Here is a 72089-nt window from a genome sequence, read left to right on the forward strand (position 1 = left end):
GAAATAAAGACAATGTTTCTTGACAAAAGATCAGATAGCCTATACTAGGCTAATTCAAAATAAGACACATAAGTGTGGGAACAGCAGCTGGCCCGCCATCTACTGGCTAAAAAAATATTGGCCCACGGCCAAATTTACTTGCCGACCCCTGCACTAGGGGTTTTTCAAATCATGATTGTAAAATCCCATTCTGTATGACCAGTTTTGGTCAGACGACCTTCTCTGTGAAGAGCTCCAAACTCTGGAACTCAATACCATCTGACATTAAGACTGTACTGGATTTTAATGTGTTTACTTCCAGGCTAAAAAAACTGGTTTAAAACAAATCAAAGGTGCACTCATTTTTAACTAGTAGGTATGAGTTGTATATGGTATATGTGTGTATGTTAACCTACGGGTAAATTTTATGGGTAAATTTTATTGTGTATGATTAGAGACATGAATTGTCAATATCATGTTATTTGTTTTAAATTGAAGTAGTTTAGTATGTAAATTGTATTGTTTTTAGAGCCCAACCAGGGCTTTTTATGCAGCACTTTAGTGACAAGCTTGCTTTGACACGATGTATGTTTGCATTGTCCCTGTCAAATAAATAAAATGAAATGAAAGGCCCTTTTGGTGACTTCGAGATGATACTGTATATAGTCATCAATTGCCTCCTGTGAAATGTCTCCTATTACCAAATGTTGATTGTTTGTCCAAGTGAGTGGGCGTGGCTTAGACATAGGTCAATTGACAGTGTTAATCAAGCAAAAATCAAACAATCCTGGAAAATCCCGGATGATGCATTTTCTGTGTATTTTCTAAAATCTCTGTGTGAAAGGGCTATAAGTAATACCCAGGAGCGGATTATGATTTCAAAATCATAATTTTGGATAATTTAGCAAATTCTGGAGCCAGTTTGACATAAACGGCAAATTTTTTGCTCACACTTATAAAGTGGCAATTTGAATATGCTATACTAAATTATCTGTGGGGTATTTTGAGCTAAAACTTCACATATGTACTGTGGGGACACCATAAACTTATTTTACATCTTAAGAAGTCCCATAATATGACCCCTTTTAAAGGTGATTGTGATATCTCATCTGCATGTTAGAAGTATTAAATGAAAATGCAGGGCTATTTTCAGTATCTTATGTCACCATTTGTCCCAAAATTACCAAGATTGAAATTTTTGTCAATATTGTCACCCGTAGTCCATGCTATTTGTCACCACAAAAATAATTTGCATGTCAAAATGCACTTTGCTATATAAAAATCTGTTTCATATACAGATTAATAAACATTGAAGGAGAGATACTTGGTTATGGTGAATAATTTCCAGCACTATAACCATTTTGCAGCACAAGAATGAGCATTTGTCATCAACAAGAGATCAGTAGTTTCCATATTGTGGAGTACCAACTCCCATTTGTTTAAGTGTATTTTCAAACCGAGGCATTTACCTGGCTTGAATTTTGAATGGTTATATTTTGCTGGAGGATATGGGTAGGACACAGTCCTTTTAACAGCTTATTCATTTTTATTTGGATTAGGTTCTGCTTTTCCTTTGTAAAAAAAAAAATTAAAATACAAATTCAAAATACTACAGAACAGTATTTAACATGTGCAATGTTTAGGCAATTAATTCATTACAATTCCATCATGCCAAATGATCATCCTGTGTGGACAATTCTGGCAACGTTTATTTCGGTTCCTTTGTGTCAAACGAGTAAAACTTAAGCATGTTAATTAAATAATACAAAATGTACTTACCCAACAGTAAATTTTATCTAATATATAGACAAAACTCCTTCGTAAATTCACCCTCTCCTTGTGGTTGCATGTCGCGGAACTTCCGGGAGAACATGTGACGTCGTGAGATAATCTATCATATCGCGTGATTTTGTAATATCCCGAGATTTATCACTTATCTTTTGTTAATACAATCGTGCAGCACAGTTTTTGAAATTACATCCAACTCAGACCTAAATGGTGACCGGATATATATCTGCTTTACATTTAAAAATATGCATACATTCAATAATAAAATAGGTTGAATAATGACTAAAATGCATTGTGGCTTTGCAATCACATTGGACACTTGTATTATAATTTATTTAAACAAGATAAAGTTAATATATTTACTTTGTATACAAATCGTGTATTTCATAAAGTTAATTAGCCTATGTTTTTTCCTACTAGTCTAGTCTAGACATGTAAAAGACGTCAGTGGACGTCTATTCACAACCTCTTAAAAAACACTTTGTGCACTTAAATTAATTATTGCAGTAAGGTGTAAGCACAGCATTTGCATAGTTCACAATGACTTCATATAAGGTTTATGATAGAGGGGCATGATGGACTATAAATGCACGTGTAAAAGACGTCACCTAGTGACATCCTCTTACAACCGATTCACAACAGGGTATATATATATATATATATATAGAAGTACACTAGCTAAAAGTCAAAGTAACAATTATACATGCAACCCCATAGAACTATAGATATGTACAAATGTATCTTAATGCATTTTTATGAAATGTTCTGTGTAACATATTTTCACCGATTTATGCCGTCATACCGCAACTATTTTTGGCCAGGGACACGACGTTACCGTTAGACCAATGTTTGCTGGGTTATGCCTTTCTATGTAATGTTTATTTTACCAACACGGATGTATACACTGTTCTATGCATACTGTACACATTATATTAAGGACAACTTTTGCTCATTATTAACTTCACATTAAAAGAATGAATTATAGGAGATTAATATTCTCAGGCAGGGCTGGTTCTAAATATTGTATTTGGAGGCCCTTGGGAAAATGTATGTACAAGGCCCCTCACACCACTCCAATTTTCTGAATAATGTGAGAAAGTGTCATCAAGTGTTTTTCCTACCCTGTAAGAAATCATTGAAGCACTACAGTGATCAATCATGTTTTTCCCTTTACATTTCTTTTTTGTTAAGTTAACCAATGGATTCAATTTATGTTAAAATTGAAATTATGCAAAGTCACATGTGTTAAAGGAGCATTTCACCCGTAGAAACATTAATCTTTATTTAAAGTGTGTCAGTAGTGTGTAGTGGAAATGTAACATACATTTAGAATTTGGTGCCTATTTGAGCGAGAAAAGGGGTGTTTGTAGTCTCACCCCCTCAACAAAGATATTGGACTTCCTTCTTTCAATGATGCAAAATGATGATTTTTACAACATTGAAAGAAGGAAGTGCAACACTGAAATCTGTATTTCTCCTGTCTCAGCGGCAACTGAGGAAATAATGCATGACCATTCAAAAACATGACTGGGGTTCTAACTAAACAAAGCTTAATGCAAATGGGTCAAGTGTCCCTTTAAGCATTTTAAGGCAGGTTAAAGTTCTTGTTGTTGTGGATGCAGTCATTTATTTAAAAAAAAACATTTTTGGGATAACAAAACAAAAACCCTAACCCTAAAAAAATACAAATGAACACCTAGACATTATTTCAGTAAATACGCATCTGTTACAAGTTATCTTTTATTGTTTTTTATTGCATTGCATAACCTTATTTAAATACCTTATACAGTGTATGCTTAAATATCCATACAAATCAGCTACTACTGGAAGTTGAACAAACAAACTACTAAGCAGAATAATTAAATTGTTGGATAATTTTTCAATATATATATTCATCATGTTTTCATGATTTCAAAACTAAAATAAATTGTAGATGACTTACAAGATATACAGACAGTTTACTTTAGGTACTTTTATGACTTGACTATTTTGATAATCAGCTCCCCAAGCGATGCTATCGTGCACATCATTCAAAGTGTCTGAACAGAGTCAGCAGCAGCAAGTTTGATATGTACTGAAATGACGTTGATTCACAGAACAAAGCCAAGTTTATTTTTACAATGAATTACAATCATTTCAAAATACCTGCATCATGTCCTGCACTGTCACTTTTAAAGTCAGTCAGCTGCAGAGTTTTGAATGCTGTTCATCATATAGGCTAGGCTTTTTTGACTTTATGCTGCGCTGCAAGAACCGACAGACAAAGAACATCAAGGCGAAAGTGATTCAATAAATCATAAAGAGGAGTCTGCTTATCATTCTCATTACGGCGCCACATAAAGTCAAACTCACCTTATAACTTTGTGTATTGCTGTCAGTAGTGATTGGTGGACTAGCGCACATGGATTTAGTGGTTATGGAGGCCCCCCTCCAAGCTTGAGGCACTAGGCATTTGCCTACTCTGCCAATAGGTAGCATCAAATCTGTTCTCAGGTTAGGCAAAGTTAGTTCAATCTGATATAATGTATAAGCATCTACAGTTTATAAATAATTATAACAGTTCAGTCATCTGTGATCTGTTCTTGTTATACTCCAGAATATCAGCAAATAAACTTCTATTTTGTAATAACTAAAAGTTGTATTAATAAACATTGTCAATTAAATTTCTATTACAAATAAGAAAGATATTATTGTATCTACTTCACACAAAATAAATTGCATTCATAAAGAGCCCAAAGCGATACTCCTGCGAATAATGAAAATTACCCCATGATTTACTCAAGCTCAAGCCATCCGAGATACATGTCCATCATCTTTTAGATAAACACAAATTGAGTTATTTAAGAAAATTTCCTGGCTCTTCCAAGCTTTATTATGGTAAAAAAACAGGGTTCACGATGTTCAAGCCCAATAAAGCACATACATCCTTCACAAAAGTAATCAACGTCTCCAGGTGGATTAATAAAGGCCTTTTGAGGGTAATCCATACGATTGTAAAAGAAAAATATCCATATTTAAAAATGTATAAACCATAATAATTAGCTTCTTGTTTTCTAAGGTTACAAAGCTTGAAAGAGCCAGGACATTTTTTTAATAACTCAAATTGTTTTCGTCTGAAAGATGATACATAATTTATTTAGTATTCTCAGAGTACAGTATGTTTTAAAGTTACAGAAATACATTGATGATTAGTTCCTAATATATTTACATACATCATCTAAATTTGTTTGTCTGCCAGTCAGATGAAACACCTTTCCAACTTCATCCTTTTTCCAGCTTATACTCTTCAAGCCGTTCAGCCCCATGATCTTCAGCTTTTCACTTATCTTGTAGGTCAGAAAAAAATAAACAAAACTTTTAAAAAATCATGGCATAAACAATATATATTATAAATTTATGATTTGGCAGACGCTTTTATTCAAAGCATTATAAGCTATACATTTTTATCAGTACTTGAGTTCCAACCCATGACCTTTTGTGCTGCAAACGCAATGCTCTACAACTGAGCTATTCAGTATATATCACACATGTCACACATAGGGCCCTATTTTAACGATCTGAAACGTAAGTGTGAAGCGCAAAGCGCAAGTGACTTTGTGGGCGGATCTTGGGCGCTGTTGCTATTTTCCCGGCGGGAGAAATAACTCTTGGCCAGGCGCAAATCAATAAGGGGTTGGTTTGAAGTAGATTCATTATTCATAGGTGTGGTTTGGGCGTAACGTCAAATAAACCAATCAGAACGTCATCCAACATTCCCTTTAAACGCAAGTGCGCAAGTTTCATGGCGGTTGCTATTATTATGATGGATTTACCAGACGCACGCCAGGAGCGGTTCACAGCCGAGGAAACCGACGTTCTTGTAAGAGCATTCAAAGGCAGAGAAGTTGTTTTGTATGGGGATGGGAGAAATCCGCCCAAATCAGCGTCGGTTAAACAGGCGTGGGAGGAAATAGCCACAATTGTCTCATCAGCCCCAGGACGTTGCGCCGCAAGCGCTACAATGATGTCAGGAGACGGGGAATCCCAAGCTTGCCAGCATAAATCAGCCAGGCCGTGTAACGGGAGGTGGATCTGCCTCTACACAGGACCTGACGCCAGGAGAGGACATCGCTGCGTCCACCCTCACCGCTGAAAGCCAAGAAACGCAAGCAGTCCAACCCCAAAGTTCACTTACAAATCAAGTTCACATACATTAAGGTTTCTTATGAAAACATTGTTATTATTATTTACATAAAATAAACGTAATACAGCCACACAACAAACTTATGAAAATATTTTAATCGTTATTTGCATGAGATTTTTTTAACGCAGCCACACAAAATAAATAAAAACTATCACCACGATGCTCACCACAATGATTTCCCTTATCTCATGTGGTAATATTTTTTATTGTAACAATTTATGATTTGCAAAAATAACAGTTGCATCTGTGTAGATTAGATAAGCAATGTGTGTGCGCGTTGTATACGCTATACATTATGGTCAAGCATGCGCCCTTAAAATAGCATAATGAACAACGCGCAATGCGCCACTGACTTTAGACTAGTTTTTTCTGGTCAGTGGCGCAATTGTTTTTTGAAACTGCAAAATAGCATCAGGGATGGTTTGCGCTGGAACACACCTCCTTTTTTGCGCTGAACCGCCCAGGGAGCGCAAGTTCATTCCCTAGTTTGCTGACGTGCGTCTGTGGAGGGAAAAACCCGCTGTGCGCCGGTGCAAAATACAAATGATACATGGACTGACAAAGTCAATTGCGCTGGGTGTAAGATAGGGCCCATTGTCTGATTATAACAAAAACAACTGAATGATACAAATAAGATAAAAATATTTTAATAAAATATTTTAATAGTGTACAGATTTTATATGCATGGAACTAGTGTTGTTTTTGGCAGCCTGTTTTAATTTTAGTTTTAGTCTAGTCTTTGTGTCAAGCTGTCATTTTAGTTTTTATAAGTTTTTGTCACGATCTTGGTGTGATCGACCATGTTGTCTTTTCTCTTCATCGTGTTTGTGTTTGTTTTGTGTTTTTGACAGTTCCTCACGTGCGTGTCTGTCACCAGGGCGATCTCATCACTGCTGATTTTCTACACTTGCTCCCTCACCTGTTACTCATTTTCTCGCTATTTCGTTTAGTATTTAATCTCTCTGTGTTCCTTGCTCCTCGCGAGTTCATCTCTGTTTGTGTGTCTTAGTTCATGTCCAGTTGTGTTAGCTGTTTATGGATTATTTCGTATTTTTTGACTTTTTGTCTGTTATTGTTTTTTTTTCACCTGTTCTGTCTGCTGTCTCTGCTCTGCCATGTCTCATAGGATTACTGAACCTCCGCCCGCCTGCGCTCCGGTTTCCTGATCATCCTCTATCTGCCCTGCTGCTGTCCAGCAGCTCCGTGTCCTGGTTGTGACCGCTGTCCAGCAAAACTGAGAGCAGTCGTAACCGCTGCCACGCTGTTTCTGTCGGCCTTTATTGCCGATTGCTGTCCTGGGTTCTGGTTATGCCCGCTGCCCAGCAGCACTGAGACGGGTCGTGACCGCTGTCCAGCTATCTGTCTGCCTTAATTGCTGAATGGTCTCCTCATCTCTCCCTGACTCTATTCGGTGGTTTTCTACGTCCGGCCTGGCGGTTGTGATCTCAAGTATTTTCTATTGACTTTTTTGCTCCCTGGCTCAGCCCAGTAAACAGTTCAGTCTTCAGGTGAAGCAGTTATCAACAGGAGTCCACAGAAACGTGTAAATGTATTTGATTTTAGACTTGTGAAGTTTTAGCGCAGTGTCGTTGCTAAGAAACGCTCTCTTGTTTACCTTTGTCTCACGTGCTGCAATCCGCGTTTGTTCTCGCGTGCGTTAGTGTATTACAGTAAATACAGTCGTAGTTTCGGCCATTAACTTGTTGTTGAGTGGTTTCGGGCGTGGCCAACGCCAGGAGAGTATTTAAACAGCAGTAAACAGTTCAGTCTTCAGGTGAAGCAGTTATCAACAGGAGTCCACAGAAACGTGTAAGTGTATTTGATTTTAGACTTGTGAAGTTTTAGCGCAGTGTCGTTGCTAAGAAACGCTCTCTTGTTTACCTTTGTCTCACGTGCTGCAATCCGCGTTTGTTCTCGCATGTCCTCGCGTGCGTTAGTGTATTACAGTAAATACAGTCGTAGTTTCGGCCATTAACTTGTTGTTGAGTTGTTTCGGGCGTGGCCAACGCCAGGAGAGTATTTAAACAGCAGTAAACAGTTCAGTCTTCAGGTGAAGCAGTTATCAACAGGAGTCCACAGAAACGTGTAAGTGTATTTGATTTTAGACTTGTGAAGTTTTAGCGCAGTGTCGTTGCTAAGAAACGCTCTCTTGTTTACCTTTGTCTCACGTGCTGCAATCCGCGTTTGTTCTCGCGTGTCCTCGCGTGCGTTAGTGTATTACAGTAAATACAGTCGTAGTTTCGGCCATTAACTTGTTGTTGAGTGGTTTCGGGCGTGGCCTGCTGAGTTTCAGCCCACATTTAAAGCACTTATAAAAGCAGTCAGTCCACCGCGGCAGCGGTCGCGTGCAGCCCTCGTCGTGTGAAGACCGAAGAGTGTAAAGACCATCGACTCTACCTGTGCGACTCCACCGAGCAGAGACACCGACAGGGCACTTGAGAATTGCACTTTTTGTACAAACCTTTTCTATTTATCTATATAGCACTCTTTTTCCTCTCTTGTACTTTTCCTATTCTTATAATTTCACTATTTCACTATGTGCTTTCAAATCTCTACGGTCATTACAACTCGTAAATCTGTTGTATCACGTCGCCGCGGGAGAAATATTAATAACCTCCGCACTCTCCCTCCTTCCACTATTGCCTCACTCTCTCTTCCCATTGGCTTATGGAACTGCCAATCTGCCGTCAACAAAGCAGATTTCATAACTGCCATTGCCTCACATTCTGGCCTTTCTGTTTTAGCACTTACTGAGACATGGATTAAACCAGAGGACACTGCCACTCCGGCTGCCCTCTCCAACAACTACACTTTCTCACACAGTCCTCGGACAACAGGGAGGGGTGGAGGAACTGGTCTAAGGACTGGAAATTCCAACAGCAAACCCCCTCATGTGACAGCAACTCATTCGAATTGCATATTGTTACTATCATCCACCCTACTAAAATCCATTTTTTAGTTATCTATCGCCCCCCAGGTCAACTTGGACACTTCTTGGAGGAGTTAGACGTACTTCTGTCTTCATTCCCTGAGGATGGTACTCCTTTAGTAGTACTTGGTGACTTCAATATCCACCTGGAGAAACCACAGGCAGCTGACTTCAACACCCTGACTGCGTCGTTTGACCTCAAGCGAGTCCCTACTTCACCAACACACAGGTCTGGTAATCTTTTAGATCTTATCTACACACGCTGTTGTTCCACCTACCACACCCAGGTCACCCCACTTCACACATCTGATCACTTCCTAATTACTCTCGACCTTGACCTGACTCCCCCTGTCACTACATACGATCCCCCATTGGTCACGTTCAGGCACAACCTGCGCACGCTCTCTCCCTCCCACTTATCCTCTGCGATTGCTTCCACGCTCCCCTCTCCCAGTCAACTCTCTCTGTTAGATACTGACAATGCCACTGACACACTTTGTTCCACTCTTACATCCTGCTTAGACACATTATGCCCTCTGACATCTGGACCGGCCCGGGTCACACCTCCTGCTCCTTGGCTAACTGAGGTTCTCCGTGAGCATCGCTCTCCACTCAGGGCTACAGAGAGGAAGTGGCGTAGATCGAATGATCCTTCTGATCTCTGCCTCTATCAGTCTCTTCTTGCCTCCTTCTCCAAGGATGTCTCCTCTGCAAAGACCCTTTACTACCATTCAAAGATTAACAACTCATCTGACTCTCACACTCTCTTCAAGACCTTCTCTACCCTTCTTTGTCCCCCTGCCCCTCCACCTTCATCCGACCTAAAGGCTGATGATTTTGCTTCCTTCTTTGTGAAGAAAACGAAAACTATTAGCAGTCAGTTCTCCGAACCGCCACTTCTTGCGCATTCTCAAATCCCTGAGACATGCTCCCTTCCCTCCTTCTCTCTCCTATCCGAAGCAGATGTTTCCAAGGTCTTGGCTTCTAATCATCCCACTACCTGCCCACTAGATCCCATACCCACCCATCTCCTCCAGGCCATCTCTCCGTCTGTTATCCCTGCTCTCACTCACATTATCAATTCATCCCTTTCCACTGGCACCTTCCCTGTAGCATTTAAAGAGGCCCGGATAACCCCGCTGCTGAAGAAACCCACTCTCAATCCTGCTATGCTAGAGAACTACAGACCCGTTTCTCTTCTTCCCTTCATTTCCAAGACTCTTGAACGCATTGTGTTCAACCAGCTCTCCACTTTCTTTACACAAAATAACCTCCTGGATAGCAATCAGTCTGGATTCAAAAGTGGTCACTCCACTGAGACTGCGCTGCTCTCAGTCATTGAGGCCCTAAGGCAGGCAAGGGCAGCCTCCAAATCATCTGTGCTGATCTTACTGGATCTATCTGCAGCTTTTGACACGGTCAATCACCGCATCCTCCTGTCAACTCTCATGTCTATGGGTGTCACTGACACAGCGCTTCTATGGTTCAAGTCGTACCTCTCAGATAGCTCATTTCGGGTATCCTGGAGAGGTGACGTCTCCGAACCCCAACGTCTTGATACCGGGGTCCCTCAAGGCTCTGTGCTTGGACCGCTGCTCTTTTCGATATACATGACATCTCTGGGCTCTGTAATTCGGAAACATGGCTTTTCCTACCACTGCTACGCAGACGACACTCAACTCCACTTGTCGTTCCACCCTGATGATCCTACGGTTTCTGCCCGCATCTCGGCATGCCTGAGGGACATCTCGCTCTGGATGAAGGCTCACCATCTCCAGCTTAACCTTGCGAAGACAGAACTGCTTGTCATATCATCTGAACCAAAGATTCAGCACAACATTTCCATTCAGCTAGGTTCCTCGACCATCACGCCTTCCAAGACGGCCAAAAACCTGGGAGTGGTCATTGATGATCGGCTTAGCTTCACAGAGCATGTTGCCAGCACCGCTCGCTCTTGTAGATTCATCCTCTACAATATTAGGAAAATTAAACCTTTCCTAGATGAGCATGCTACGCAGGTCCTGGTCCAAGCTCTTGTCCTGTCCAGGCTGGACTACTGCAATGCGCTACTGGCAGGACTTCCAGCCTGCACGACCAAACCCCTACAGATAATTCAGAACGCAGCGGCAAGAGTGGTCTTCAATGAGCCAAAGAGGGCGCACGTCACTCCTCTCTTTGTCAAGTTACACTGGCTTCCTATAGCAGCCCGCATCAAATTTAAGGCTCTGCTCCTGGCCTTTAAAACCACCACTGGGTCAGCACCCCCTTACCTTCGCTTGCTTATAGAGCCTTATGTACCCTCTCGATCACTGCGCTCTACCACCGAACGATGGCTTGTGGTACCATCTCAAAAAGGGAAGAAAACACTAACGCGTACCTTCTCAGGAACTGTCCCACAACTGTGGAATGATCTGCCGGTCGTGACACGATCAGCTGACACTGTAGCTGTCTTTAAGACTCGGCTAAAAACCCATCTCTTCCACCATTACCTAACTTCCTAACTACAAATTTACTATCTTTCTTTAGTTACCCTTCTCTTTATCTCTTTCTCTATTTACCTTACTCTTTATCTAAAAAAATTACTAACATACCCTTGGCTATGTATATTGTGTTGGACTTGATGAGACTATTTCCAGTGCACTTGTGTATTGCTGTTCTTATGTTGCCATAATTGCTTCTTTTGTTTACCTCACTTGTAAGTCGCTTTGGACAAAAGCGTCTGCTAAATGACAAAATGTAAATGTTTCTCTCTCGATTATTTAAGCATTTATTAAAATTAGTTTCATCTACATCTGGATCCTCGCCTCAGTGTATTTTTATACACAATTCCTGACTGATGAACTCGCCACTGATGGATCCAGCGGATGTAGACAACGTATGCGCTGCTCTGGCACAACAAGGGGCCTGGTTGGGACAGCAGAACGCTCAGCTCTCTACCACCTCACGGGAGGTGGAACGCCTCACCGCTTGGGTCTCCGATCTCAACACCCAGCTCGAGCGCATGCGGTTGGAGGCTTCTGATCCTCACCGCTCTTCTGATCCTGAGCCCCATGTCACCAACCCACCCACCTATGACGGAGATCCAAACGCCTGCCGGTCATTTCTATCACAGTGTTCATAACGTCACCGTTATATTAGTGATTGCCTTCGTGCTCATCTCATTCGTCCCTCTACCTCTCCTGCTGGAGCTGGGTTCTTTTTTTGTTAAGAAGAAGGACAGCTCCTTGCGTCCATGCATTGATTACAGAGGCTTAAATGACATTACGGTTAAAAATAGATACCCCCTACCTTTAACCCCCAGGGGTCCAAAAAAGTGGGGACGCGTTTTGACGTGTTTTCTCCTTATCATAGCAGAATCAACTTAAAATACTCTTACGTGTTTGACATCATTTGAAACTGTGAAGGGTCCTCTTTAATTAGTGTACATTCACAATAACAATAGATCTTTGTGTTTTTGTCAAATAAAGAAAAAAACAGGGTGCACATTCAGACATTTCTGTCCCCGCCAGCTGTCTCTCAAATCACGTTACGAAAATCAGTTGAAACTCTGCGAATACTCATCACACAAACATGATACACATATCCAGGAAAGCCTGAAATGTCTACTTTTAAACAAGCTAATTATAATCAAAAACAAATATTGACTGTTTATATAATCTGCATTGAAGTAAAGAGAGTACTGTTTTTCCTGGCTGACTTCATTATCTTTAATGCGGTCACGCCCACAGGCGGTACACGCTGTTGACATGGTAATGAAGAGAAGAGCAGTTCCAACAATAATAAACAAAGCGTAAAGTTTTATCAGATTTAAAGACTTTATCGCATGTTTGGATTATAAACTTTATACACACACGTGAGGAATATCTTCATTTATGTCTGGACATTGAGGAAGAGAAGTGTTTATCGTTAATGTTACCTAAGAAGAAGAACAATGGAAGACGCACTGGAGGAGGATATTTGAAGTAAGTAACAGTTAATTTATACCATTTATATTTGCTATCTTGTAATATGCTTATGGCTTGTGCAGTTCAGCCTACACAAGCAACCTCAGCAGACTGCACACATCTAAAAGCCAGTTTATTCGCGTATATCTCTGCACAGTAAGTTTATTTAACGCAGGATCATGCATGTGAAGGCATTTCTTTTGTGTTGCTTTCACAAACAAACACGTAACAATAATGGCATCTTCAAATTCCTGCCTAAAGGCTCATTATGCAGCTCATTATGCAATTGTTTTGTTCTTCAGCTGTCAATCACAGATTATTCAAGAGCTTCCAGCCTCCTTGCATATTGCCTTCCTAACCAAAAAGTGACTTTGAAATTGTAAATCAATATATTGTGTTATGTGAAGGAGTAAGCAGAATGATTTTCACATCATTTTAAAGAAAAAACTCTAGACTACTAGATCCTGTTTTGAAAAGTCTTGGGAAAACATGTTTAGAATGAGTTTTGTGGACTTATATCAGTCACTTAAATTTTTTTCTTTTTCAAAAACCACGCATAAACATTTTTCTCTCAAAAATACAAACATGTACATACATGTTAATCATATAATATAGTAGCCCAGTTTGTGCTGAATGCAGTGTTATAAGACTTTTGCCATTATTATGTTTTTAAGCAACTGAAAAAAGCACAAATGTCAGTGCAGGTCAAAACTTCTCCAGGGCCCTAAAAACCCCTTAGACCCCAGAGGGTTAAAGTGTTAGACACAGTTATTCACTTTCGTATCCTTCATGGCAACTTTGAGTAATGCTGCACTGCAGGATATTTTGTGTGTGTGCTGTTATATGATTCCATGTTTACATGCTTATTTACAAACGAGTACGCGTGACCTCCCGTAATGGCGGATATCTGTTACATGTTGTACAGTGTTAGACACAGTTATTCACTTTCGTATCCTTCATGGCAACTTTGAGTAATGCTGCACTGCGGGATCTGCTGTAATATGATATTGTTTACATGCAACGCATTCCATACATTGCGCTTTACACGCGACACCGTTACATGGAGACGCGTGCTCGCGCACATGGACGCCATATGCGATGTGTTTTTAAAGTTCATACGCGCTTACAGAAACGCGTTTAAAACAGAAGCTAGGCGATAAGGGGATTGGCATCTGAAAACAGTCATCTGAAAACAGCTTATTATATAACTAATCACTGCAGATGTTTATCTGAGATGTTCTGAATTTAGTTTATGTGCATGATAGTTTATCAGTGATATTTACCCATCAGTTATGTAAGTAAGGGTATTTCTGTGGACAATTTATGCTAACAGCTGTTTATAACTCTCTTACAGGTCTGCATCCCTTTCATCAGTACAAAACTATGAAGTGGAAAAACATATTCACACTTTTTGGACATAAAGTTATATGGTAACATGAGCCACATGAAGTTTACAGCTCTGTTGTCTATCAGTTTCTTATAGTTAAGTTAAGTTTTTGAATAGAGTTTGTTTCCAAATAAAATTGTCCTACTGACCTTCATTTCTATTTTGATTATATTGTTAACTTCTTAATAAACCTCAAACAAACATGTATACATTTATTTGTCCTCACATTCTTTACTGTAGTTCCCTCCTAGCTCATTATGCAAGCCTTTGTTTGCTAGCTGTCAATCAATCCTTCTCGCATACGGCCCCTCTAAACAAAAAGTGTCTTACAATTTCTAAATCAATTTATTGTTTTATGTGAATGAGTAGGCAGGATGATTTTCACATCATTTTAAAGAAAAAACTCTAGACTACTAGATTCTGCTTAGAAAAGTCTTGTTAAAACATGTTTAGTATGGGTTTTGTGGACTTATATAAAAAAATTTCTCTCAAAAATACAAACATGTACATACATGTAGCTCATATAATATTTTAGCCCAGTTTGTGCTGAATGCAGTGTTACGAGACACTTGCCATTAATACAGTATGTTTAAAGCAACTGAAAAAAAGACCAAATGTAAGAGCATGTCAGAACCTCTGACAGTGTCCCAAAATGGTCGGACCCCAGAGGATTAATGTCTACTGCCTTTGAACTTTTGCAGGGAGCACGTTTCTTCACCAAATTAGACCTGCGCAATGCTTATCATTTGGTGCTCATCAGAGAGGGCGATGAGTGGAAGACGGCGATTAATACACCTTCCGGACATTTTGAATATTCTGTTTTACCGTTCGGGCTAACAAACTCTCCATCCGTCTTCCAGGCTCTGGTTAATGATGTGCTGAGAGACATGATTAATAAGTTTGTCTTTGTGTACCTGGATGACATTCTCATCTTTTCCCCCTCTATGCAGGCACACACTCAGCAAGTTCTCAGAGTTTTACGACATTTGCTTGAGAATCAGTTAAGGCGGAGAAGTGCGATTTTCATAGGAAGTCGGTTTTCGTTCCTGGGTTTTGTCATTGCCGTAGGGAAGATTCACCCTGATCCTGCTAAGATCAAAGCGGCTGCCAAATGGCCAATCCCCTACTATCGTAAGGAGGTGCAACGATTTCTGGGTTTTGCTAATTTCTATCGCCGATTCATCAGAAATTTTGGTCAGATTGTTAAACCTCTTACAGCACTCACTTCCACTAAGGAAAGTTTTTGGTGGAACAGAGAGGCTCAGGAAGCCTTTGATATGTTAAAGTCCCGGTTTATCTCTGCTCCTGTGCTTTCTATTCTAGATCCTCCGGCTCATTTTATTATTAAGGTTGATGCATCAGATGTCAGGGTAGGCGCCATTCTGTCCCAGCGGTCCTCCAAGGATGGGAAGGTGAATCCTTGTGCCTTTTTCTCCCACCGGTTAAACCCAGCCGAATGCAATTACGACGTAGGTAATCGGGAGTTGCTGGCCGTCAGACTGGGCGAATGGCGTCACTGGCTGGAGGGTGCCTCAGAACCTTTCCTGGTCTGGATGGATCATAAAAATCTCGAGTACATCCGTTCAGCCAGGAGACTGACCTCGCGACAGGCTCGTTGGGCACTCTTCTTTGACCGTTTTAACATTTCCCTCTCGTACCGGCCGGGTTCTAAAAACACAAAGCGCGACGCCCTCTCTCGCTTGTTCAATAGCCGTAGCGTTAAGAGGACCGAAACCATCCTCCCCGAGGGGCGGGTGGTGTTTGCCCTCCGCTGGGGAATCGAGCAGCGGGTGAGGGAGGCCGGCCGAGAGAAGAAAGTGCCAGCTGAGTGCCTGACGGGTCGGTTGTGGGTTCCCGTTGCGCTCTGTTCCGAGGTCATCCATTGGGGTCATGAGTCCAAATTTGTTTGTCATCCTGGAGTTCGGAGATCGTTGGCTACCGTCCGCCAACGGTTTTGGTGGCCCTCTATGGCGTCAAATGTCAGACAGTTTGTATTAGCCTGTCAGGTTTGCGCTCGCAATAAGACTTGTCATCAAGCCCCCGTTGGTCTGCTAAAACCCCTTTCTGTTCCTTTGCCCTCTGCCAAAGAAACGGCCCAGATATTATTTGAACACGTCTTCCGCTTACATGGTCTGCCTACTGACGTGGTATCTGATAGGGGTCCCCAATTTTTTTCCCGTTTTTGGCAAGAGTTCTGTAGACAGATTGGCGCCACTGCCAGCTTATCTTCAGTTTATCACCCTCAGACCAATGGCAGTGTGAATGGGCTAATCAGGATCTCGGCCGACCGCTATACATTTTAACAGGCTTGTTGAACTGACCTGAAAGTGATGCACGGGATTTATTTTAGACTTTTCTTTGCTGCGTCTTCTACAGCTTTTCTCGTGTAGTGGAAGCATTTTGTGCAGCATTTAGTGGAAATATGTTTATATTAAATAGCGCCTGCAATGAAGAGTTGTGTCCGTAAAAGGGGAAGGATTTTGGGTACACGAGCAAGGCATGTGGGCCAACTCCACTTCACCTCTGTAACCGCCCCCGTTTCTCCGCTTTCCGCACGTCTCCTACTAAAAAAGAACTAAACACTTGCGGTTGCCGCGTACCGTGTAAAACGCCCATTACTGTGCAAAGGGAGGCGTATGATATCAAAGCATCCCGACAGCAGACTGCTCCACATGCTTTTTACTCGCTCTCGCTGTACTTTTATGTTTTAATTAATCTGCGGCAATACACGTGATAATCTGCAGTCAGGTGGCGGGGAGCAGAGATGCTGGGATGGCTAAAAGACGAAATAACGTTGTAACATTTTGTCTCGGCTCGTTTTGGTCAGCGAAAATGAAGAGATATTTTAGCTTAGTTTTTATTTTGTAAACCACTTTTAGTCTCATTTTTATTTGTCAACAATATTGCATTATACATTTTATTATAGTCATCGTCACATGATCAGCATATTCGTTGCGTCACGTCTAGTTTTCGTTACGTGAAAAAGGTTCGTTGACGACTATATTTAGTCATACTTTTCATTGACGAAAGCAACACTACATGTAACTGTTGAGCTTTATGAATGAGAGCTAATGGATAGAGTAGCTTTAAATGACGACAAAATTCAACAAATTGGCTGCGTCCGAAACCGCCTACTTCCATACTATATAGTTGGCAAAAAGCAGTAGGCGAAGCAAGTAGTATGTCTGAATTCATAGTATTCGAGTAGGCGAAAAATACCCGGATGACCAACTACTTCTGGCAAGATCTATGGAGACTTTGGCTTAATCAAAAACCGCATCCTATAAAACTGAAACTGCCATACTATATAGTAGGCAAAAAGCAGTAGGCAAACAAATAGTATGTTCGAAACCTCAGTATAACTAATAGGGTATTCCCAGGATTTTGGATTATTTCTTGCGAGATTCAGAGGCATGTGTACTTAAGTATCATCCAAAACCGCCTACTTACTGAAAATGTAGTAGGGGAAACAGTACGTGAACAGAGTAGTATGTCCGAATCCTCAGTATCCATGAAATTAGTAGCCGAGAAATCCCCGGATGCCCTACTGAGTTCACCCAGATTTAGAAGCAAGCGTCGGTGGGACACTTCTATCCCAGCTTTCCGGAGACCAGCCAATTGGGTGATTTCAATATGTTACACAGGGCTGTTCCAGTACCCTGACTTAGCTCACAGACCCAGGATATACCACAAAGTGCTCAGCTGATTCATGAAAATAAAGCTGCAGAATTGTCACAACTGTGTTGAGATGGCAGTAAATATGTGATAGTTTGTTAGAAAAATACATTAGAATAAAGTTTTGTTTCATATGGTATTCACTTCTATAGGCTACGTTTTCATTTATTGTGATGGTTTTATTCATTCATTTTTTTATTCATGTTTCTTGTTGTTTTAAGTAAATAAAAGAGCATTATTGCTTCACTAAAGTTTATATAATCAGTTGTCATCTGACAATCCATATTAAATTACAATCTGCTTGTTTTACAAATTTTTGTCCACTAAAAAATAATGTGTAATATAATATCTGTAACACTTACAGAGACCTTAGTAGAGTTGTCAAGTTACTGATGCAATCAGGTGCACCTGTCCCTCATACACACGCATACGTTTTCATGCCTGTATTTGGTTTCTTGAGTTCATGCACCACTGCAAGAACCAACAGGTGAATGACATCAAAGCACCGTGAGAGTAATTCCTGAAATCATATAGAGAAGTCTGATTTCGAGTCGCTTTGCTGTATTGTGATGTCGTCCTCTGGTCGGTTCTTGTGGTTCTGCATGAACTCGAACAAGTCTACTACAATTTAGGTCACATGATAACGTCAACATGGCGGATGCTGTCCATACTAACGCAAACGTACGTACTGTCTTAGCACTCGTTAAGTAGGTACTCAGTGAAATTCAGTACCTACTCAGTAAGTATGCGATTTCGGATTCAGCCTTGCTTTCCTGTGATCCCTGGAGAGGAGTTACCCAACGAAGAAGATGGAGAGGTGTTGTTTTTTCACAAATGTCCGAAAGCGGTAACGCATCTTTATTCAAATGCAAATCCACATATTAAACAGCTGTCCCTTGTGGTTAAATTCCCCTTGTTTAATGTCATTCCAGTTAATAACCAACATTTTTGTTATGGTGACGTATGTCATGTGATGTATCAACATGGCGGATTTAGTACACCCGAAATTATTTATTTAGTCGGGACAGTGCACATTAATGAACAGTCTAACATTACTGTAAAGACTGTAAATGTGCCAGGTTATAGCATAAATGCTAATTTTCACCTGTAGTCCCGAGGCAGGAAAACAAAAACATACAAAATTCGCGACAGAATATAACAATATACAATCAAACAAGAATCACATTAACACACATTCAGACAGATTATATTACTTCAAAAAGACTAGTTAAAATGATGACAGAGCTGGGAACTTTTAAGAAATTGTTTAAGATGGTTTTAAAATGTACAATAGGTTGGACATTCTCTAATGTTTGTTGGAATACTGTTCCAAAATTGACCTCCTCTGATAGACAGTACAGTTTGTCCAAAGGTAGTTTTTCTATGCGGGATCTCTATGTATCCTCTCAGTAAAGCTCTGGTACAATAACCTCTGTCAGACCTTGGTTTAATGTATGTAGAAAGTGATAGTGGAGCAAGTCCATGAAAAACTTTATAAATTAAACAACAGTTTTTAAAATTAAATTAAAATTTTCAAAATTGAGCATATTGTATTTGCTCAAAGAATATTACACTAATGAAATGACAAAGGTTTTTGATCAAATATTTTTTTTAATATTTGGGTTTTAAATTTGTATTTCCAGTGAGTGACCAGGTTGTAATGCAGTAATCTATATGTGAAAATATCATTGAATGTAAAAACATTTTAGCAGAAGTAATAGTCATTGGCTGTTTCTCAATATGCGTTCTTCAGCGATCTTGCATCCTTGTGTCATCGCTCTACGTCATCATTAACAGTCGAAGTTCAATTCCAATTCTCAAGAACACAAGTACAGAGGACACATGAAAAAACCCGGATGAGTTCTTGATATCGAGGATGCATCGAATGCAGACTTGCGCGCTGAAATCTGGGGAGGTCACGTGACCAGCAGGAAGATCGCACACATCTCAATTCTCATAAGTGCGTTCTGTGTTCTCGCGACCTTCTGAGTTCGTTCTTCCGAGGTCGCCTGGCAAGACCAATCTCCACGAGAAAGCAGGTCTGTTCTTTGCGTTCTTAGAATTGAGAAACAGCCATTGATGGCCTAATTTGTTTAAAGTTTTGTCAATTTAATTTGATTCCATTAGGGGTGTCCATGGTTAACCGATTAACCGTTAAGAATTGTTTAACCGAGTGAAACATTTTGCTCGGTTAAGTGACATCAGGTGACAGAATTTTCCCACCTGTTAATGCATGCAGACGTGCGCATTTTACTTTCACTTTTGAATTACGCAACTGTTTAAATGCAGCGCTTGCGTAAGCTGCGTTAAAAAGCGTATGAATTTGCGTGCAATGCGAGTGCAACAGCTGGTTTAATTAAGTGCTTGAGTCAATGTGGGCAGGTAATTCTCGCAGAACTCGCCAGTTCCATGCAGTGCAACCGGCTACTCCTCCATAAAGCGCTGCTTGAATGATGGGTTTATTATTTTTCTTGATAAAAAATACAACAAAACGATCTTGCTTATATTAAACATCATGTACATTATAACAAAAACGAGTAAGCACGCGGCTTCTGCTATCGTCTGGTCATTCAGCTCGCCTCGCAAACTCTGACAAAAATAAATGAAATCTGACACCTGCGGCTCCTCTGTGACGTGACGCGCATTCAGCTCCGCTTCAGGCATCAGACACATTCCGTTGTAAGTGTTTGCTCTCTCTAACAAAACTAGATGATTTAATTACAAGAAAATATCAAAACGACGGTGAAAGAAGGTGTCGGGGTGGGCAAGTGATCTAACCGGTGAGAGGCTGAAGCACCGTTAATCACCGTTTCACTGACTATCGCGACAAACCCAGCCAACACCCGGGCATCATAGAGAGGCGGCCGCGGAGCCTGCGAGTACCTTCACCCAGCCTACCATCCCCGCGAACGCAAACGTCAGTGACATACTTAAACTGCTCTGTCCCTACCACTGCGTTTTATTTCTATAAATTAATTTCGTTTTAAATGTGGTTCAACCAGTTATTAAAGGTGTTAAAAATTAACTACCCCTTTCTCGTGTGTCTGTATCTCTGGGTTGCGGCACGCATACTATGGTTAACCGAGTATTAACCGCTAAGGGTGTCGGTTAACAGTTAATTAAAAACTTGAAAACGTGCAGCCCTAGATTCTGTTCGCTGTAAGTTTAATGTGTTTTTAAATGAGAGTGTTTGGTCCAGTGTGACACCGAGGTACTTAAACTCCTCTACAATGTCAAGTTCCATTCTCACCAGGAACACATTGGACCGCTCCAGTTTTATGGGATTTTTAGTGAAAATCATAACTACAGTTTTCTTTTTGTTCAATAATAGGCAAGATTTAGACATATTATCCACATTCGTACTTTGTGTTGAAACTATACTAAAATGTTTAAACAGTCTTCATCTGATCATGCAATTGCAGACGCAGCCATTAACATGAATAAATCTCATAAGACAGTCTATATAAGACCGAGACAAACCTCATTCAGAATGGCAGTCTGTACCGAAGGATCATTCATGTTGTGATTTCCATCATTGGACAAGCTCAGTCTCACAGTCTGTCTTTTAACTAACTTGTCCTCTACAGAAAAACAAAGCAATTTTTTTATAAAAATTAAGAGTTGGTTCCAAAACCAAATAATTGTTTTTTTTTTTCAAAAATCTTGTTTTTTTATTGTGTAATACAATAAAACACAATAAAAACATGATAACATATTAATAAACATGTTTTGACAAAAAATTTTTTGATATCTTGTTTTGGAACAAAACTCTTCAAATACAGTTACACAAATCACAATTGTTTGTGATTCATAAAGTAATTTTATATTTTTGCATTTGGCAGACGCTTTTATAAAAAGTGTTGCATTTAAGTTATACGTTTTGTAACTGTTATGTGTGTTTGCTGCATGTGATTAAAACAAAAAAATGTATGCGGCTATAAGTAAATGATTTGTTAAACTCACCTCCATAGCAGATGAAAGGGTACTGTTGGTCACAGCTGTATCGAACCCATTTACCAGAATCAGTTGTTGACATGGCAGCACAGTCACCAGAACTTATGAATGGATGTCCTGCTGCCCAGTTTCTAAAGGTGAAGTTCCACTGATCAGACCACTGCCAAAATTCCTTGTACAGACCGATCCAGAGCTGTGGCCAGGAATCTACAACAGCTGCATATACTTGGTTCTCCTCTTCAGAGTTGTGGACGATGGCCAGATCAGTGTAATGTTGTCTGCAGTAACTCTGAGCATCTGTCCAGTTTTTCGCCAGATTTATTCTGAAATATCCAGTAGCTTCTTTTGAAAGATGCAAAATAAAAATCAGATTTCAACTTTCTCAGTTAAACCGAATGTTAACACACTTAATAAACTGACTACTTACGACTGTAACACACAAACCATAATGTGTTTCCACATGAATCATCGCTCCAAGCATTATTGCTAAAGAAAACACAATCTCCTCCACCACTAGGTTCTCCTGGGGCCCATGGACTGTATTGTGAAATGGTATCTTCTCCATTTGACCAAACCCAATTACTCTGTGTTCCCTTCTGCAGTCCAATCCACACTGATCCACTGTACCCATCATTCACTGTATTAATCATCTTGTTCACATCATCCATCGAGTCTACAGTAGCCAGATCAGTGAATCTCTCTCTACAGTAACTCTGAGCGTCTGTCCATGTCATACTTATGTTTATGTACTGATATTCTCGCCAAAGACCAGAAGCACTGCACAGAAGTCCTGTTAAAATGAAGACGTTTAAATATATGCATGTGCACATATATACTTGTGAAAACAGATTTAAATGATGACACCAACCTGACAGCAGAAGCAGCAGAAACATAACTTCTGTCACAGCTCCTCGCTGATGTTTCACCATCACTGCACGCAAGGATTGTTGTGAATGGATACAGTTTGCTTCTAATTTACATACATTTTGTAAACACATACACTTTACATTTTATTTTGTTAAACACCAGACAACTTAATAAACAATATATCTGTGTTAATACTACTTAATTTTTAAGCAATTCAATGTCTGATGCATATTCAGGGTTTCTGCAGGTTTCACCAAGTCTAATTTAAGACTTTTTAAGACCTTTTTAAGACCATAATGAATTAAATTTAAGACCTATATCACGACAATGAAGTCCAATTTTATATTCCAGTGTGAATGCATCCATTTGTTTTTTAGAACCTTTAATCATTATTAACAAAAAACAGTATTTTCTAGGGGTGTGACAAGACACTTGTTCCGCAAGATGAAACGAGACTGGTTCACAAGAATAAGATCTGACAAGATTTTTACACTTTGCTAATATTACAAGTTTTTCACCTAAAAAGTCATACGAAGTTTTAAGAAATCCCCAATGATAAAATATATAAAGAAAAATAGCATTATAATTAACTAAAATCACATAATTTTAAAATGTTTTAACCAATCTAGGGGTTTCACTAACAATTATTTTTGTAAGAATGATGATCAAGTAATCTGATATTTTTTGGTAATAAAAATAGAGCCAAATGGGCCAAAACATTTAAGATGACAATAGTGATGAGACAATAATAATTGGTTCAAATAATGTATAATGTGCATAAAATAAACACATGGTTTTATGTAACAACAATGTTAAACTATTAGGTGTGGTTACCCAGATTAAACATGGACTAGGTCTTATTTATATTAGGACATTTAAGGAGTTTTTTTTTTTAATATAACTTACAAAACACATTACTGGTATGCATCTTGAGACAAAACATTGGCAGTGAAATATTTTATGGCAAAAATAGAAATAATTAAATTGATGAGACCAGGAGTAAGGGAAAGAGTGTAGTAGATCCACCCTCCGGAGCAGAGGGGGCGCTAATGCACCTATAAGCTAGATGCCAACCGTCATTAAAAGAAAAAAAGAAGACAGGCTTCGTTCGTTTTTGGACTTGGCAGTGGAGGCAAACAATTGTCCTATGTCTGATGGAGCAGAAGCCGTGGTGCTTAAAACTGCTGATGCAGATGTTTAGCATGCCGTGGTGCTCTTTAGGGCTACTGCTGTAGGCACAACAGAACGGAGAAATGCCGTATGCTTTTAACAGGTTTCTGCAGCGGCTTTATGTTTCTTACATTGCATGTGTGACACTAAAGCTTTGATGCCCATTGTTCTGAGTTTTAAAACTTTCTTGCAAAATAAAAAACGGACCCCGTACGCTAACTTGTCTTTACCACGGAGCAAAATCAGGGTTAAGTAACCAGTTTTCATTAAATGTGCACTTCCCCATAGCTAAAACTCACACTTTTCTCCATTTGCTTATACCGGTCCATGCACTTTAGCGAACTCCCCGCAAACTTGTGCTTTAGTAGATTCCACCTATTCAGTTTTTCCTGACACATGAGATGAACATGTATAAAACAGTTACAATCTTCTTGGCGGTGTTGGTTGGACAACATTTTAAGACCTTTGATACCCGGATTTAAGACATTTTAATGCTTATTAAGGCCTTATTTTCATACTACGGAATTTAAGACGTTTTAAGACTTTTTAAGGATCCGCGGACACCCTGATATTGGACACAGAATGAGAAAGGATTTTCTTGTACAGTATCAAATGTGATGGACAGACTTCACACAGCTTTTAGAAGTTCCAGCACACAGGGTTTTATTGATGAGCTTAAAGATTAATACAATGAGGATGTTACATCTGATATACAGTGGCAAGAAAAAGTATGTGAACCCCTAGGAATAAACTGGTTTTCTACTGTGATTTGCCATAAAATGTGATCTGATCCTCATGTAGGTCACAACAATAGACAAACACAATGTGCATAAGGTGACAACACACAAATAATTCTAGTTTCTTGTGTCGTTTTTGAAAACCCCCATTAAACATTCATAGTGCTGCAGAAAAATGTAAGTGAACCCTTGGATTTAACAGCTTGTTGAGCCTCATTTGGCAGCAAATACTTCAAGCAAGAGCTTTCAGTAGTTCTGAATCAGACCTGCGCATCGTTCAGAAGGAATTTTTGCTCATTCCCCTTTACAAAACCGCTTTAACTCAGACACATTAGGATGTCTGGTGTGAACCGCTCTCTTGAGGTCATTCCACAGGTTAAGGTCTGGGCTTTGACTAGGCACTCCAAATAACGCATTTTGTTTTTCTTAAGCCAGTCTGTAGTGGATTTACTACAATGCTTAAGGTCATTGTTCTTTTGCATCAACCAACTTCTTCTGAGCTTCAACTGGTGGGACAGCCACCCTGACATTATCCTGTAGGATTTTTTTTTTAACTTAATAATTCATTTTACTCTCGATGATGGCAAGTGGTCCAGGCCATGAGGCAGCAAAGCAAGCCCAAATCATGATGTTCCCTCCACCATACTTCACTGTTGGGATGATGTTTTGATGTTGGTAAGCTGTGCCCATTTTGCACCATAAAATTTTTCCCAAAAAATTCAACTTTTGTTTCATCAATCCATAAAATATTTTCCCAGTAGCACTGGGGTTTGCCAAGGTGCTCTTTTGCAAACTTCAGGCTCACAGCAATGTTTTTTGGGAGAGCAGCGGCTTCCTCCGTGGTGTACTGTCATAGACTTGCGTATGGTAGACTCAGGAACAGAGCTGTGTGCCCGTTCCAATGATGTCTTCAAGCCTTTAGCTGTTACTCGTGGGTTCTTCTTTACTTTATTGAGTATTCTGCATGGTGTCTTAGGAGTCATCTTGACTGTGCACCCACTTCCAGGAAGGGTAGCTACAGTATTTAACTGTCTCCATTTATAGGCAATTTGTCTAAGTGTAGACTGATGGAGGTCTAAACATTTTGAGATTGTTTTGTATCCCTTTTCAGCCTTATGGAGTGCAACAACTCTTGATCAGATATCTTTATAAGAGAATGGTTCAGAAGAGCTGATGCTTCTTAAGGACAGCAATCTTAAAATGTGTGAGTGTCTTAATATCAATCAAAGTTGCACTAAACCACACATATAAACTCATTTTATTAATTAGACTCCAGTTTGCCAGCTTCTGACAAAAAAAGCTTTCAATAAAGTAAGTAGTCCATGGGCTCACTTACATTTTCCTCCAGCACTGTGAATGTTTAAAGGGTGTTTCCAAAAAAGACACAAGAAACTGGAATTATTTATGTCTTGTGAGCTTATGCACATCTACTGTAGATGAGGATCAGATAACATTTTATGGCAAATCACTGTAGAAAACCAGTTCATTCCTAGGGGTTCACATACTTTTTCTTGCCACTGTAAGTATTGAGAGTTGTATTTTCCATTTGTATTATTTTTTTATCTTATGCTTTTCTTAATATACAGGGACTGGATTAGCATTACATTTATGCCGACGTGTCATACAAACCATATTCACCTTGTAACTACTGTAACACCTTTGCCCTGTAAATGCAAGTTTTTAAAACATTTTGTTTTACTGTGGTACATGTGAGTTTGAAGTTTTTGCAATCTTTGTGAGACTATAAAAATACTTTTTAATTTTTAACATCACAAACAGAGCAAAAAATGACTTTCTTATGTAGTATTTTGTCTTGTTTTCAAATATCTAAAAAGTCTTAAATCAAGATGCATTTTCTTGTTGACCAAAATGATCTAAAATTAAGTTTAGACAAAAAAATATTTATTTAAGTGAGTTTGTGCTTAAAACAAGCAATAAATATCTGCCAATGGTCTTAAAACTAGACTTATTTCCTTTTGCTCATCAAGAAAATGCATCTTAAATTAGGAATTTTTAGATATTTGAAAACAAGACAAAATACTACATAAGAAAGTCATTTTTTTTCCAGTGAATCAAATATGAAAAATTTTTCAGACATAAACTGAAAAATTACTTTCTTACTTAATATTTTTGCCTTGTTTTCAGTACAAATATCAAAAGAAAATCTTAAATGAAGAGGCATTTTCTTAACTAGTTAAATGACCTAAGAAAATAAGTCTAGTTTTTAGACAAAAAATATAAAATTTGAACAGCCACAATATCTGCCAATGGGGTGAGAAAAAAATCTTGAAATAAGCTTACTTTTTTCTTAAACTCTTGATTCAAGAAAAAAATGTCTCACCCCATTGGCAGATTATTATTATAAGTAGGGGTGTGACAAGACACTTAATCCACGAGACGAAACACGAGATTGTGTTCACGAGACGAGACGATATTTTTACACTTTTTAAAGGTATTGCAGAGGATTTTCTTTTTCCGGGTGGATCATCAAGACAATTGATCCTCCTAGTTGTCAATCAGGAGTGTTGCGCAATTGCATTTTTTTAAAAAGTGGAGAAGGCGGTTCTTTTCTAAAATTCGAGAAAATCCTCCGCTACACCTTTAAGAAACCCTCAATGATAAAATAAATGAATAAGAAACTGAAATCACATTATTTGTAAATGTTTTAACTAATCAAGGACTGGCCCTAACAATTATTTTGCTAACTGATAATGAAGTAATTTGTTTATTTTGGGGAAATAAAAATAGACCCAAGTGGGCAGTAGCATTTAAAATTACATAATAACGAAGCTGCAATAATAATTGGTTCAAATAAAGTATTAAAACCAAGTTACATTAAACAACATTTTGTGGCCTATAAATTAAAAGCATTATGTATGTATTATAACAAATGCCTGCAGGGGGCGATAAAGGACTCGCCTCGCGGACGCTGTCTTCACTTTCACTTTAGATGGAGAGAAACGCTTATTTTTAGTCAAACAATGTTTAAATCCATATTAATATTTAATATATGTCCATTTCTTTACATTAGAAATGATACAGTCACTGTAATTTTTTGAGCAAGAACATGCAGACATTAAATCATGTAAACTCTGAGTGAGGGTTTAATCTGCTGAGACTTCACATCTGACACTGATCAACAGACAAACACAACGCGTGTCAGACTTTACACAAGCTCCCAAACGAACATTATTTGAAACCTAAACGAAAAAGAAAACGCAGTAAAAGACAAATATAATGCATGCACTGTAGAAAGCTGCATCCTCCGGAGGTCGCATATGCAGGCTGCATACGTCATCAAGGTTTATTTCAGATCATTAACTGAGCATTACATTCTCAAGTCGTGAGCATATTACAACAATTTGCGATTAACTAAATAATTAGTAAACGTTATAATTGTTTATAGTCTCTAATAAGATAGTGATGAAGTAAATGCAGTTTAAAAATGCGACCTCCGAAGGATGCAGTCTTTTATTTGAGAAACGGCCAGCACCTCCACAAGAAATCTTGCGAGACACATGTAGTCTCGAGATCTCACACGAGATAAAGAACAGCCCTAATTATTAGTATTATTATTTGCTTGTTTAAAGCACAAATTAACTTAATTTGTATATTTTTTGTCTAAAACCTTTATTTTTAAGGCCATTTCACTCATTAAGAAAATGCATCTTAATTCAAGAGTTTGTAGATATTTGTACTAAAAACAAGACAAAAATACTATGTAAGAAAATCTTTTTTTTTTTTGCAGTGTAAATGATACTTTCTTACCTCAATGTAGGATCCTTTCTTCTAAACTATTTGTATTTATACACAACTATACACTTCTGGTGTCACCTTAGATGGTCAAGTATTACAGTAAATAACTCACTATTACAGCGCTCTATAGAGTAATCCTTTAGTTTGACCCCACCCCTACTTAGCACGTCAACGCAAAGCATATCAAGCTTTTACTAACATTCAAATGAATAATTTTCCTAATGAAAGAGTTCAAGCAAAAGCCATTGTTACAAAAGCCAACCGCTACACTTAAATTTTATTATTATCATAATTGCTTGCAGGACTGATACAAAAAAGACAAAGAAATATTAGTAGATTTTTTTAAGGGATACCACTGTATCATAATAATGTCTTTAAATGGTTAATAATTGAATTAAAATTCGACATTCAAATAGTTTAACTGCTTTACATGGATGGTCACTCATGCTTTGTGTATTAACCCTCTGGGGTCCGACCATTTTGGGACACTGTCAGAGGTTCTGACATGCTCTTACATTTGGCATTTTTTCAGTTGCTTTAAAACATAATAATGGCAAGTGTCTCATACCACTGTGTTCAGCACAAACTGGGCTAAAATATTATATGAGCTACATGTATGTACATGTTTGTATTTTTGAGAGAAAAATGTTTATGCGTGGTTTTTAAAAATGCAAACATTTTAAGTCACTGATATAAGTCCACAAAACCCATACTAAACATGTTTTAACAAGACTTTCCTAAACAGAATATAGTAGTCTATAGTTTTTTCTGTAAAATGATGTGAAAATCATCCTGCCTACTCATTCACATAAACCAATATATTGATTTAGAAATTGTAAGACACTTTTTGTTTAGAGGGGCCATATGCGAGAAGGATTGATTGACAGCTAGCAAACAAAGCCTCGCATAATGAGCTGCATAATGAGGCAGGAGGGAACTACAGTTAAGAATGTGAGGACAAATGTATACATGTTTGTTTGAGATTTATTAATAAGTTAACAATATAATCAAAATAGAAATGAAGGTCAGTAGGACATTTTCAGTTTATTTGGGAACACACCCTATTCAAAAACTTAACTTGTATAAGAAACTGATAGACAACAGAGCTGTAAACTTTATGTGGCTCATGTTACCATATAACTTTATGTCCAAAAAGTGTGAATATGTTTTTCCACTTCATAGTTTTGTACTGATGAGAGGGATGCAGACCTGTAAGAGAGTTATAAACAGCTGTTAGCATAAATTGTCCACAGAAATAACCTTACATACATAACTGATGGGTAAATGATAGCACTACATTCAGATAAACTATCATGTACATAAACTAAATTAGTATCTCAGATAAACATCTGCAATGATTAGTTATATAAAAAGCTGTTTTCAGATGACTGTTTTCAGATGCCCATCCCCTTATCGTCTAGCTTCTGATTTAAACGCGTTTCTGTAAGCGAGTATGGACTTTAAAAACGCGGCGCTCATAATAAAACGGTGTCGCATGTAAAGCTCAATGTATGGAATGCATTGCATGTAAACAATGTCATATTACAGCAGATCCCGCAGTGCAGCATTACTCAAAGCTGCCATGAAGGATACGAAAGTGAATAACTGTGTCTAACACTGTACAGCATGTAACAATGAAATCCGCCATTACGTGATCGCGCCAAATCGTTTGTAAATGAGCATGTAAACATGGAATCATATTACAGCACACACTTAAAAGATACAGCAGTGCAGCATTACTCAAAGTTGCCATGAAGGATACGAAAGTGAATAACGGTGTCTAACACTGTACAGCATGTAACAATGATATCCGCCATTACCTGATCACGCGCATACTCATTTGTAAACAATGCGAAAGTTTTTCAATCTTATGTAGGCTTATGTAGGCTGAACTGCATAAGCCATAACATATTACATTATAGCAAATATAAATGAAGACAAATGACTTACAGTTTCTTCAGGAATATATCCTCCAATCTCCATTGCATCTTCCATTGTTCTTCCTCTTAGGTAACGTTAAAGATAAACGCTTCTCTTCCTCAATGTCCAGACATAAATTAAGATATTCCTCACGTGTGTGTTTAAAGTTTATAATCCAAACATGTGGTAAAGTCTTTAAATCTGATCAAACTTTACGCTTTGTTTATTATTGTTGAAACTGCAGGTCTCTTCATTACCATCTCAACAGCCTGTGGGCGTGACCAAATTAAAGATAATGAGCTCAGCCAGGTATCTCTTTACTTCAATGCAGATTATATAAACAGGAAATATTTGTTTTTGATTATAATTAGTATGTATAAAAGTAGACATTTCAGGCTTTCTTTGGATATGTGTATCATGTTTGTGTGACGAGTATTCGCGGAGTTTCAACTGATTTTTGTAACGTGTTTTGAGAGACAGCTGGCGGAGACAGAAATGTCTAAAATGCGTATCCTGTTTATTTTCTTTATTTGACAAAAACACAAAGATCTCTTTTTATTGTGAATGTACACTAATTAAAGAGGGCCCTTCAAAATTTCAAATGATGTCAAACACGTAAGTGTTTGATTATTAATGATGGAGTATTTTAAGTTGATTCTGCTATGATAAGGAGAAAACACATCAAAAGGCGTCCCCTCGTTTTTGGACCCCTGGGGGCTTCTGTGTAAACACAAACACGTCCCATAAATGTTCTGGGACCGCTCCCGTAAGGAGGACCTAGTAACATTGCCGTAACACTTACTGAAAGCATTCTTTGTGAACAAAGACGCAGCATGGTTTAGCTCTTTTACACAGGAATTTAAACACAGAACAACATTCATGACATTAAATAAATTGAAACAGAGATAAAATGCACACCCGTGGTTTCTCTAGAGAGAAATCAATGAGAATTAGCAAACTTCAGGTACTGTGGAAAAAACGTCATGTGTCTTTACAGGATTGTTACAATGTGTGAATGCACATGCAGGTTCCAGAAAATAATTGACCTATGGCTAAGCCACGCCCCCAAACGCGATGAGCCAATCACAGTGCGCATAGCAACCAATACACTCGGACATTCTTTCCTTTCACGTCCATTGAAAGCATCGCAATTAGTCAGTTTTCATTCGTTTTTATATGTTTTTTCTTGTCATTTTAAGTTTAAAATGGTCAAACGGTGTGTGGATTTTTTTACCCTTTTCCACAAGAGCATCTTGCTGCAGCACTAGTCTGTGCAAGTGACGTCACTACTTGCACTCTCAGACTCCCGCGCTTCCTGTGCAAGTGACGTCACTTGCACTCGACAGGCTTTTGCCATTTTATGCGGACGAGTGGAATACGTACATGTCAGAGAAAGTACTCATCCTCCTCTGCTCATTAATGATGCATCCGTGTCTGTCGTGGAGCACTTCAAGTTCTTGGGCACAACCATTACCAACTCACTCAAATGGGATAATAATATCTCCCAACTAGTGAAGAAGGGCCAGCAGCGTCTGTTCTTTCTTCGCCGCCTAAAAGGACTACTGCTTAGCACCTCCATCATGGTACAATTCTACAGAGCATTCATTGAGAGTGTGCTAACTTCCTCCCTTACGGTCTTGTTTACCTCTGCGTCAGCCCGCGCAAAGGCCAGACTACAAAGAGTCATCCGGGCAGCAGAGAGGATTATTGGCTGTCCCCTGCCCTCTATTATGGACCTGCATAGCTCTAGGACCATTAACAGAGCTGTGAAGATTGCGGCCGACCCCTCTCATCCTGCCAACAGTCTGTTTAATCTTCTACCCTCGGGAAAGCGGTATAGGGCTATTTTGCCCAAAACATCACGCCATCGCAACAGTTTTTTCCCCCATGCAATAGCCCTTCTAAATGACTCTTAACTTAAATTCATTTGCATGTTGTATGTTGTACTGTGTGTTGCCTGCATGGAGAATACCGAACCAAATTCCTAGTATTTGTATACATGGCGAAATAAAGTTGAATTGAATTGAATCTTACCGTAAATGTAATACTTTTTTATGTTTTAACAGTTTATGATGGTATCTTATATTTAGAGTTAAATCTCAAGTATACAAAATGATGTTTGTTTGCGTAAATTGTGCATGCCTTTCGTTTAAAGTGCACCTATTATGCCCCAAAATAAGCACCTTACCGTATAAATAGGTCTCCTATTAGTAAATATTTTTGATAAAAACAATTAATTAATGCAATATTATTTTTATAAACTGCCTACATACCTCACCAATTTTGCCCTCTTTCTGAAACGGTCGGATTCAGTTCCTGTCTCCGCCTCCAAAAATGTCTAGTTTACTCTGATTGGTCAGATGGCCTACTCAACTGTTATTGGTCAACTGGGTTCGGCGTATGTTCGAAAGGATACGCCCCTGACTTCGCGTGTGTTTCCCGGTCCTAAAGAGAGCAGGAACATACGTAAACAGCTACATGCAGATTGCAGAAACAATGGCGATTGTACTGCCTTACCAGTTCGAGCCCGAGTCCGATCCAGAGAGTTCAGACGAGCAGACGGCCGTTACAGCAACACCTCCGCAAGCAAGACTTTTGCAGAACGTTTCTCAATGGTAATTTTTTATTCACTCAGCCGCCTAACAATAAGGATGTATTGTACAGTAACTGCAACGTCAAAATATTACGTTTAAAACGATGTCCGTCAATAAACTCGAGTTTGCATTTAACTTGTTTAGGTGTTTGTGTGGCAACTGTGCCAGAATGCCAAACGAGGCTGAAAACTTGTGTTGCAAAGAGATTCCAAAGGTAATTATAACGTATTACATTACTTTGCAAACTATAGACCATTTCAAAAGATGTAAACAACGTTTTTTAACACTAGATAAACGTTGGGATAAAATAAACCAACAGAACATATAAACCTGAATTAACTGAAGTTAAACAAACATCTTAAAGATAATATATGTGAAATAAAAACATAACTGTCACAAACTGTAACAGAAGTGTTTCTGGACCAGTGTTGTTTACATCATTTGAACTGGTCTATATGGAAACACATATGTGGCATATAGTAAAATATTAATTTAAATGACTTAATTTGTTAGTTCTACATTATTTTACTGTAATAACCTTTATTATAAAACACTGCTTACATATAAGTGCTATATAATTACTTATTAGGTTGTAAGGAGAATGCAACAGGTTCCAGGACCTCCTTCCTGCATGATTCATCATCCAGGTTTTAAACCAAACTGTCTTAATCCCTACACACTGCAGAACATCCACAACATTTATAGTACCGACTATGGGCCTTTGAGGCGCAGAACACTAGAGGAGTAAGTGTTGACAAGTTTTACTACATTTTTAACTAATAACACTAAAGTAGCATTATAGTAACAAAGTACCCAAAATATGTATCTAGGAAAAAAAATAAGACGCAGCCAAAAGTTTTTTATTGCAATATATTAAAATTGTAAAAATATACAAATAAACATGCTTTAGTAATTATAATATACTATACTATATCCTATATTGTTCTCCTCTGAATAATTGTCCATTTTAATGCTTACAGAGGTTACAGATACACAGCGTATCGAAGCTTTGTCAGCTGGTGTTGGGGCTATCTAGGACGACACAATAGGGTTGTCATCCCATCGTGTGTTGTTCTCAGGATCCGCTTGGAGTTTCCCGATCAGGCTGGTCGGTATGTCGGCTTCCGACCACCCCTACACTGAGGGGCTGTCCACACGGAGACGCGAATCACTGTATACGCATAAATTTGTTATCGTATTGGCGTTTCATCCACACGGATCCGGCGATTTCAGAGAGTGAAACCGCTATTTTTTGAAACCTGGTCCTAAAGTGGATAAATCTGAAACCGACAACCTTGCGGTTTCGTCTGTACAGCCAATCCGTATATTTTGTGAAGCGAAAACGTCATCACATCACGTGTCGGAAGCGTCACACGTATCAGCAACAACAATAACGGCGGATTACGTGATTGTGTTCGTGCTACAGAAGCTACTAAAGCCTACTAGCTTTATTACAGCAAAATCTATTGCGTCTATGCAATTGTGGTGGCCAACAAGCGATAATGGACAACACCATACGTTGGCTATGCGCATGCTCAAAGTCTTCTTCTCCGTGTATAGTGTATATCTGTGGCAGAATTACAGCGCCCCATACTGGTCCGGCATATATACTACACCGCTTTCAGTCGGTTTCAGTGGTTCCGTGTTTACGGATTATTTTTTTAGAGCAAGGAAAAAAAATGATCGGATAGGGAATGCACCGGCTTCGTGTGGATATAGCCTGAAGCGCGTGCATGGGCGTAGATTTAGGGTGGGACGCTAGGGACATGTCCCTAGCAATATTCAGGGAAGACTGATTTGTCCCTAGCAATAATTTCGACCAAACAATTAATCTGTATTTATATATAACCACTAATGTCCGTCTTATTCTTGTGTTTTATATTTTTTATTTTACTTTTTTAATTATATATTTTTTCAGGAATCATTTAAATGAGACTAGAAATCTTTTGCAATCCCGTTCTTTAAAAATGACGCTCTATGTGGTACACAAACGGTTAACAGCTTTCGTTCTCTGCAATGCCCGCCTCCATAACTCACATCGCTATTATGATTGGCTTTGCATTTCTTTAGTCCCGCCTCTCTACTCACATTGCTAATATGATTGGATTAGCATTTCTTGAGTCCCGCCTCTCTAAATCACATCACTTTATGGACTTGTCTTTACTCGCTACGTGTGATAGGATGGTTTCACTTTGTACAACGCGCCAAAGTTCACTCAACAAGACGCGCGTGATTATTCGGGCTACAGGTAAGTGAGGAAGAAAGTATTATTATACCCACTGTAACTGTTTCATGCACAAAATACGGAACAAGTTGTGTCACATAATGATTCAAGGACAGTGTTTTCAACAATACACGACAATCCCATGTTAACCTGAGGAGTTGCAAACTTTTGTCAACCTTTTATAAATGGGGTAGCAAGGTTATTTAGGGGGTCCCTAATCCATGAAAGAAAATAACCCCAACATGGTAAAAACAGGAAACAGCATGATATACAAACCAACTTCAACATTGGGATTTTTTTGGCAAAATTACATTAAGAATTAAATATTAATTGCATATTCTTAATTGTTATAAAGTAAATATGGATTCATATATGTTACAATGTGATTTTCTTTTTTTTTTTGACAAAGACTTAAACAGTTACTGTTTATTAGGCTCTAGGACATAACGAATTGTTATTGTTTATTATAGTACATTAAATTTGGGATGGCACCGGGGGTGACGAGTCAGATGTCACTGAGTAAAGTGCATACTGAGTTGTCTGTTGTTTATGTCAAGTAAACGGTGATAAACAGTTTTTGCAATGCGGCCATTTTATTTATGTCCCCACCAATGCCAGAATCAAACCTACGCCCTTGAGCGCGTGAGATGGCGTTCAATCACGTCCTCCTTGGAAGGCCTCTCGAACTGTGATGCCAGGTCCAATGGAATCGGGATTTCCTTCAGCTTTTCAACAAATGGAGCTGGGTCCTCAAGCACCTCGTCAAACACAAGCCTGATCAGGTCATCCACATAAACTGTAAAGATATGACAGTAAATCTTTTGTGTTTGATCATTTATTTTACAGCTTCATACAGTTTGTACATTTATTTAATTAATATATTTGAAATAAAAATGTTACTGCTTACAGTATGTCGCTTGTGTTTTTACTGGCCTTGCGATGCATTCCCCTCTCTTAGATTTTGGGAACACAACCTTGAACTTTGCCTCTCCTGCTTTTGTTACAGCTTGCTCACGGTCTGCATTTTCATTATAATGCATGGTTGCAAGGTACAATCTGTAAATACATAACAAGCAATACATTTATTGTAAATGTAAATACTAGTTTATTTTACACAATTAATAGAATACTTTAAATACCTGCACAGCATTCCAATAAATGGGAAGACCACATTTTTGGGTGCAAATCGAAGAATCAGGCTATGGAAGGCCTCCACTGATGATGTTTGATGGTGATGGCTTAGCTTCCCGACATCCCTGAGGACTCTCTTATTGACTAAGATTTTTTCTACTTTATGTAGAACCATTGACCCTTGGGTAACAACAGAAAGAATAATTTTTATTATCTCACCGATCAAACTATACAGTAAACAAACAGAATATTATTAGAACACAGATATTCCATCTGGATGCGTTTTAGTGAATTAGTGATTTTTTGTTATGTATTATACTAATTAGACAAGTTCAAAAGTAATATTTACTAAATAAAGACAAAAACATACCTGGTGTTAACCATTTCGTTGAATTGCTAGACTCTTGGTCCGGATGTTCACATTTGGAAAATGTAGGGTCGTCATGGACATGCACATTTTGAAGATGGTTTATCAAGGAGTTCCACTTGGCCACCTTCTCAGGTCCAGAAGTTGAAGATGTTGCGCACCAGTAAACATGATTTCTAATACTGCGCAACCATTTCTTTAAAATCTCACAGCCCTTTTTTTCTGCCAAAAGGGCTAGTCTCTTTGACAAACCTGATAAGAATAAAGTTGTTAAGAAATCAAAAGCTATGTTAAACTTTTATAAAGTATTGTTTGCGCAAAGAATTGTGTCAGTAATATAGACTTGTTTAGAAACACAACAAAAATAAATTTTTACCTTTTTCAAAATGCCACACATCATAGTATTGTGTAATGCTGCGTTCTCTCAAAAACTTTTGGATCTGTGGATGTCGGTCAGTCACAATGTAGTCCACCATCAGACCATTTGAATCCAGAAGATCTAGGGAACGCTTCAGGCCCTCCTTCTCCATGTGATAGCTTCCTCCAACTTCATTGCTCTAAGGAGTATAAACGTTTTCAAGATATGACAAAAAACCTTCACATATAGACAAAGTTTTAAAAAGAATATATAACACACCTGAACAAGCTGAAGGTCGATTATGGTGTTGGTGTTCAAGTCGAGTAGAGTGTAGCTACCATACTTTGCTGAGTGTCCTATAGAAAAAGAACAAAGATGGGGACAGTGAAAAACATAAATATCCAAGTAGTATGCTTGAAAATGTTTTGAAGCAATTTATGAAATTCTGGTCTCACCTGGTGAGTCTTTTTTCATATCTCCAGCAATTGCAATTTTATTATTCTTCTGCAACTCCAAAAGCATATTCACTTGGTCTGTTTTCCACTTGTGGACAATAGCCGGTTCCAACAAATTCCTTGCATGTCTCCTGAATGTGTCATATTGAAAGACCTGGAGATTCATGGCACGGAAAACCTGCAAATACAAAAATAGGAAAGTATTACATAAAACATAAAACTATTATTATTATTATTAATTTTAAATATTTTGATATCTACTAATACAAACATATAATTTCCTATGTAATGTGGTATGAATAGTTATATAAATACCTTTTCTATCTGGATGAATGAATTACCAGTGAAATACGTAGCAGCAGACAGAAGAAGATTTCCTGTAGGTGTACTTCCAACAATGGGCTGGCTATTCCACTGTTTGTTGTAACTGCAGTTTGAGCAAAGTTGACTGAATGCCACAAAAGTTCCCTGTTGCCGTTGACGAACATCACACTTCCTCCGGCAAAGTGGACAGATGTCGAACAAGTCTCGGAGGCAGCTTTCAAATACAACGTATTTTTTTTCATTGTATGAGGAACTTTGCACAAATCTAAAATATGAGTAAAATAACACAATTTTAAATAAATTTACATTATGATTTTCAAAATTACATTATAACATACTGTATATATTGAACTTACGACAGTTCTGATTCTTCAGTAACAACTGTGTCTTCTGGGTTATATGTGGTGTCGTGAGGTTCACATAGTGTTTCGCTCTCAGTATCTTCCTCCTCCAACTCTATGCGACGTCTTTTCTTTGGATTAAAAGCAGAGGTCTTCATAGGTGTTGAAGAGATTGGAGATTGTAATCCGAATGGGAAATCTGGGTACGCTGATGTTGTTTCAGTGGAAACACTGTGACACAACACTGCTGCCTGGGATCCTACGATAATGCAGAGAAAAAAACTTTTCATTATCACTTATTTTTTATTTTATTTAACCTTTATTTAACCAGGTAAGGTCCTAATGAGTTACAGTAACTCTTCTTCCAGGGAGTCCTGGCCAAGAATGGCGGCCAAGTTACAATACATAACAGACAAAACATAAATTACATGATACACCACAAATCTCTATACACTATACATAGTAAAATGATTGTATAAGATACTCAATTAAAAACAGTTGCATTGTTCAGTGAGAGTTGACTTTAAAAGGTTTTTAAAAGAATTAATCGATTGAAGTGATACTAAATTTAAAGTATTTTGGAGTTCATTCCAGACATTTGGTGCATATGTTGAAAAAGCATTTTTACCAATAGCTGTTTTTGTTTATTGAGTAATTAATAGTATTTTCTTTGACGACTTTGTCCTGTAAACACTATTCTGGTAAATTAGCAAATTTGAAATAAAGAGGGGTAATTTACCCATTAATGCTTTAGCAATAAAATTAATAAATTGATTTTCCTTCTGAGAGAAAGGAAAATGATACATTTAAGTTTACATTTTTGACAGTGGTATTGTTAGCTATATACCTCAAATATGTTACATACCTTTGCTCCTCATATGCCAGTCCCTTAGTGTACCAAAGGACAATTGTGTGCTGACTGATTTCTGTTTTTTTGATTGATCATACTGTGTGCCCACTGATGTTGCATGTGGAGGATCAGTTTGGCATTCTACATGTTGCCTTCCAAAAGTGTGGGGTACATGCTGCGATGTACTCTGGAAAATAGAAAAATAAAACAAACATATAATCAGCCAAAAGGACATAACAATAGAGGACAACGACTATCGTTAGACTATAACGCACCCAGACATTCACGCATTACATATTAAATGCCCCATTAGAGTAACACACAGGACGTGTTTACTTTGTTTCAAAATCTAAAATAGCTACAGCTTAAAGTAAATACAACAGTAAAATATATCATCTTTACTTAGAGTTTGACTTTACCGGTGTAGCAGCCGATCCTTTTCCCCTCGGAATGTCTGTTCCCCCTTCCAGTCGATAAAGCGTTTCTACTGATAGCGCAGGCGCAGGTACCCAAGAATATCTGCGTGTTTTTATTTATTTAATTTTTTTAGTATGGTATAGCGTATTTACAGAGTTTGTACAACCTAATACAGCTTACAACAATTAAAACTATAAAATAAATATTCAGAAAAAAACAGCTGGGTGTACAAAAAGCGAGAAGGGGAACAGACATTCCGAGGGGAACAGGATCGGCTGCTATACTGTAAAGCTAACAGTTTAGCTGGTAGCAAGTTTGTAAACACGTCTAAATCAACATTTAAAAACGAATTACAACATGTTAAAACCGATAGTCTACATAATTCAACATACGTGTGGGTAAATATGGTACGTGGCTTATGAAATACAATATTACAATCCAATAAATAGCTTGCACGCTCGCTCCACACGGACGTAAGTTAAGCTCCGGTAACGTAAGTGGTAAACAAAAGACATGGATACTTACAGCCTGTGATCCAGAAGTGCAGGGTAATCCAAACAAAGTAGGAATTGATCCATCTTTCAGGAGAAGACGTTGCGAAAAACCAGATTCAAATTCGTTACGGTTTGCGAAGCAGTCATGGGAAAAATGCCGTGAACATATGAACAGCTTTTGACTGTATTGTGCCGGAACCGTATTAAACATGAATTTTATCCACTGCATCCTGATGTCCTCTGCCTTAGGAAGGCCATAAAGGGATAGTTTGCCCTCACATCTAAAGAAACAGCGTCTAGACATCTTTAATCACACAACAACAGTTTGTAAACACACTCTAACTCCAGTCAACCTCCGCTCTGCCACCACTTCCGTTCCCTTCAGCGTTCTCGCGCCCCCACCCCCAGTTTTGAGGGCGTAGCCAAGCGCAGCAGAGGGGGTGGATTCATGATAATGTTGGTCTTATCTACGTCACCAATCCCAGGAAGTAAACTGTTGCCTACAATCCGAGCGTTTTTTGTAGTCCTTGAACGTTGGAGACGATAACTCGCGTCATCGTTTTCTTTGAGGTATGTGCTTTTTGAATATCGTTAGCATGTACTTATACACACATACACACAAAAGGATGTTTTAAAAACGTGTATCCCATAATAGGTGCTCTTTAAGGATTTGGGCTAGCCGAACTAACTTAGCCAATCGTCACGCTTTCATGCTTTTTATAGTCCCTGATGCTTATTGATAGTGTTACCTTAAGTGTTTGATGATGGTGTTGAAAGCTATAACTTAATCGGAATGAAACAAGGTTAATTAAAATGGTTAACAACTATAAGGAACTGTCCTTCTTCAGCATGTTAAACCTTGTCAATTTTAACATTTACTTAAACATTATTAAACTCTAAACGTGTACTGTTTGTGTGTGTGTACCTGGTAATTATCACGTTGTGGGGACCAATTGTCCCCACAAAGATAGGAATACCAGTGTTTTTGTGACCTTGTGGGGACATTTTGATGTCCCCATGAGGAAACAAGCTTATAAATCAAACAGAATGATGTTTATTGAAAATGTGAAGTAGCTGAAGGGTTTCTGTGATGGTTGGGGTTAGGGAATGGGGTAGGTAAGGGGAATAGAATATACAGTTTGTACAGTATAAAATGCATTACGTCTATGGAATGTCCCCACAAAACATGGAAACCAGAATGTGTGTGTGTGTGTGTGTGTGTGTGTGTGTGTGTGTGTGTGTGTGTGTGTGTGTGTGTGTGTGTGTGTGTGTGTGTGTGTGTGTGTGTGTAATGTATGTTTAATTTGTCTCATTGCTATTTTGCAGATGCAGCCATCAGTAATACCACTTTCTGAAAACCCCCTGGTGCCTCAGTGCACGTCAGAGATATTGCACACAGAATAATGACTGGAAAATGGACTGAGAAGACAGGCCTCGTTTACAGGTAAATTCCATCAAGTGTCAGACTTTTACTTTTCAAAATGTTATTTACTTACCTTTCTTTTGTTGCATTAAAGGGGTTTCCAAGACAACATTACGGTAATGACTGTGGTGTCTTCATGTTAATGTTAAGAACGTTTTGTTTTTGTATGTTTAATGGGGTTCTGTCGGTTTTGGGCTGTTCATGCACCTTTTGATTTTTTTTATTCATAGTCTGCATTTTATGTGGTGATGGATGCCACATTTGACTACACAATTGTGAGTACTTTTTTTGTTTTTTGTTTTGACTAGTATGTTAAGTCAGTGTGATTAAAAAATGCAAAGGCGTAATAACTTGCATGTTATGAGCAGCTGGACATGCCAGAACTGCGGAATTGGTGGTGTGTGATGTTGATGGAGAACTATGGCCTCGATAGGTAAAGTATTTCTTTAAAGTAACAACAAATGAATTAATTTTGGAACAATGTGTAGTTATTGACTTTTTTTTTACAGCCATGGAAAGGTTTTTGCACACTTCACTGAGGAGTTTAAAGCATTCCTTAGGGGTGATAGGCAGCCTGTTTTTAGGCTAAGGAAAAGAAAGGTGAAGGAGATCTCTCAGGTGAATGTATATACTATGGAAAAATGACACTCAAAGGGGTGGTTTCCTGGATGGGTCTTATCCTAGTCAGGTTATTACAGCAGATACTTCCTGGTTCCCAAAAAGGATGGGGGGTTACGTCCAATCTTAGATCTTCGAGCTTTAAACAAAGCAGTGAGAGCTCTCAAGTTCAAGATGCTAACAGTCAAGACGGTTATGGCACAAATTCAACATTACGATTGGTTTGTCACAATCGACTTAAAGGACGCATATTTTCACATAGAAATATTGCCACAACACAGGAAGTTCCTGAGGTTCGCTTTTGCAGGCGAAGCATACCAGTTTCGGGTTCTTCCATTCGGCCTAGCCTTATCACCCCGCACATACACAAAATGCATGGATGCAGCCCTGGCTCCGTTGAGACTCCGGGGAATCCGCATTTTAAATTACATAGACGATTGGCTAATACTAGCGAAATCACGAGAAGTGGCGCTCCAACACAGGAATGTTGTGTTAGCACACCTGCTCTCTCTAGGGTTGAGGCTCAACGCCAAGAAAAGCGTTATTTCTCCTGCCCAGAGAATGACTTATCTGGGGATGGTTTGGGATTCGATTACGATGCGGGCACATCTGTCTCCCGCACGAATCGCGACCATTCAACATTCCCTGAGCAGACTCAGGCTAGGCCAGGACCTCACTGTAAAACAGTATCAACAGATCTTAGGACTCATGGCGTCAGCATCCACGGTGATTACTTTGGGGCTGTTGCACATGAGTCCATTTCAGTTGTGGCTCAGAGCCAGAGGTTTTCATCCAAGGGCCAACCCTCAAAGGCTAATAAAAGTGACGCGCCGCGGGCTTCGTACACTGACTATGTGGATAAGACCCTGGTTTCTTGCCTTGGGTCCCACACTAGGGGCGACTTGTCATCGCAGGCTGCTAACGACAGACGCCTCCCTGACAGGCTGGGGTGCGATTTTAGATGGTCGTCCAGCTCAAGGGAAATGGGAGGGTCATCAGCTCAGTTGGCACATCAATTGCCTGGAGCTGATGGCTGTATTTCTGGCCCTGAAATATTTTCTCCCTCAACTGAGAGGCTGTCATGTCCTAGTGCGGGTGGACAACACAGCAACAGTCTCGTACATAAATCACCAGGGAGGTCTGCGCTCGCGCAACTTGAACAGGTTAGCGAGGCAGGTTTTTCTCTGGGCTCAGGACAAGATCCTGTCGCTCAGAGCAGTGTACATACCGGGGAACCTGAATGTGGAAGCGGATTTACTGTCCAGACAGACGTTATTGACTGGGGAATGGAGACTCCACCCAGACATAGTTTCTCAGATATGGACCAGATTTTACAGAGTGGAAGTGGACCTCTTCGCCTCTTTTCAGACAACGCAATGTCCCCTCTACTTCTCTCTGAGTCCCCCAGCCCCCCTGGGTCTGGACGCAATGGCGCACAGATGGCCCAACAAGCGCCTCTATGCGTTCCCCCCAGTTGCACTGCTCCCACAGGTGCTAGCCAGAGTTCGCCAACAAGGCTCTTGCCTCTTACTGATAGCACCATGTTGGCCGAACAGAGTATGGTTCTCGGAGATGATATCTCTCCTCAACGGCTCGCCGTGGGCGAAGCCGGAGAGGAGGGACCTTCTGTCTCAGGCAGGAGGCACGATATTTCATCCCAGGCCCGACCTGTGGAATTTTCATGTTTGACTAGGGTTGGGTATCGATTGGGTTTTATTCGATACCAGTATCTACTCGGTCTTTTTTTTAAACGGTTCCGGTTCTTAAACGGTTCTTATATCGGTACTTTAGAAAAAAAGGAACACACGTTGTCAAAATAAAAACAACTTTTATTTACTGGGCCAAACTTAATACAATATTAACTTAAGTCTTTACACAAACAATTTAAATACAACTAAAATATGGTAATAAAAATTAAAACAATAAATAAAATTTCACTTTTACATAAAATCAAATAAAACAATATTGTATCAAACAATATAATTATACTGGAGATTAATGGAGATTATAACCAGGGTAATCTAATTTCCATTTTCTCTTCTTATGACCTAAACTGAACACCAACACACTGGCAGGGCTGGGATTCTCTTCAGTTTGTTCGGATCCGAGGTCAACACTAGCTGCTGCTGTTGACACGCTTGGCTCTGCGTCTCTTAGGTTGTCAAACACGGAGCATTGTTCGGCTTTTAAGTATACTCCATGTCTCGTCAGATATTTCATCAAATTCGAAGTGTTACCTCCCTTGCATGCTATTCTTTTAAGGCATTTGTTGCAAGTTGCAGAGTCTCCATGACACGTGAAATACAGCCAAACCTTGGAGCCTTTTGACTTCGGCATCTTTATTAATCCTCGCGAGTCGCAACAACGTGGGCCGAGTAGCGTCAATGAGTCATGACGTCACGCAAGTTGACGCCGGAACACCAGGTGGCGGGAAAGAAAAGTCAAGAACCGAAATCAGGCACCGAATTTTTCATTCGTATTCGGTCTGGTTACTACCGTTTACGTTAGAACCGGTTCCCTATTGGCACAGAGTTTCGGTACCCAACCCTATGTTTGACCCCTGAAGGGTACCAACTGAGGGGCACAGGGCTGTCACCTGATGTTATTGAGACCATTTTAAGTGCTAGGGCCTCCGCCACTAGGAAGAGTTATGCCCTTAAATGGGGTGTCTTTGAAGCATGGTGCACGGCACATAATGCAGATCCTGTTAACTGCCAGATTGCTACAGTTCTGAGTTTTCTGCAGGAAAAGTTGTCAGCGGGCTTATCCCCATCCACTCTTAGAGTATATGTGGCCGCTTTGTCGGCTTGCCACGCTTTAGTGGACGGGGCGCCGCTCGGGAGGCATCCTCTGCTCGCTTGCTTTATTCGAGGTGCGAAACGATTGAGGCCTCCAACAAGAACTAAGATTCCTTCTTGGGACCTGGCTATAGTCCTTGAGGGTCTGGTTCAGACCCCCTTTGAACCTCTATAGTCAGCAACTGATAGACTTCTGACACTAAATATGGTATTTCTAATGGCGATAACTTCTCTTAAGATAATTGGAGATATGCAGGCTCTGGCGGCCTCGCCATCCTGCCTAGATTTTGCCCCAGGTATGGTGAAGGTCATTTTGCATCCTTATCCTGATTACTTGCCTAAGGTTCCCTTTTCGACTGCACATCCAGTCATCCTTGAGACTTTCTGCCCTCCGCCATTTGCCACACCGGAGCAGGAGTTATACCATAAGTTGTGTCCAGTCCGTGCTCTTCAGGCCTACGTCCACCGCACTAGCCAGTGGCGTAAGTCAGAGCAATTGTTTGTCTGTTTTGGGGGCCGCAACAGAGGTGCCGTGGCCACCAAGCAGTCTATATCACATTGGGTCAGGAATGCTATTACTCTTGCCTATGAGGCGCGGTCAAGTTTCGCCAGTAGGCCTGGGAACCCACTCTACCGGAGGGGTAGCCTCCTCTGCTGCTCTAGTAAGAGGTGCCCCGTTACATAGTGTTTGTGATGCGGCAGGCTGGTTCTCTCCGCATACATTCATAAAATTTTATAGTTTAGATGCTCATGCTACTCCAGGTTCTCACGTCCTCGAGTCAACATCACAAGCTAATGCCTAGCTATTTCCTCTTATTATAGGTGTTTGTGAGGCGGCGGGAGCTTCCTTTCTGCATACATCCATTACTTAGTTTGGTTACTTATGTCTGAGATTTCCTTACGTTCTTTGTGCACACTTACACATCCGTAGGGGTCCAGACATCTCCAAGCACGGCAGCGTGGGTATTGTCGTTCCCCATAGCGCTTAGCAGCGCAGCATTGAGAGTAGCTTTTGAAAGGGAACGTTGGGGTTACTTGACTGTAACCTTGTTCCCTGTAAAAGCGGAACGAAATGCTGCGCTGTCTTGCCGTACAGTACATGTACCAGGACTGGTCTTCAAACAAAAGATCTGACGAGACACAGCTGGTGTTCATTTATTTATAGCCTCGCTTCACGTGCGCTTTGATGTCGTCATCAACCGAGGCTATAATCCCTCCGGGTCAATTTCATTGACGTGTTTGCACACTATATTCAGCGGGTCAACGATAAAGGTGTTCCCCATAGCGCTTAGCAGCGCAGCATTTCGTTCCGCTTTTTTAGGGAACAAGGTTACAGTCAAGTAACTCCAACGTTATCATTAAAGTCTTTGTTTTATTATAATTGTGTCATCCCTGTTCTCTGTGTTATTTAATTCATAGAATCGATTAATATGAGACTTAAAAAAAGCCAGTGAGTGGTGTTTACAGCAGTCAAGTGTGCTGCTTGGTTCTGTTCAGCTACCCACAGTCCTGTACCTAGAGGACCAAGACGTTTTCGAGGCCATGGACACATTGCAAAAAGCTGAATTTCCAGAGGACAGAATTGCAGCTCTGGAGCCCTTCAGTTTTGTTTTCACTGAAATGAAAGACATGCATGCATTCATTGAACATGTTGTTGATCTCATGAACCTAAAAGTGTTCTGTAGAACAGAAACTAAAGAAAATACATAGTGTAATTTTTATTTTTCATTACTTTAAACGTTTCAGGTTCTACTTGCTAATGCTATAATAGTCTTTAAAAAATAAATACTTTTGGATCATGTTGTTGTTGTTGTTTTTTTATTTGAAGGTACATTTTTGTTGCTGTTCAGACTCTTTAATACCCTTGATAATCATTATTCTAGCTGTTATACAGTAAATTAACTGTAACAACTGGCATAGCATATTGAAAGGCTAAACATATCGACATTATAGAGAGATTGTCGTGCAATGAACACAACCTACAACACGGAAACAATTGGAAACACATTTTGTTTATTTTTATAGAATAAGGATAATTAAAATCCTGTAATTCAGACAACCTGCAAAATAATACCGTGTTCCAGCAGTAGGGTTTAGGATATTTCCCACCTCAAACCCATAAATAACGTCTTAATTAAGCTAAAAAAAATGAGAATTTAGAAACATTATAATTGATAAATGATTTAGTAACATCAACACGTTTACAGTTTTAAATACTGTTAAATGACCGACGTAATTTCCGGGTTGAGGTGGGTAATATCCTTATTACGGGTTATCTGGACGCAGCATTATTTTGCAGGTTTGTGTTTTAATCATTTATATTCAATGGTATCCCTCTGTACTAATGTTTCCAGTTTATTTAAGTCGATTGCAATTGACATTACTTGCAGCGAAGAGTGCAGGTGACGTCACTTGCACAGGAAGTGCAGGAGTCTGAGAGTGCAAGTCTGAGAGTGCAAGTGCTGCAGCCAGACCCTTCTCCTTTTCCAAGCCACATCTCAACCGAGAGAAGTGTCTGCTTAATCCAGATTAAGTTATGAGGTAGCCTTAACCTAATGTGAGGCCCTGGGGCTGAGAGGTTTTGGAGGCCCCCCATACCCTCAATTTATAGTCTCATTTTGAAAAAAAAAGTGTGATATCTATGTAATCTACCTCACAAAATGTAGTTTTTCCTCTTTGACCCAGAAAACACCGTATTATCATTAATAACATATCACTGAGCCCACTTGAGCATAAACACAAGACACTTTATTTAACAACCGCACACAGCAACTTGTGGTGAAAATAAAACCAAAAGTATATATGTTTATAAGCTTTATGTTTATATAGTTTTTGGAATATACAAATATGCAGAAAATTGCCACTCACTAACTAAATGCTCACCACAGTTGTAAAAATATAAGAAGTTAAAGTTAGTTTTAAAGTGAAAATGCATTAAAGGGATACTTCACCGATTTAGCATTCAGCTTTGTATCTGTAGAAACCCGGCAGTATTACTGAATGACCATGTTTCCCTCCATCATTTCCCCCTGAGAGGAGAGATATCTGCATTTTGGTTCTGCAAAAAAGTCCTCCGATGATGCAAAAATCGTCATATTACATCATCGGAGGACTTTTTTGCAGAACCAAAATGCAGATATCTCTCCTCTCAGGGGGAAATGAGGGAGGGAAACATGGTCATTCAGTAATACTGCCGGGTTTCTACAGATACAAAGCTGAATGCTAAATCGGTGAAGTATCCCTTTAATGTTAACAAAAGATAAGTCTTTATAGACAGAATCTTGTTTTTTAATCAGTTATTTATTTTGTAGGCTATTGAAGATATAGTATGCATTGTATTTAGTATTTATGCATACTACGCATGTAAAACGAACACGTATGAATATGTACAAAATAGACAGGGAACATACCTGTATATAAGATCTTTAGATAAGGACATTATAAATATGAATTATGCAATCAGGGGATGATCATTTGAGATGGTCTTGTCGCGCTTTGACTTGCACATTTACCGTTGCGTCGTCTTTCTAAACCAGATGTGTGTACTGTGAGCTTACATTGTGTCAAACTACATCGCTCCAGCTGCGCACGCGTCACTGATATAAACGCGAGTAAACTTAAACTTTATAACAATGAACAGCATTAATGTTCGGGAACTCCTTTCTTTATTTGGCGGCACAGTTTCTTGCGCATGGTTGGAGAGACTTCTGCATGCCAGAGACGCAGCTGTACGAGCACAGAGAGAGCGTGCGCGCGCGCGAAAGAGAGAGAGAGAGAGACCTGCACCTCAGTGCTTATTATGAAATTTCAGAAATTACTCTTTCATTTGTTAGTGGATTATTTCCCGTTTCTCTGTCACACTCAGTCTAACATGCAGGAATGCCATGTTGACAACGCGCACTTAATTACATTAAACGGAATTGAAAAATCTGTTACGTCTGATATTTTTTTCACAGTAAGTTACCACGGACCAATCAGCAGCCATGTAATGTGCAGTTAGAGTGATTGACAGATAACCCGACAAGTTAAAAAACAATATGAACGTGAACTTGGGAGGCCCCTGGGCTTCAGCCCAGGTAAGCCCGTGCATTAAGGCGGCCTTGACCACAACACCAACTAAATGTGTATAAATTAAACAAGGATGTCTACATCTGTTCTAAGCTAAGTCAACAACGTATTTGAACGTTATCTTTAACATCTCTAACGTAACGTTAGCTTCTAATTGCGTTGTACATCATGTCACTTAGCTTCATTAACGTAAATAACCGAGATAACAAATGGTATTTGTAATAGCAGCATGTTGTGCTGAATGATTCATGTAAATACTGTAGCACCAAACTAACGGAGAGGTAACTTAATCTCGGTAAAGATGGTAAAATGGCTTGTCCTGGAAACGCTGAAGCTTTTCATCAAACTTCTCAACAATTAAATTATTAATATAACCTTCCAATGCATAGTTAAGGCCCTTTTGGTGACTTCGAGATAATATATAGTCTTTCTGTCTCCAAAAACCATCAATTGCATCCTGTGAAATGTCTCCTATCACCGAATGTTGATTGTTTGTCCGAGTGAGTGGAGTGGGCGTGGCTTAGACATAGGTCAATTGACAGTGTGAATCAAGCAAAAATCAAACAATCCTGGAAAATCTCAGATGATGCATTTTCGGTGTATTTTATGAAATCTCTGTGTGAAAGGGCTATAAGTGTTACCCAGGAGCGGATTATGATTTCAAAATCATAATTTTCGATAATTTTGCAAATTCTGGAGCCAGTTTGACATAAACAGCACATTTTTGCTCATACTTATAAAGTGGCAATTTGAATATGCTATACTACATTATCTGTGGGGTATTTTGAGCTAAAACTTCACATATGTACTGTGGGGACACCAAAGACTTATTTTACATCTTAAGAAGTCCCATAATATGACCCCTTTAAAGGTGATTGTGATATCTCATTTGCATGTTTGACGTGTTTAATGAAAATTCAGTGATATTTTCAGTATCTTATGTCACCATTTATCCCCAAATTACCAAGATTGGAATGTTTGTCAATATCAGCACCCGTAGTCCATGCTATTTGTCACCACAAAGATAATTTTCATGTCAAAATGCACTTTGCTATATGAAAATCTGTTTGATTTACAGATTAATAAACATTGGAGGAGGGACACTTGGTTATGGTGAATATTTTCTAGCACGATTTTTGCAGCACAAGAATGAACATTTGTAATCTACAAGAGATCAGTAGTTTCCATATTTAAATAACTCATTTGCATTTCAGTTCATCAGAACATTAAGTCACAGCTCACTTAAGGACTTTTGCTTTGTGCATTGAAATGCTTCCATAGTAGGAAAAACAAACACAGTGAAAGTCAATGGGTAATGTCAATTGTGTGCTTACCATCATTTATCAAAATTTCTTCTAGGCTAACAACTACGCAGCCAGAAGCTACAAGGGTTAAACAAACAACAATAACGAAGGAAGAATTTGATAAAGGAACTCCGTATGACAGGACAAGTAAGCGCTGGAAAGATGTGACGGACTCAGTGACATTTTACCTGGCCAAGGATATGGTTCCCATAGAATTATGAAACACAGGACATGATGGTAAACTGTCCTTTGTGCCAATGGGTGGTATGCACATGATGTTTGCCTTAATGTTGAGAGTGGCGTGAGAGCTGTATCTCAGTCGTGGGGGTGTTTCGGCCTTTCAACACTAGACACCCTCATTAAAGGTGGCCAGCTACAGGGTGATTAAACCTGAGTTTGTGTCCCATTCCCACTCATGAGATTGCCCAGTTGTTTGATTGGCGCAACCCACGGGCCTGTGCGAGGCAGGGGGGGTCCTTTTCCCCTGAGTAAAGCCTAAAGCTGACCGCATACCTTGTTCACCTTACTCCTGGAGGGTCATAACCTGGATTCGCAAGATAAAATCTGTGGAAAATGAGGGCTTCAAAGTCGTAGATCCCCAGCCGCAAATATTTTTCAGGCACTGCCATTCCACATCTGTATTCCAAAGTTTACAAGAGTCAGGATTCAGAAATATATTTGCACCTTTGGTTGATTTGTTTTAGTTCTCACATTACACAAAAAAACTACTTAAAAGATTATAAAGGTAGCTAATTTTATTTGATAATTATTTTTTTATGCATTTTTATTACTATTTATGGTGTTAGAGTGTTTTGTGTTTACTTCTTGAAGCCATTGTTTATTTTGCGAGTTATGTTAAAGTCTCTGAAGGCACTTACACTTATTTATCTAGACCAAATTAATATTTTTATTGAAACTGGTTTTTACTTTTTTTAAATGAGAAATTTTAATTTAAGCCAGCTTCAGTTCAACCTGATATGCATCTCTTGTTTATGTTTATTGTATACCTTATGTTAAATGCTGATACTTCAAAAAGAAGATATGTGTCTAATAAGCTGTTGCCAATGTTAGATTTATTTTTAAATCAATGTTCATTTTGTGAAGAAAAGTCTTTGGTTGTAATTTAATGGAACTCTTGTTGAATGTTCTTAAATTGCAGATTTGCACTTGATTAAAATATGCTTGAAAATGTACTTTGGCCTAAATGGTATGTTTTTTTCCTCATTTTATATTTTGTTACCTTGTAGGACTGCATCTTTAAATGGGGGCATTAGTCTGGCTGTATTAAGGCTCAGTAATGGCAAATAGTATTTAAAAAACCAACACGAAAATAACCGTTATAAAACCGTGATCTTACATGCAAGAATGGTAATATGATATTCCCCCCATATCGCTTACCCTGGATCAGTAAGAGATGACATTGCACTCTTTAACCCTGGAGATCCCAGGAACCCATCTCTTAGCATTAATTAACATTGGCCAAATTTGACCCTTGGGTTCTCCAGTGTTAAAAAGTGCTGGGGTGTTTTTAACCCATGATTGGATCAATATTGTACAGAACACATGGTTGTGTTATTTTTAGTCTTATGTAAGGAGAGGCCATTTGACTAACAATGTTTTGATTGTGCCGTGTCACGTTTAAGGGTATGGAAATTTTAGCACAATAACAGACTGGTGTGCACCCATCATTCACAAACATCTGTAAAGTTTATAAAAACAAGGCCAAACATGCTAAAATATCTGTTTTAGATTAATTTAATTGATTTAAGCAAGAACCTTGCATACTTCTGATTCGATCTTGATGAAGCATATTGTAACTAATGTCAGGTAAAGATGACAGCTTTCTTTTTTTGATTAGACAGCTTTGTGTTGTGTCCAGGTGTGCAGTTAAAGAACGCAACACACACATCTTCCAGAAATGCTGTATAATTCAACCAATCAGAGTCCCACTTCAAACCTGTCGAGGGTTTCCAGTTATGTGTACTGTATGCATCAGATGTGTGTGTGGAAGCATTATTATATTTTCTATTATAAGTTTAAACATTTTTTTTAAGAAAATACTAAACATTTCTATAGGGTTAAGTTTGCTAAAATGAGTCCACTTTTTTGTGAATCATTTAAAAACAATCAAACTAAGAATGTACAATATCAGATAGTGTTACTTTTTTGTTATGTCAGGTTTGCTGACTTTATATGTAACATTTAATACAAAATATTGTTTTGTTTCTAAACCCTTTACTGCCCCCCCAACTTTGTGTGCAAAGACATGAAAATGCACTTTGCAAACTTACAGCTAAATTCTTAAATGCTTTGTAGTAGAGACATATGACTGGTCTCTTTTGAAAGAATGCTATTCTTCTTGGGATTATTGTAGTGAAGTGTTGAAGTGATATAATAAAAAAATAATAATATGTCTAAGGGCCCTATCTTGCACCCAGCGCAATTGACTTTGTCAGTGACGCATGTATCATTCGTATTTCGCACCGGCACGGGTTTTTTCCTCCACAGACGCACGTCGGCAAACTAGGGAATGAACTTGCGCTCCCTGTGCGTTTCAGCGCAAAAAGGAGGCGTGTTCCGGCGCAAACCATCCCTGATGCTATTTTGCAGTTTCAAAAAACAATGGCGCCACTGACCAAAAAAAACTAGTCTTAAGTCAGTGGTGCGTTGCGCGTTGTTCATTATGCTATTTTAAGGGCGCATGCTTGACCATAATGTATAGCGTGCACAACGCGCACACACTTTGCTTATCTAATCTACACAGATGCAACAGTTATTTTTTGCAAAGCATAAATTGTTAAAATAAAAATTTTTAACACATGAGATAAGGGAAATCATAGTGGTGAGCATTGTGGTGATAGTTTTAATTTATTGTGTGGCTGCGTTAAAAAAATTCTCATGCAAATAACGATTAAAATATTATCATAAGTTTGATGTGTTGCTGTATTGCATTTATTTTATGTAAATAATAATTAAAATGTTTTCATAAGAAACCTTAATGTATATGAACTTGATTTGTAAGAGTACTTTGGGGTTGGACCTTGCTTGCGTTTCTTGGGTCCGATTTCAAAGCCCCCAAACCCTTTCAGCGGTGAGGGTGGACGCAGCGATGTCCTCTGCTGGCGTCAGGTCATGTGCAGATCCACCTCCCGTTACACAGCGTGCTCGATTTATGCTGGCAAGCTTGGGATTCCCCCGTCTCCTGACATCATTGTAGTGCCTGGCGCAACGATGGGGATGCCAGAAATGATGATGAGACAATTGTGGCTATTTCCTCTCACGCCTGTTTAACCGACGCTGATTTGGGCGGGTTTCTCCTATCCCCATACAAAACAACTTCTCTGTGTTTGACTGCTCTTACAAGAACGTCGGTCTCCTCGGCTGTGAACCGCTCCTGGCGTGTGCCTGGTAAATCCGTCATAATAATAGCAACCCGCCATGTAATTTGCGCCCTTGCGTTTAAAGGGAATGTTGGATGACGTTCTGATGTTACGCTCAAAACACACCTATGAATAATGAACCTACTTCAGACCAACCCCTTATTGATTTGCGCTTGGCGCAAGAGTTATTTCTCCCCCCGGGAAAATAGCAACAGCGCCCAAGATCCGCCCACAAAGTCACATGCGCTTTGCACTTCGCACTTGCGTTTCAGATCATTAAAATAGGGCCCTAAAAGTTATTGGAATTTAAATGTATTGTTATAAAATTGTGCTGTAATATTTTAAATATTTTATTAAATATTAATATATTAAAAATACTTGTTTCAGCCTAAAAATGGCTCTAAAATAGTTCAGTATATAAATGTTCAGCTTGATATCTGCTGATATCTGGGCTGCGTTCAGCCCCGACAAAACGTTGCACAACGTTTATTAAACAGAAACGGTGATGCATTGAACACCCTGTTGTGATGACGCAAGAGTTGCAACTACGGTAGCTGAGAGGCCATTCTTTGTGTTCTTTTTTAACTGTTTCTAAAGCCGGATGAAATCGTTATAAATGTGTGTTTAATACTGTAAAATACCCTCGATGTTACAGTCACTGACCTTGCCGTCCAGAATGAAAGACAACATTCCAACTTGAACCCAATGAGCGAGCTGTCTCTTTTCTACCGCGTGGTTTTATACATCTTGCCGCTGATTGGGCCGACATTTCGGACACACCCACCAAACAAGAGAAAACGCTTCTAAAACCTGTTGCATTCCGTTGCACACCGTTTCCAGGAAACATGTCGTTCAACCCGGAAACCGTAGCAAAACGTTGCACACCGGTGTGAGATTGAACGTGCCCCTGGTTTCTGTAAGACTTTTAGTTGACATACCACAAATGGCCACTAGGTGAAGTCAAAGCTTTATTGATGATTCCCCTAGGTTGCTTGAAATGACATCTGACACCACAGTGCAAACACACACAGACACACAGATTTTTTTGTTCTTTTTCCCAACTTTAAAAAAATATTAAATTTTTTTGACAAAAATTTTGACATTAATTTTAAAACTAAAACATAATAAGACTAGTACAGAAAGTAATGAAAGAAAATAATAATGAAAAAATTATGGAAACCTAAACCTCAAATTATTTACATCTTTTCAACTATTTACAACTATGTACAAATCTTTACAACATCTGAACACTACAAATGATTAACATCATGCCAGTAATTGGAAACAGAAACAGGCTGCACATCCCTGGCAGAACACAAGTGTTTTCCGATGACACTACTGGCATCTTCGCCTGGAGTCATCACTTGTTTCAGTGGTGTATTTAAGCTTGTGGCAGACATGTATGGAATAAATTTCCCGCCTAATGTATTGAGGTCACGGATTAAAAAATAATATGCATGAATAAAATAATAATAAGCGCAAATCAGAACTTTAAACAGATTTAAAGTTATATTGCACAAAACTGAAAAACGAATGCAAAGTTATCCAAATTGCATACAAAATGACGTTTTCTTTGATTATATTTTTCATTTTTTTCTTCTCTCTAATATATTCTGCTCATATTAATTTTTTTGTATGCTTGTGCTGTTTTTCCCTTGCTCTTATTTCCACACTCTGCGCTTGCATTTCCAAAAGTTGCAGTTAGAGTTTCATGCAAATCAGGGCAGACTTTAAGTGTCGCCATTGGTCCGCTAGTTTTAGATTGACAGCTCCTCAGTCGAAGAGAGGGTGTTGACGTCACTTCGGTGCGACTCAAAGCAGGCGATCGTGCAGGTGAAGATGGATAACCGTCAGATGGGCTTTGATAATTTCAGATAACTTTTTGTATATTCACAGGTAGTGAAGTATGCATGTACAGTTTATTTAAATATAATTATTGGCATTTATAGAGTCCGTTTTGAGAGAAAATTGAATTTTTATTGAGCTTAGTTACACTTAGCGGTTAGCGCTTAGCGTATTTACCTCAAAGTTTACTTCAGTAATATTACCTTTATTTAAGTAATAATAGTGCAGTTTGCATATCAATCCTGCTTCTTTATGTTTATTCATGAATTTATGCTGTTATGTGAAGTCATGAGAGCTATATTTATTGTAATACGAGACATTAAATGACGTTATATGAATACTTTTGCTTTTATTGTGCTCATTATACACTCACAGTGGCATTTTTGTGCTGGATTTAAATGCATGTTTATATATTTGTTTTTACGTTTATATTGCAAACGTTTTGGCACAATATTACGTGGTCTTATTGCAACAGGTCCTATAAAACTGTACACTGTACACGTGCCTTCCCGTGTACAGTTTGAAACACATGTAGCCTTTCTACAACCCTGCCTGTCACCTAATAATCTTAATATATGTGGAGATAAATAAACCTTTGCACTAAATCTGGCTACTTTGATCCATTTCTGTGTTCTGGCTCTGACACACCAAGAGACATGCTGGAGATTTTAAACATCTTTAAACCAATCTCCTTATGTCCAATATTTATATATGTCCAATATTTAAAGTATATTATGTGTATCTATTTATTCACACACGTCATATGCAAGAAAGTAATGCAGTGTTTTTAAACTTATTTTCTTTGTATCCTGTCAGAATATGAATATTGGCTCAATAAAGGACTATTAATGGAAATTCACAATTCAGGGATTGTATATATTTAGTTTTATTTTGTGCAGCTTGCTGGATTGGAGCTTAAAGCATCAGTTTATAATTTATGTAAATTTAGCATACAGTTATTTTAATTTGTGTCATTTAACTCGGTTATGCAGTTCCTAGCACAGATAATAAACAAAGCCTTTTCTGTATTGTTGAGTTGTATTATTTATTATTTATTTGTATTAATACAAATAATGTAATGCCAGAGTAAACACAATGGGTCTGAAAATAAAACAAAAGCAATTGGTTTGAAAATGCTTTATTTCTTATCAATATTGGGAAATCCCCTACAGTAGTGTTAAACACAAAGCTTCCTGTTATAACTAGGGGTGCAACGGGTCAAAAAACTCACGGTTCGGATCACATTACGGATTTTGAGGCACGGATCGGATCATTTTTCGGATCAGCAAAAAAAAAGTATGGGAAAATTCTAATAACAAATCAAGAAATTACAAACATTTATAAAAAGAACAAGGTTGCACATTAAGTAAGGTCTAAAATCATTAGTTACAGAAATCAAATGAATAATAACACTGCATTTATTGTATTAATTAAATGTAATTATTATTTTTTTAAAGCTTCAGAAGTGATTTTCTCTTTGTCTTGGGTTGTTTGATTAACATTAATGACACAGACTTAAGTAGGTCAATTGAGCTTACTGTCTCTTTAAGACCAAATGTGCACAGACTGCATCTCTCTGTTTGTGCACTACCGAGTCCCTTAAACGAGCGCACAGACACAGACAAAGGGTGAATTACAGACGGCGCAGCATTACAGTCGTCCCACATAAAAACGTTACGTTGTTTTTCATTGCTCTATTAGCCAAATGTATTTTAATACACTACAGTATGAGAGAGAGTAGCGCAACTCTCTGAAATTTAAACATCAAGAGTTCTGATCTTTGAAGGATGATTACGTCTTACTCGAGCTGGACCGGACGCATTCAACCGCACGCGTGCGTTTGTGCGTAAAGTAAACTGATCACTTTAGCGCCGTTTTGCAGTTAACTCTTTCCCCGCCATTGACGAGATATCTCGTCAATTAAGAGAAAACGCTTCCCCGCCAATGACGAGATTTTCCGTCTTTCCGCAATACCGCTATTATCCACCAGGTGGCGCCCTTCCGCAACTTTTTAAAACCGGAAGTATTGCCCTATGGCAAGCTGCTGCATGTCCGTGTCTGTTTTAAAGATCGCTCTGAATGGGATCTCTATGAAAAGTCCGTCACAAAAATGGAATTATTTTTGCTTTTTGCTCAAAATATGGTGTTTTTGCAAAAACCTACCCATATTCAAAAGCTGATTGCAAAAGAACCACTAAAGGTAGGATGAAACGGTTTTTTTGTTTGAAAGCAGAGGGTCTGTTCTTTCATTTGGTATATTGTATGTTTATTTATTTAAAGAAGAACATTTTCTGGAAGGCATTAAACTTTGGTGAAAATCATGAAAAACGCTGGCGCTGGCTGGCAACTTTTTTTAAAAACGCTGGCGGTGAAAGAGTTAAACTGTTTAAAATCACTTGAATGTTAACATTTGCAAACCTTTATAACACTTACAAATTATAAACTTTCCCTATTTAAATTTGCGTATTAATCCGCGAATCACATGCGAGCCGAACCGTGGGTCGTGATCCGTACGGATCACGGATCAACTGCGATCCGTTGCTCCACTAGTTATAACTACTGTTCATTTATTCAAAATAAAAACCTGAAGCACCACACTGATATTTAGGCCGTTTGCTATTATGTTTTTTTTTTGTCAAGATCGTTCAGATGTACAACTTGGCTGAAGTCTACCAATGGTAATTTCATAAATATATTTGTCCTAAAAAGCAGACAGCCATCTATGAAAGGTCTGAATGCTTATGATATCGTAATATTTTTGTTTTATACTGTATACGTTTGCACATAACTTAACTATTATCACTTTATCATTATAGTGTACTGAGCATAGAATGTGTAAAGCCAATGTATGTAATTCATTTTAGCCTTAAACTGCAAAGACTCACTCCACTGCCTAAACCTAAACTAGCTAAAAGGATTCGTGTTAACAGACTTTCATTTACTTGGATGACACATTCTTAAAGAACTGACAAAGAGTACTCACAACAGACATAAGTGTATTTCTGTCAAACACTAACAATATTTTGTTTAATGATATTTAGTTGTCTAATATTTGCCAGCTGACGGTTATCCATCCTCTCCTGCACGACTATGCAGCCGGGAGTCGCACTGGAGTGACGTCAACTTCCTCTTCAACTGATTGGCTAAAGGAGCTGTCAATCTACAACTAGCGGACCAATGGTGACGCTTAAGTCCGCCCTGATTTGCATGAAACTCTTACGGCAACTTTTGGAAAAGCAAGCGCAGAGTGTGGAAATAAGAGCGAGAATAAAAACAGCACAAGCATACAAAACAAATAAATATGAGCAGAAAATATTAGAGAGAAGAAATAAAGGAGTCATATAAACAAAGAAAATGTCATTTTGTATGCAATTTGGATAACTTTGCATTCGTTTTTCAGTTTTGTGCAATTTAATTTTAATTCTGTTTAAAGATCAAATTTGCGCTTATTATTTTTTCATTCACGCATATTATTTTTTGAACCGTGACCTCAATACATTTGGCGGGAAATTTATTCCATAGACATGGCCTGAGGGTTTTCCTGTCATGTCAGGTGCTGCTGCAGGCTCTCTCCAGTCTGCAAGCTCTATAATCAAATCTTCACAGAATTATCGCTGTGTTTTCACAACACCAATAAAATAATCAATGTTGTATCCCCACTTCGTTGGCTTTTCTTTTTGGTGCTTTAGCTCAATCCCTGCTTTGGTCGCTACCATCCTCTCATCTATTGCAATGTTTTGATGAGGGTCAAAATAATTCTTGCAGGCATCTCGTATCTCCTGGTACACTGGCTTTAGTTTATCCAGGAGGTCATAGGCTGGGGTCCTTTTTTTACGTATTTATTGGATAACATTTGGGCAAACATAGAGTTTTGCCAACTGATATGCTGAAAGCAAAGAAGCCTTAGTAACAACTCTTACAGCTGTTTGGCTACTGAGACTGTCTTGCTTTGCTGTTATTGGACATAACACTTTGAATGTGGGCTGTCACTCTAATATAAAACAAGCAATAAATATCTGCCAGTGGTCTTAAAACTAGACTTATTTCCTTTTGCTCATCAAGAAAATGCATCTTAATTTAAGAATTTTTAGATATTTGAAAACAAGACAAAAATACTACGTAAGAAAGTCATTTTTTTCCAGTGAATCAAATTTTTCAGACATAAACAAAATAAAAATTACTTTCTTATGTAGTATTTTTGTCTTGTTTCCAGTACAAATATCAAAAGAAATTCTTAAATGAAGATGCATTTTCTTAATTAGTTAAATGACCTAAGAAAATAAGTCTAGTTTTTAGACAAAAAATATAACATTTAAACAGCCACAATATCAAAAATCTTACTTATTTTGTTAAGCTTACTTTTTTGTTAAACTCTTGATTCAAGAAAAAATGTCTTACCCCATGGCAGATTATTATTATTAATATTATTATTTGCTTGTTTCAAAGCACAAATCAACTTGACCCCACCCCTACTTAGCACGTCAACGCAAAGCACATCAAGCTTTTACTAACATTCAAATGAATCATTTTCCTAATGAAAGAGTTCAAGCAAAAGCCATTATTATAAAAGCCAACAGCTACATTTAAATTGTATTATTATCATAATTGCTTGCAGGACTGATACAAAAAAGTCATATGCTGACAAAAAAAATTAGTAGAATTTTTTAAGGGATACGCAAACTGTATCATAATAATGTCTTTAAATGGTTAATAATTGAACAAAAATTCAACATTCAAATAGTTTAACTGCTTTACATGGATGGTCACTCTTGCTTTGTGTATTAAAATTGTGTTTATTTGAATGAGCATCACTGCTGTCAGGTCACAAGCGTGTCCATTATAAGGTACAAATGAGCACTAAGTGTGTATTTATGGCCGAGAGTTTTCATACACATACTGAGAAAAACTACCGTGACATCAAAACCTCAATTCACATATTTTGGTGCCCGAAAATTTGTGTAAAATTGGCAAAGAGGCTTCTGTGTGAACACAAACATGTCCCATAAATGTTCTGGGACCTAAGGAGGACCTAGTAACATTGCTGTAACACTTACTGAAAGCATTCTTTGTGAACAAAGACGCAGCACGGTTTAGCTCTTTTTAGGGCTGGACCAGAAAATTTGAATATTCGAATATTCGTTCCATGGGTTGACATTCGATTTTCAGTTTTGAGATTCGAATATATTTATAAATATTTTTCAGTGTTAATGCAGAGCTTTTGCCAAGCAGGAAGTGCGCTTCACGCTCCCGCTCTGTAGGTGGCGCAGAGAGACCAACATCCATAGCCAACAGCCACCAAACAGCACCAGTGGAAGAGATCGCCTCAAACGGAAAGCGGGCTTCCTGCTTTGGCATTCACGCTAATAGTGTTGTAAATAACGTTCAGTTTCATGCAAAAACTGATTGATTTGCTTCACAAGACGTCAATATGTCACACGGAGTTATGGGGGATTACTGTTTTATTGGATATATATGCTTTAGCTCTTAAAGTGTGCGGATCGGTTGACTTGCATGACAGAGCTCTGGGGTTTCTGCAAAATATCATCTTTATTGTTCTGCTGATGAAAAAAACATATTGGATGGTGTAAGTGTTAGTAAATAAACTTGATTTTGAAAGTATGCTACCGTTTTATTACAGTTTGTTGAACTTTGTTCATTTATTTTCGTTGTTTTATTTAAATAGCCTACCCTTTACGTTGTCAGTAATTACTGTGCTGCTAATTTCTGATACGGGAATGTTTGTTTGTTAGAAAAATGTTAGGCTTCCTTATAAAAGTATTGCTCTTGTGTTTTGTTTCACTAATGCTGTTCTCGCATGACGCCTGATAGGCACGCCGCTTCTGGCTTGCGCTGTTCTGTAGTATTTTTAAAGTTTATTAATTCTAAACGTGTCACATGTCCATATTGCACGAAAAAAAGGCACTACACTCCCTTGGGTCCGCAGCAACACATCCGCCATATAATAAAACTGTAGACAGACAGACACACACACACACACACACACACACATACACATATACACACACACACAGAGATTCCTGCCTTTATTAAAGAGAAAAATATGTTCAGCCCCTCCTTCCGAAGCTTCGAATATTCGATTTTATTTCTACTAGAGCTTCGAAGCTCAAAAAATGGGATTCGGAACAGCCCTAGGCCTCTTTTACACAGGAATCTAAACACAGAACAACATTCATGACATGAAATGGATTGAACCAGAGATAAAATGCACACTAGAGAGAATTAGCAAACTTCAGGTGCTGTGGAAAAAACGTCATGTGTCTTTACAGGATTTTTACGGTATGTGTGAATGCACATGCAGGTTCCAGAAAATAATTGACCTATGGCTAAGCCACGCCCCTAAACAGGATGAGCCAATCACAGTGCGCATAGCAACCAATACACTCGGACATTCTTTCCTTCCACGTCCATTGAAAAGCATCGCAATTAGTCAGTTTTCATTCGTTTTTATATGTTTTTTCTTGTCATTTTAAGTTTAAAATGGTCAAACGGTGTGTGGATTTTTTACCCTTTTCCAGGCCACATCTCAACCGAGAGAAGTGTCTGCTTAATCCAGATTAAGTTATGCGGTAGACCACAACACCAACTAAATGTGTATAAATTAAACAAGGATGTCTACATCTGTTCTAAGCTAAGACAACAACGTATTTGAACGTTATCTTTAACATCTCTAACGTAACGTTAGCTTCTAATTGCGTTGTATATCATGTCACTTAGCTTCATTAACGTAAATAACCGAGATAACAAATGTTTTAACTAGGGATGTCCCGATCCGATCACGTGATCGGAAATCGGCCCCGATCACGTGGTTTCAGACTCGATCGGGATCGGACGTTACCTCCCGATCAGGACTCGGATACATATGCAGGGTTTAAAATCCATTAAGTTCTCGCTCTGCTCCGCGCCAGTGTACGCGCTGCGCTGGTGCGTGTGAACTGAAGAGAATAGGCTTGTTCGACTTCATCCGGCTGCCGGTTCTTGTGGTGCTGCATGACGTCAAAGTTCCGCGAGAACGATGTAAAAGCAAACTCCTCCGTATGATTTCGCGGATCACTCTCGCGGTAGTTTGACGTCACCAGGGTGTCGAGTGTTGCGGCGCCGCATGAAGTCGAACAAGCCTATTGACGTGCTTTCATTCATAGGCTTCACACTCGTGCGTGCAAGGAACCCACGACAAAACCGCGTTTTTACCGCTCATTTAAACGACGCGTTGATCGTTATTGTCAACATGTGCTCAGACGCAGCTCCGCGTCTCACTCAGAACCTCAAGAACGCGCATTCGCGCAGGATCATTTGACATTACTGTAGAGATGAGAGAAAGAGAGGTAAGAATGGTGCCCATGTCGAAAAAACTTAATAGAAGTCTAGAAACAAAGTATTAAAGTATGTATAGCCATGTCACTCATCTCATTACAAAATGTTAACTAGATAACTGGATGCAACTGATTGTATAGTTTAATAAAATAATGTATTTTGATTATACAAATCAATTACGACCTAACTATAGTGATTGTTTAACTAACAGCTGACCAGCTTAGGGAATCTCTATGGCTAATTTATAAGATATATTGCTGAATCAGTATGTTGTTTTTCTTGTTAATTGAGTCTTTTTGGGTAGCCTATCTTATGCCTAGAATGAGTCAAGGAGGTTAAGTCTTATAACTTCATTCAAAGTTTGATCAATTGTGCATAATGACATGTGCACCAAATGCATATAGGGTGTCAGACTCATAGATTTGCATAATTTAAAGTTCAGGTTTTAAAGTTTGGGTCAACATGTGGCACAGCTTTAAAACTGAAACTTATAAAATCCTATCAGAGATACAAAATGTCATTGAAACACACCCAGTTGCTTTGCTGTCATCAGGATTAAACATGTTACCCCTCGAACCCTCCCTCCTAACAGAGCATCCCCACAAAACAAACCCCAATTTAACCCCTGAACATATATAGTATATATTCATTATTTTTTAACACATCTGTAGTTATGCGCTGGCACAGAGTTAGACTCTTTTGACTCCACACAGAAACAGCAATGCGTGCGGCATGACATAAGGAACATCCTGGACTGGTTCTGTTTTTTTGCTCTTCTTTATTCTTTTTTTTTAATGTATTATAGAAGTATCGGATCGGGACTCGGTATCGGCAGATACTCAAAATCAAATGACTCGGACTCGGACTCGAGGGCAAAAAAACCTGATCGGGACATCCCTAGTTTTAACGTAAATAACCGAGATAACAAATGTTATTTGTAATAGCAGCATGTTGTGCTGAATGATTCATGTAAATACTGTAGCACCAAACTAACGGAGAGGTAACCTAATCTCGGTAAAGATGGTAAAATGGCTCGTCCTGGAAACATATGCTGAAGCTTTTCATCAAACTTCTCAACAATGAAATTATTAATATAACCCTCCAATGCATAGTTAAGGCCCTTTTGGTGACTTTGAGATGATATATAGTCTTTCTGTCTCCAAAAATCATCAATTGCCTCCTGTGAAATGTCTCCTATCACCGAATGTTGATTGTTTGTCCAAGTGAGTGGAGGGGGCGTGGCTTAGACATAGGTCAATTGACAGTGTGAATCAAGCAAAAATCAAACAATCCTGGAAAATCTCAGATGATGCATTTTCGGTGTATTTTCTGAAATCTCTGTGTGAAAGGGCTATAAGTGTTACCCAGGAGCGGATTATGATTTCAAAATCATAATTTTCGATAATTTTGCAAATTCTGGAGCCACTTTGACATAAACAGCACATTTTTCAGCTCATACTTATAAAGTGGCAATTTGAATATGCTATACTAAATTATCTGAGGTAAAACTTCACATATGTACTGTGGGGACACCAAAGACTTATTTTACATCTTAAGAAGTCCCATAATATGACCCCTTTAAGGGTGATTGTGATATCTCATTTGCATGTTTGACCTATAATTAAAATTCAGTGATATTTTCAGTATCTTATGTCACCATTTATCCCCAAATTACCAAGATTGGAATTTTTGTCAATATCAGCACCCGCAGTCCATGCTATTTGTCACCACAAAGATAATTTTCATGTCAAAATGCACTTTGCTATATGAAAATCTGTTCGATTTACAGATTAAAAAACATTGGAGGAGGGACACTTGGTTATGGTGAATATTTTCTAGCACTATAAGCATTTTGCAGCACAAGAATGAACATTTGTAATCAACAAGAGATCAGGGGCCGTATTCACAAAGAATTTTAAGGCTAAAAGTAGCTCCTAACTGGCGAATTTAGGAGCAACTCCTAAAAATAATGGGCGTGTCACTCCTAAATTTAGGACTCCTAATTTTTTTCACTAAGAGTAATTCACGAAGCATTTTAGACCTAAAAGTAGCACCTAAGTCTGGGACAGCTTAAAAGAAGTCGAGAGGACTCCTAACTCCCTAAGACCTATTCACAAAGGATCATAATGGATGCGCGACGCAGTGTGTTGGAGACACTCAATGATAAGGAGTTGCTACAAAGATACCGACTTAACCGTGAGGGAATAATGGTTGTTGTGGATCTTGTGAGGGATGCAATAACAGCGCCAACTAATCGCAACAATCCAATCAGTGCTGAATTGAAATGTTTGATAACACTTCGCTACCTAGCAACGGGGAAAATGCAGTTGTGTAATGCCGACGATCTAGCAATATCCCAGCCATCGGTAAGCAGAGCCATCGACCAAACCATCAATGCACTCTGTAGACCCTGTATTATTCGTCAGTTCATACGTTTTCCTATAGACATTCGGCAACTACAAAGGATCAAAGCCAGCTTTATGGATATTGCCGGTGTGCCTGGAGTTGTCGGTGCTATAGATGGGACACATATAAAAATAATTGCACCCCGTCAGGATGAGGACGTGTTTGTAAACCGAAAAAAAACCCACTCCATCAATACCCAGATTGTGTTTGATGCAAACTTCACAATTCTCGATGTTGTTGCAAAGTGGCCCGGATCAACTCATGACTCGAGGATATTGATGGAGAGTGGACTGAGGCAACTGTTTGAGAGACGTCATGTGCCAGCTGGATGTCACTTGGTGGGGGACAGTGGCTATCCCTGCAAGTCGTGGCTCCTTACACCTTACCTCCGTCCACAAGTGGGACCACAGTTAAATTACAATAGGTAAGTACACATGTTGGCTATATTATTTAGTTGCCAAAATTCAATAGCATGACCACAATGTCAAAGCTTATTCCAAATTATAGTGGTGGCTGTTGGTGTTGTTGGTAAAGTAAATAATGTTTACTGTTCCTTGGTGTATGTTTTAGAGCACACAAGCAGACACGCAGTGTGGTGGAAAGGGGGATTGGACAGCTAAAGCGACGTTTCCACGTTTTACATAGTGAAATCCGCCTTAGTCCAGAGAAGACGTGTAAAGTGATCACTGTGTGTGCGCTTCTTCACAACCTGTGCCGACAAAGGAACATACCACAGGCAGGAGATGAGTGTGATGAGTTTGATGATGATGATGATGATGATGATGACGACAATGAACACCAATTTGTTGATGAAGTGGAACAATGTGGACTGGCATTCAGGGATCACTTTGTCCATACACACTTTGGGTAAATAGTCAAATATGCACAAATGAATACAGACAAATATTTGCTAAATTTCAGTGTGTTTATTCCCTTTGCATTTTTGCAATCTTTAGAGTGTAATATTCAGACTTTAATTGTATTAGCCTCTCTTTTGCATCAAGGACCCTTTTCTGCCTTTTTAACACACGCATTTCCATTTTCATCTTCTTTTCTTCCAGGGGTGATGGGCTTGCACCAGCAGCAGGCGTGAGGAGAGAGGCAGGTGATGGGATTGAGGAAGAGGAAGCTAGAAGAGCAAGAGGTGCTGTAAGAGGTGCTGGAAGAGGAAGAGGTGCTGGAAGAGGAAGAGGTGCTGGAAGAGGAAGAGGTGCTGGAAGAGGAAGAGGTGCTGGAAGAGGAAGAGGTGCTGGAAGAGGAAGAGGTGCTGTAAGAGGAAGAGGTGCTGGAAGAGGAAGAGGTGCTGGAAGAGGAAGAGGTGCTGGAAGAGGAAGAGGTGCAGTAAGAGTCAGGGGTGGAAGATGCGCAGGAAGAGGAAGATGACTTGCATCTGAAGGACCTGGGTTTTCATTTAGCCTGTAACATAAATTGTAGGCTGTTAAAAAAATCTTATAATTTGTGAACACAGTTTTTTGTGTGGGTGTTTGGTTTGCACATAATGATATTGTATGTCCTTCATCATTAAATATCACCAAAAATGTACAAGTATTGCAATCATTGCATAAACATAGCCTACCCCTCTATTTCCATTAGCAGCTGCATTGCCGGATCAGTTGTACCCTCAATGCCCGTTATGCTGGTGTCTGACCCAATGACACTATACACCACCGATGCAATGTGGCTCAGTGGCTTAGGTGCTGGTCCTCCTCCTTAACACATACATGGATAGTTTCACCAACTCAAAAGCATTGCCTAAATAACACTTAAAAGCACACTTTAATGTAATTTGTTTCATAATTCATTACATTCATGATAAGCAGGAAGTTTTTAGAATTACATGAAACAATAATGATATTATATATTTAATATAATAGACCTACCTGTTGCCATGCTTGCCCGTTTAAAGGCTGCAATCTCAACCCTCGACTGCGATTGTAGAGAATACCAGCGCTTCTCGCAGTCGTCCGGAGTCCGCGACACAAGCGGGAATGCTGCATTGATCTGCAAACAAATCCTCTCCCATGTCTCACGCTTAGTTTTGCTTGATACCCCAGTGCCGAATTTCCCTTTAATTATGTGTCTTTTTTCCAGCACCAACTGGGCCAGCAGCAGTAACTGATCCTGCGTCCAATTGGGCTTTCTTTTACGTTTTGGCGAGCTCATGATCCACCGTCATTCAACGACTACATTAGTCAACATTGCCTTGCTTTAAGTAGTCTATTTAGGCTAATAGGATGTCAATTAACCAAGCAAGTGTTAATGCAATGTCGCTTTTCATTATTAGGCAATTTGCGGTTTTCTACCTTGAATTCAATTAATTTCATTCACGACTTTTCTCTCTCTCTCTGCCTTTTTAGAATTACACTTCACTGGGGCCTGCACAAACATGACATTATATTTGCATTTTGAAAACTTTACTATTATTCTTTTATGTAGAACACAGACATATATCGATGTTGTATTTCCATGATTTGGTGCGTCTGTGTTATGTTCCGCATGACAGCCCTGTCATTTAACAACCAATCACCGTGCTCATTGCGAGGCAGCTCGTGCATGAGAATTGACGTCATCCGTAGCAACGAAGACTCACTCTTAAATTAGGAGTTGTCATTTTTCCTTACTAAAAGTAGGTCTGAAAGGCGTTGTGAATAACTTTTAAGAGAAAACTCCTAACTAAAATCTTTTAGTGCGATTTAGGAGTACTCTTAGTGGTAAGATAAAATGCTTTGTGAATACGGCCCCAGAAGTTTCCATATTTAAATAACTCATTTGAATTTCAGTTCATCAAACATTAAGTCACAGGTCACTTAAGGACTTTTGTTTTGTGCATTGAAATACAAATGCTTATTGAAGTAAAATGCATATTAAAATGTTTATTTTGTTCACAGTGGCAGTGATATCTGTTTAGTGATTTTAGGATGCAGTATTGATCAAATGCTTAATATTGTAGTGTGGTCAAATGTGTGGCTATAACAGACTAACACATCTCTTATGATCAGAAAATAATTGAAGACAAATAGATATTTTGATAAATTATGGTTTGCACATTTTCCGGTAACCATTGACTTAGTAGGAAAAACAAACACAGTGAAAGTCAATGGGTAATGTCAACTGTGTGCTTACCATCATTTATCAAAATTTCTTCTAGGCTAACAACTACGCAGCCAGAAGCTACAAGGCTTAAACAAACAACATTAACGAAGGAAGCATTTGATAAAGGAACTCTGTATGACAGGACAAGTAAGCGCTGGAAAGATGTGACGGACTTAGTGACATTTTACCTGGCCAAGGATATGGTTCCCATAAAATTATGAAACACAGAACATGATGGTAAACTGTCAATGGGTGGTATGCACATGATGTTTGCCTTAATGTTGAGAGTGGCGTGAGAGCTGTATCTCAGTCGTGGGAAAGCTGTAAATTGGGGCACATCATCAGTAGTGTTCCTTTGAATCAGGGGGTGTTTCGGCCTTTCAACACTAGACACCCTCATTAAAGGTGGCCAGCTACAGGGTGATTAAACCTGAGTTTGTGTCCCATTCCCACTCATGAGATTGCCTAGTTGTTTGATTGGCGTTACCCACGGGCCTATGCGAGGCAGGGGGGGTCCTTTTTCCTGAGTCAAGCCTAAAGCTGACCGCATACCTTGTTCACCTTCCTCCTGGAGGGTCATAACCTGGATTCGCAAGATAAAATGTGGAAAATGAGGGCTTCAAAGTCATAGATCCCCAGCCGCAAATATTTTTCAGGCACTGCCATTCCACATCTGTATTCCAAATGCCGTAGCAAGATGGAAAGCAAAATTTAAAATGTTATGTTTTTTGCTACAACAACTGATTTGTGGTCTAGCCACACTTCAGGGGCCGTATTCACAAAGAATTTTAAGGCTAAAAGTAGCTCCTAACTGGCGAATTTAGGAGCAACTCTTAAAAATAATGGGCGTGTCACTCCTAACTTTATAGGACTCCTAATTTTTTTCACTAAAAGTAATTCACGAAGCATTTTAGCCTTAAAAGTAGCACCTAACTCTAGGACAGCTTAAAAGAAGTCGAGAGGACTCCTAACTCAATAAGACCTATTCACAAAGGATCTTAAAATGGCTTAGGTGCTGATTAACACATACATGGACAGTTTCACCAACTCAAAAGCATTGCCTAGACTTAAAAGCACACTTTAATGTAAGCATATTGTTTATGAAATTTGTTTCATAATTCATTACATTCATGACAAGCAGGAAGCTTTTAGAATTACATGAAACAATAATGATATTATATATTTAATATTGTACGCCAACCTGTTGCCATGCTTGCCCGTTTAAAGGCTGCAATCTCAACCCTTGACTGCGATTGTAATGCATACCACCGCCTCTCGCAGTCGTCCGGGGTCCGCAACACAAGTGGGATGCTGCATTGATCTGCAAACAAATCCTCTCCCCAGTGATGCGCGGGTTGATCTGAAATGAGCGGGTGCCTGCGGTCACCTGCGGTTAAGAGTCATCCAAAAATATTTTTTATGATATTCGGGTAGCGGTCGGTCGGGTCGTTTGAAATAAAGATGCCAGTTACCTATTTTAAACATTACTACTTTAAAAAAAAATGCGGGCCAGGGAGCGGGTCGGGTACACTATTTATTTTTTGCGATCCGAGTTGCGGGCGGGTTAGTTGAAAACGTTGGTCGGGTACCGGTTGATTTGTACATTGACCCGCGCATCACTGTCTCCCACGTCTCACGCTTAGTTTTGCTCGATATCTCAGTGCCGAATTTCCCTTTTATTACGTTTCTTTTTTCCAGCACCAACTGGGCCAGCAGCAGTAACTGATTCTGCATCCAGTTGGGCTTTCTTTTCCGTTTTGGCGAGTTCATAATCCACCGTCATTTATTTATTACATTAGGCTACAATAGGAGCAACATTTCCTTGCTTTAAGTAGTCTATTTAGGCTAATAGGATGTCAATGAATCAAGCAAGTGTTAATGCAATGTCGTTTTTTATTATTAGGCAATTGGCGGTTTTCATTTGGGTATTAGGCTACCTTGATTTAATTTAATTTCATTCACGACTTCTTTTATATATGCATTTCGATGGCATTACTACAGTGTCGGCGCCACGAGCGGGCCCTGGGGGGCGTGGCCCGGCCACTTGAGTCACTGTGCCCCCTTACTTCTCAAAATAATAAAGAACTTAATAATTTAAATAAATGTTTTACAAATTACTTTTATTATACCATGAATACTGGTTTAAGAATGAAAAGTATTAAATAAAAAATAATAATTGTACTGACCCATAATGCAGTGCTAACAGTCAGCCAATTACATTCACGCTGCCACTACGTCAGTCAGTAACGTCGTCAATCAGTAGGCTAAATGGTCAGTGAAATAGTTATTCTAAAGTTTGCGGAGTTCGTCTGAAAACATCTACTAAAACATTGTTTTAATTTAAAAAATCTTTAACAATGGATATAAGAAAATGGTTCGCCAGCTCAAAAGAGAAAACAGCTCAACAGCTCAGTTCAAGTATGACCAGCGCTGATGAGAATGTCGATGCCCCAGTAATAGGACTCGGCGAAGGCAGAGCTACTGGTTCCAACCGGAACGATGCCACCACGTGCCCGGATGATTTGGGGATAGATGGACCTATCCAAGTCGTTCTGAGTACGTATCCTATGCGCCTGTTTGGTACTAAAAAGAGGTCATTTTTGCAGGCGTGGTTTCAGAAAAGAGACCGGCTTGAATATTCAGTTAAGGCGGATGCAGCTTTTTGCTACCCCTGCAGAAAATTTCGCGCTCAAACTGCAGTGCAGATCGGCCAGGGGACAAGACTTGACCCGGCTTTTACAACCAAAGGCTTTAATGACTGGAAACACGCCATGGAAACAAATAAATAAACAAATAAAAGGTTCAACAGACACTAAACATCCAACTTGTTACAGAATGTGGAGAGAAAAAGTAAGTCGGGCAGAAAAGGGTAAAGAAATCTCAACACTACTGAATTCAGATCAAATACAGAGAAATCGATACTACATTTCTGCTCTTATTGATGTTGTGGAATTCCTAGTGTCTAATCATTTACCCCTTAGGGGTAAAATCGAGGCATTTGATCAGATGGATGAAGGTGGGAGTGGATTATTTATGTCCTTACTGGAGTTCAGCATTCGCAAAGACCCTCAGCTGGCACAAATTGTTAAAACAATTCCAAAAAATGCCACCTACACAAGCCATGAAATCCAAAATGAACTAATTGCTGTCATGAGCAACATTGTGACTGACGCTATAGTTAATGAAATTGGTGATTCGTGGTTTACGTTGAAAGTAGACGGGACCAAAGACCCCACCGGAATGGAAAACATCTCTATTGTTGTTCGCTACCTCGGTGAGAAAACACTGGAAATTACAGAACGACTGCTTGTGATGACCACCGCTAACTCAGGTGATGCACAAACAATCACAGACATCATACTTTCAGAGCTAACCAAGGCAGGCTTGCCTACTTCTAAGATTTTTAGTCAAGTGTACGATGGAGCAGCAGTGATGGCGGGCAAATATGGTGGAGTGCAACGTCTATTGCAAGAAAAAGTTGGCCGAGAGATACCTTACGTACACTGTTTAAATCATCAGCTGCACTTAGTTGTTGTGCACGCGCTATCTGCTGAGCAAGCCATCAACGATTTTTTCAGCATATGCAGCACTCTTTATTAGAGTTCGACCGATATATCTGTTTTCCGATATTTTCCCCGATATTTGAGCATTTTCCGATGATCGGATATCTGTTTTGTAATATCGGATTGACCGATAAACAAGAAAATTGCGCGCTGGACGCATCTGAGGAGAGGAGCTCACAGCAGCAGCGTGCACAGCAAATATGACGACGGAGTGACGCGACTTTATTAAAAGGACTTTGAGTATACTTACTTTGCATATGAGGCATTTATAGCACAGCTTATTTGTGCATTAATGTATGTTATGTTAAATAAGTTGATATATTAAAAGCAATGTATGCAGCTTGTCCAAGAATAGAGACGAACTCACAGAGTCACGCTGGCTGATCCATAAAATCCGGTTCCAATAACGACGTAG

The 72089-nt window shown here is 39.0% G+C and overlaps 3 protein-coding genes across 3 annotated transcripts; 1 reads left to right on the forward strand and 2 right to left on the reverse strand.

Moving 5' to 3' along the window:
* Positions 1 to 3777: 3777 nt before the first annotated feature.
* Positions 3778 to 25596, reverse strand: LOC135767312 (uncharacterized). Its single transcript, XM_065276952.1, has 5 exons — positions 25462 to 25596; positions 24178 to 24265; positions 21849 to 22181; positions 21366 to 21466; positions 3778 to 5093 (listed from the first exon to the last, which is right to left on the reverse strand). The coding sequence occupies exons 1-5, from the start codon at positions 25594 to 25596 to the stop codon at positions 4956 to 4958; spliced, it is 795 nt and encodes a 264-aa protein (XP_065133024.1). The 3' UTR covers positions 3778 to 4955.
* A 7137-nt stretch (positions 25597 to 32733) lies between these two features.
* On the forward strand, positions 32734 to 34026 carry LOC135767313 (P2X purinoceptor 7-like). Its single transcript, XM_065276953.1, has 4 exons — positions 32734 to 32904; positions 33028 to 33097; positions 33473 to 33627; positions 33864 to 34026. The coding sequence occupies exons 1-4, from the start codon at positions 32768 to 32770 to the stop codon at positions 34024 to 34026; spliced, it is 525 nt and encodes a 174-aa protein (XP_065133025.1). The 5' UTR covers positions 32734 to 32767.
* A 1707-nt stretch (positions 34027 to 35733) lies between these two features.
* On the reverse strand, positions 35734 to 40152 carry LOC135767314 (uncharacterized). Its single transcript, XM_073815118.1, has 11 exons — positions 39876 to 40152; positions 38949 to 39120; positions 38099 to 38342; positions 37734 to 38007; positions 37419 to 37596; positions 37243 to 37376; positions 36982 to 37162; positions 36609 to 36857; positions 36247 to 36418; positions 36015 to 36163; positions 35734 to 35903 (listed from the first exon to the last, which is right to left on the reverse strand). Exons 1-11 carry the CDS (start codon positions 40146 to 40148, stop codon positions 35734 to 35736), a joined length of 2196 nt encoding a protein of 731 aa, XP_073671219.1. The 5' UTR covers positions 40149 to 40152.
* Between the last annotated feature and the right edge of the window lie 31937 nt (positions 40153 to 72089).

The sequence above is a fragment of the Paramisgurnus dabryanus genome, chromosome 6 (assembly GCF_030506205.2).
Source record: "Paramisgurnus dabryanus chromosome 6, PD_genome_1.1, whole genome shotgun sequence".
Classification (NCBI taxonomy): Eukaryota; Metazoa; Chordata; class Actinopteri; order Cypriniformes; family Cobitidae; genus Paramisgurnus; species Paramisgurnus dabryanus.

Bases quoted from the DNA above. Each gene is read 5' to 3' on its own strand.
- LOC135767313 (XM_065276953.1), top strand. From the start codon at position 32,768: ATGCAGATTGCAGAAACAATGGCGATTGTACTGCCTTACCAGTTCGAG. The intron at 32,905-33,027 runs GTAATTTTTTAT...TAACTTGTTTAG, and splicing joins TTGCAGAACGTTTCTCAATG to GTGTTTGTGTGGCAACTGTG. The intron at 33,098-33,472 runs GTAATTATAACG...ATTACTTATTAG, and splicing joins GTTGCAAAGAGATTCCAAAG to GTTGTAAGGAGAATGCAACA.
- LOC135767312 (XM_065276952.1), bottom strand. From the start codon at position 25,596: ATGACTCCTAAGACACCATGCAGAATACTCAATAAAGTAAAGAAGAAC. The intron at 24,266-25,461 runs GTACACCACGGA...CTCATGTGTCAG, and splicing joins CCATACGCAAGTCTATGACA to GAAAAACTGAATAGGTGGAA. The intron at 5,094-21,365 runs GTTTGTCTCGGT...CTGACCTACAAG, and splicing joins AGACTGCCATTCTGAATGAG to ATAAGTGAAAAGCTGAAGAT.
- LOC135767314 (XM_073815118.1), bottom strand. From the start codon at position 40,148: ATGTCTAGACGCTGTTTCTTTAGATGTGAGGGCAAACTATCCCTTTAT. The intron at 38,343-38,948 runs GTATGTAACATA...GCATTATCGTAG, and splicing joins CTGGCATATGAGGAGCAAAG to GATCCCAGGCAGCAGTGTTG. The intron at 37,377-37,418 runs GTGAGACCAGAA...AACATTTTCAAG, and splicing joins TATGAAAAAAGACTCACCAG to CATACTACTTGGATATTTAT.